General features: G+C 36.8%; 1 protein-coding gene across 5 annotated transcripts; it reads right to left on the bottom strand.

The window, feature by feature from the left end:
• Window positions 1–19,773: 19,773 nt before the first annotated feature.
• Window positions 19,774–60,568, bottom strand: GABRA1 (gamma-aminobutyric acid type A receptor subunit alpha1). 5 transcript variants are annotated; one of them, XM_014877335.2, is made up of 10 exons: window positions 60,188–60,440; window positions 57,852–57,939; window positions 54,046–54,158; window positions 44,531–44,598; window positions 39,795–40,015; window positions 38,135–38,217; window positions 33,468–33,611; window positions 27,245–27,397; window positions 24,429–24,631; window positions 19,774–22,585 (listed from the first exon to the last, which is right to left on the bottom strand). In XM_014877335.2, exons 2-10 carry the CDS (start codon window positions 57,923–57,925, stop codon window positions 22,277–22,279), a joined length of 1,368 nt encoding a protein of 455 aa, XP_014732821.1. In that variant the 5' UTR covers window positions 57,926–57,939; window positions 60,188–60,440; the 3' UTR covers window positions 19,774–22,276. The 5 variants fall into 5 exon arrangements, with proteins under 5 accessions (XP_014732821.1, XP_088029946.1, XP_088029947.1 ...); XM_088173820.1 differs by lacking the exon at window positions 60,188–60,440 and adding an exon at window positions 60,051–60,117; XM_088173821.1 differs by lacking the exon at window positions 60,188–60,440 and adding an exon at window positions 59,786–59,851.
• Window positions 60,569–72,089: the final 11,521 nt, after the last annotated feature.

The following is a 72,089-nucleotide window of genomic DNA, read 5'->3' as shown; positions in this document are numbered from 1 at the left end:
ATTTCTTTGAGATCCAATAATTTTAAAAAGACAGATATTTAATCCTATATATCCTAAAAATATGGCCAAGCTAATAGAGATATTCCAGTTCTTCATTTTTCTTCAATTTTTCTCCTGTGTAGCTATTTGATACTCAAACAAGTATTATGTATTGGTTGAGGTTTCTCCCTTTTGGTTACTGACCTCCACTCACTCAGTTTCAGAACTTTCAGTCATCCATTTCTGAGCCTGCCATGATTTTGTGAACATTTTGTGAAACTTAATGTTCAGTGGGCACAGTATTGGCTCCCAGGCACACAAGCCTTAGCAAATTACAAACTGAAACACTGCATTTATTTCAATTCACTTATCAACGATAACTTTGTTCCATGACATGCAGCTTAGTAAAAGTGGAAGGAAAGCAATACCTTCTGCAGAGAAAAAAAAGCAGCTAGAACAAAAAGGTAAAAAAAAGGAAAAGGCCAGAAAAAATATCTAGGAGCATCTCCCAGATAAGAGTAGGCCTTTTATTATGATAAAAGAGAAACCGAGGATATTTCTTCCAACTCCTCACCTTTTCACAAAAATACAGTGTGTGTCTTCTTCCATCAAGTTGAGTTTCTCCTTTTTTCTTACGGTTCCTGGCCTTTTAAATCATTCAAGGAGGTGTAATTCCTTTTCTTAAAGAAAAGTCTTACTGAAAACCTGTGTATATTAGCAAAACCTTTTCTAAAACCAGCAACAGCAGCAAAAAAATTCTATGCATGCTTCATGAACTTTTTTCCATGAATAAAACCTTGTTTTGGCAAAGACTTTTTGAGCACCCTTGTTTTAGCTCAGTGAGAGAGATTGGAAAGCTCTGCCTCAACTGCACTTTCTTAAGAAATCTATAAGTATTCTCACAGTTTTATTTTTTTGACCTTGAATTGACTTTGAGCTGAATGTTGTAGTAATTTCTTGTGTTTCAAATGAGGTGCAAGTGTGCCCAAGCACAGAGTTCATCCCCTTTGAGGTTTTAAAGGTGAACACTCATGACTTTGGGAGCAGCCTCTCACAGCTTCCTCTCATCTACCGCTGCATTTCAGCAATTTCCTCACTCCCAGAAAGAAATGTAAGCAATTAATCAAAGTTTACACTGAGAAGCTTGATGAAGAGATCAATAATTTGTCTGGTTGCCTTAAGTGACAAGTTCAAAATAAACAGAGGCATGGTGACACTGTTTAGGCTTGAGCAGAATAGATGATGACAGATTATTTATGATTTGGATTGAAACAGCTCCTTTCTCTTGTCTTTCTTCCTTCCCTTCTCATTTTCCAATGGAGAAAAAGCTAATTTTTAAAGTAATTCTTATGATCATAACTGCAATGCAACTTGTTCTGAGTTTTATCTCAGGAGAAACTGCACATTTTTGCAGGGAATCATGGACTGTGACCCACAAGGATCATTGAAATCCAGCTACTGGCCCTGCACAGGAAAACCCCAAGGATCCTACAGTGAGACTGAGAGCATTGCCAAGCATGGAAGCTGTGTAAATTTTATAAAGTTGTGTTATCACTGTACTGGCACTGTTACACCATTTGCTACCATAGAGGAAGTTCTGTTTTGTTTTTAGTGGAACCATGAATGCAACTGGCAAATGAAAAGATAGGAAAGTTCACCAACACAGAATCACCTGAATTCTTTAGGTGAATGTCAGAAAAGAGCAATAAGCATTTTATTATATTTAGATAGTTAACAACAAAATGTGTTAAATTTTAAAAGAATGGGGGACTGTCTCTGAGAAGTGATGGCTCAAGGGTTGTGGTATATTATAAACTGAATACGGTAACACGGTAGACAGAAAAAAAGTAACATATAATAATGTATTTTTCACGTGGTTACCAGATTGTACTCTCTCTCTTTGTCGTACCTGTTGGCAAATATGGAGCAATAGAAACAAAATAAGGTGTCTGGGTATAAACATTGGTGTGTTTTGAATGTCTGAAGTTTCCTCTGAGGAAAGAATATTGAAGCTTTAGGGCAAAGAAGCAGCTGACATATGTAAAATAACAGCTGTTGAAATGAAATTTTGTGGTAGGGGATCTGTATTTCACAAAAAAAGATAAATGTTTGTCTTGTAGGAAAGGAATAATACATTTATAGAAAAAAATTTGCAGTTGGAGATTTCTAAATATGACTAGAATATTCTCATTAATTTAAGCTAAATTACTAACAACATGTAGGATTTCTTTGTCTGAGGAAGGGAAGGTAGCAGTGTGAAACCAGGTTGGAGTCATTGGCCTCCTTCTCTGACCCTGTGCTGTTAATAAATTGCCCAGTAGTTTGTCTTACATGGACACAAGATGTCGACTGGTTTTGTGTCATCTTGTGGAAGAATCAAATAGACTGGAAACCTGAGTACCTGTTTCTAGGAGCCACATCCACTTGTAGGGAGCAACAAGGGTGATTAAACCCAGAGAAGCATTAGAGACAGAGTAGGAAAATATTAGAGAAGCAGCGTTTATGTTTTGTGGTCATTTAGATATTGAGGCTTTGGTGAAAAAGCTGGAAGTCAAATATATCTTCTGTCTTTGAACCATTAGTAGCTAATGTTCTTTGTCCATTTGTGTTTGTTAGTAGGCTAATCATTGCACCCAGTTGGTTGGTTAGTTGTTAGCAATGTTGAGTTTATTGAGAAAAATACCAGAAAGAAAGGAATCTGAAGCTAAAAACCCTAAGAATTCATGAAGACGCTTGGAATAAATTCTGTGGTCTTCCTGAATGTCAAAAGGCACTGGGTGGTCTCTTTGGCATGGCTCTTATTGGGCACTAAAGGAGGACATGCGCAGTGTGTCAAACTCTAATGGCTCAAAGGCACTGGGAAAGGTATGACCTTCCCCACCCTTGTGCCATGGGTAGACTGAACCCTAGGATATTTTTAGAGAGTATATACACCCTCTAAATGAGAGTTCTATGAGACATTCTAATAGATGACCTAATTTACATGATCAGTCATTATTTATGCATTTGTTTTCAGAAATTGCAGATAACAGCTTGATTGCTAATGCAGAAGTACAAAGTGAGTTTCAAGAGGTTATGACCTTGTATTATTTACTGACTTTAGGTCTGCCTGCTCTGCACAGTCTCTCTGGTTCTCTAGCAAGAGCACAATGAAGATGCTTTGGATGCTGATGCCCTTTCTTTTTGCTTTAAGTCCTGAATGAACCAGGGTTAGAGTGTTGCTCAACAGATCCAGGTGTATCACTTCTATTGATGATATGAAGCAGAATGCTTTAAATTACGGAGCTGTTTCAATTCAAATGAAACCAAACTGAAAACTTTCCAGTTTTTGTTAGGTGGCTGTCTTGGTTTCAAAGACAGGTGTTTGCTAAGGAAGGCAGGAGCCTCCCTCGGAATGCAAAATGTAACCCCCTTCCCTCCGAATTAATAAAATTTTGAAGTTAAGGGGTTTTCAGGCAAATATATGAGAATTGGAAGAACAATTCTTTACTAGTATGTACAATAAGGCAAACAAAACCAACAACTATGGCGTTTGCATCAAACAGACCCACAAACCCTGTGACAGTCCTTCTGGCTGCGGGCACTTTCCCTTTGGTGAAGTTCCCGTCACAGCCGGCAGGGGCGCTGGTGGCTGCCGGTGGGCAGGGCAGGTGTGATGATCCCCGCGCAGCTGCAGGGGGCGCTGTGGCGCGAGCTCGGGGAGCAGGCGGCAATGGCGGCCGTGTCCCACACAGGAAGGGATGGAAAAGAGAGGCTTGGCTTCACGAGCCCTGGGGCAGCCGATCCTGGTGCCCCAGTGGGATTCTCAGAAGCAGCAAGCTGGAACGGCAGGAATGAGCAAAAATCCTGGGATGGTAGACAAGATGTACCAGAAGCTCCGGAACTGAGGCTGGAACCGCGGGACGTCTCGGCAGTCAGGGCATGCGGGGTGCAGCACAGCGAAAGCTCGGAGAAGTGATGAAGACTCGGGACGGGGCAGCAGCAGCTGGCTCCGAGCAGGGCAGGGAAAGGTGGGCTCGGGATCCCAGGGTTTTCCCTGGGATGGTGGGGAAAAAAAAGTGCAACAGCTGCTCTTAAAAGCAGAGCTCCACTCACAGTGAAGAAAAGCAGCAGAAGACGGAGCCCCACCGTGGTGTGCCGAGAGCACAAGAGGACCAGCGGCTGCACCGAGCCCCAAGTGGGTTTTCCCAGTCGTATCTCTGCCCTGTACGCCCAGGTAAAGAGGAGTAGCACAGGTGCAGGGAGCCAGCTGCACCCCTCCCCTGAGCTGTGACAACTTCTTTTGTCTTTCTTAAGTATCTGGACGTTATTGTCTCCTAGAAACACGTATGGGGGAAAATTCCTTAAGAGGGGAATAAAAAAAACAAAAAAACCCCAACCCCCCCCCCAAAACAAACAAACAAAAAAAACCCAAAACAAAGCAAACCCAAAAAGAACTCCCAAAACCCCAACAGTGGTTTGGTACTTCACATTAAAAAATAGAACAGACATAAATTGATTGTTATCTTATGATTCTGAAAATAGTTGGACTTCATAGTTCAAATGCTTCTGAAATTGAATACAAGATGCGCTTTACATGTAAATGTTTATCATGAAAGCTTTTAGCATTTTTTCCACTTATTTTCTCAGTGTATCTTCTTTTTTTAAAAATGCCTTTCAATTTCGGATAATAAGCTAATGTGCTGAAATTCAGGAATGTTGGGAAAATGTAGCATACAGTCTTTTGATAACACAACCCATCTTACTAGATGCTTGAACTTGGGTCTTGATTATAAAAATTAAATTACTTATTTATTAATCCACAAAGTATACCCTGTGTTACTTCATCTCACAAAGAATTAAATTCCATCTAAACATCAGTTAAACCTCCCCAGAAAATGAGCCCATTAAATTGATGTAGAAGGGTATTTTGTGTCACAAATCCTTCTCCTGGTTGAATAAACAGAGCTTTATTTATGTTTCACAGTAGGAACATTTTTAATTTCTTGGTGATGTTTTAATTATGACCGCTGATGCTACAGTTAGGAGCACAACGAAATGTGCGCAGTAAGACAAGGCCATTCCCATACTGTGTCTAGTTGTCACATTCCAGAATACATAGTTTCTTTTTTTGGTCCCCTTGAGAGCACATGCAAAAGGGGAAACACAGAGGTAATTTTTCAGCAAAGAGAGTGGTAATTAGGGCCATTGTTCTCAGTCCAAAATGATGTGATCTTATCTGTAATTGTCACTTCATGGCTGCTTTTGTTTCCTGTGAGTATCAAGCTGTTTCTATGGACTAGTCACTGGTGGTTAAATTCAGAGCTCAGAATTTCTAGAATATATCAATTTAAACAATTACTGTTCTAGTGAGACCCTTGTTGAAAGCAGGGAATGAGAGAAAGTGTTAAAATGCATTTGGTGATTTCCAGCTACTCTGATCCTTAAAAAGAAGAGTGTTTTTCTTTTGTCAAAGAGCTGGTGAAAAAAAACTAGCTTTCAAGTTGCTTTGAGAAGTCAGTAAAACCATTCAATTCCTTTAGCCCATGTGTGTATAGTACCTGGAACAATATAGTATGGCCCCTGCTTATGATGTGAATGATGATAAAGGCAGGGAAAATGAATCATCTCAGGCATTAACTATGAGACATTCTGGAAGAATGGGTGGCCATTTCTGCTAACTTCCCTTTGTTTAAATAAACAAAATATTACAGTATCAGGAATCTAGCAGAGGAAGACATTCTTAATTTTGGGAATGTTCATTTCCAGTGTTCCCTTTTTATCGTTTGTAATATTATACTACACCTATGCTTGCTGCATATTTGCATATACTTGTTTTCTTTTCATATGCTTGTTCATTAGTTTAAGCTATTGCACAGATATTCGTGAAGTGTGCTATTCTGTGTAGGCCAACTTATTTAATTTTTCATTCCTGGATGACTTCGTTCATCTATAAACCTCACTAGATGTCTCTGCTATGGAAAAGTTGTGCCTTTAAATGCCTGTCTTCAAAATTAATCAAGAAGCATGTGCAACAGCAAAATCTTAATGAGCTAACACTAGTCTGATGACTAACAAAATTCAATTTTCTCTATTTTTTCTTTAGTCTCTTTGAATATCTACTATAAAGAATCCTGATTATGAACCAGTCTGACAGCTGTCAGTCACAGGCTAATTGGAGTGTATCTGTGCAAAGATCTTGGATTCAGTTATATGTTGGAGAAAATACCTTAGAACTAACCTTGACTTCTTGTATCTTAAAGTCAAAATAAGGAAAGATATGTTTCAGTTTTTGGGTTTGTCCCGGTTTGAAAGACAGGTGTCTGCTATGGAAAGCAGGGCCTTCCCTTGAAATGGAGAAAGTAAATCCTCGCCCTCTGAACTAGTATAATTTTGAAATTAAGGAGCTCTCAGGCAAAGATGTGGGGATGGGAATAACAGGTCTTCACTAGTATATATAACAAGGCAAACAAAACAACTGTGGAATTAACAACAAACAGGACAGTAACCCAGTTGCAGTCCTCTCGGCCTCAGGCACTTTTTCCCTTTGGTACAGTTACTCTCACAGCTGGCAGTGAGTGCTGGCAGGCTCCTGATGGGCAGGTACGATGATTCCTGTGGCTGCAGGAGCGCTGGGGTGATGGTAGCTGTGTCCCAGATGGGAAGGGATGGAGGAGAGGCAGGACACTTGGAAAACAGCAAGCTGAAAGCAGGAGGGCATCCCATCAGGGCAGGGATACGGGGTCCAAGAGCAGGAGAAGAAAAAACAGCTCCCGGCGTTGAGATGGCAGCGTTAGTAGTGACCTTCCTCCTCCGAAGCCAAGAGTGAGTGAACAACTGCCCCCCACCCTCCTTTTACCAGCTTCTAATCTCGAGGTGTCGTTCCTGCCCACCCCCCTCGCCTGCTCAAAGAGAAACTCCCAAAAATTCGTGGAGGTTCCCTCTTCCCCCATCTCACCATCTCAAGGACCCAGCCATCAGTGCTTCTTAGCATGTCAATGGGAAAGAATTCCACAGGCAAAGAGGAAAGGAAAAACCAACTCCTAACAGGGTTTTTGTTCTTTTGGGGTTTTGGAGATTTTAAGGACTATGACTATTGTTTTCAGAATGTTTTTCTGCAAGGTAAGTTAAGATTTGGAGAAAGAAAATAGCTAAGAGTTAAGGACAAAAATAACTACTTCAAGGTGTCCTGCACTATAACTGTTCTGGAGCCATTGTGGGTTAACAGAATTTTCCTAGTCATTTATCATTATCCTTTTGTGATTGAAAGATTTTCTGGAAGAGTGATGGAACAAGTGAGCTAAGATCATTTAAATCTATTTATAACGTGGGCTATAGCACTTTGATTATCATGGGGATTCAGAAGAGACTGATTTTATATTTGAGTACAAGGTCTGTCAGTGATGGAGATTAATTTTATAAAGAGGTTATGTGCAATCTCTCTCAAGTCTTTGGATGATGGTTCCAGCAGAGCTGGAAAGCGAGCCTCCAATCTGTTGTCTCAGCATCTTTCAGTGTCTGAAAGGACATGGAAATAATCAGTGATTGGGAAGGGGTGGATGAGGCAGAGGGGTGGGGTGGGGGGAAGAGTCTAAGATACAAATTTTGTATCCTGAGTGGGATGGAGATATAGCATAGTATAAAGTGACTCTGGGCACAACTTGGAAAAACTGCTTCTTTTTCTGATATCAATCTGCTGTTATCTGAGTGTCTGACTCCCTTATCAACTTTTCTTTCTCTTCCTTTGCTAACGGTCATTTCCTGGAGAGTGCTCATTTATATAAAAGTGCTTTTTTCAAGGAATCCACAGTATTGTCTAGGACTCTGAGTCTGTTGTGCTGACTGAAACTCATGTGAGGGCCAAATAAGCATTTACAAATATCTCTTTGACTGGTCATCAATCAAGATGACACAGAGAGGATTCCCAGACTGGTATGCTCATGTGCTTCTCATCAGTGTGTGCTGTGATGGAGAATTAGACCTAGAGGCTTACAATTGACGTGTGACTAGAATTTGGTGATGAAGGAGATTAATTTTCTCACCTCAGATTCAGAATTTTGCTTTTCTGACAAATAATTCTGCCTTTACAGAGTATCCCAGTAGGGCAATTAATTTGACTTTGCTGCATAGTAACAACTGGTTTAATCAACTTGCTTGATTACTGCTTCTTAATGAAACAGGTAGCATGTCATTTTATGTATAGTTGTCCAAACTACTGCACGGATTTCTTGTTCATACTACACATTTTAATCTCTCCTATTCTATCAGACACAGTTTTTAATTTTTAATTTATTATATTTTAAGAAATCATCCTGATCTATATTAAGTCATATGATGTACATTAGTTGTGTTGCTCAGGCATTGTAGAGTAACTTTTCATTTTTTGTCTCAGTTTTCTCATCCAGATTTCTGTATTTAATATCCTATTACTGTAGATGAATAAAAAAGTAAATACCAACACCAATTTTTAAAATTTATTTTCCACTTCAGTCTCTTTGGAGCTCTGATTCCAATTTTCATTTTCCTACTTCATGACTGCATTGTATTGGTTTGAAATTTGTAAATTTTCAGCAGCAGCTCCCAAATCCCTACCCTGCTCTGTTTGCAGCAGGATAAGCCTTGACCTCGTGTCCATAATTTTACTGCTTGCTTTTCTGTTTCATTTTCCCAGTTTGGGCTTATGCGTTTTTGTTTTATTGCTAGGTAATAGGATCCTGCACTCATCTGCTATTTCTGTCAGCTAAGCCCAGGAAGTAAAATGATACTATAATCCACTTCAAATCACATTATAACAATCCTTATTAATTGAGTCTTTGTCTTTAATCACCTCATAAGATTATGATGATAGAGTTTTGCCTAAAAGCTGCCACCCATGCTGTCAATAGGGCCACTGGATCTCCCTAGAATCCTCTATTTCTATACAATTGAACATGTTTCTTCATTAAAAACCTTTATCCCAGCCTGATTCTGGCACACACTTTTTTCCACACATGACTCGGTACCATACAACCTGCAAACTTTCAAATCTCTGTTCAGTATTGAGGTGCAAAAAGCTCACGGATAAAACCTTCCTAATTGTCAACTCTGAATGTGTGTCTAGAGCTGGGTGATTGAAACTGATATTTCTAATTAGGGCTGAAATTTCTCATTGGATATTTGGGAAATGATCATGGCAATTATATTGATTAGGGTGCAGGAATATTTTTCTTATTCTTTTTCTTTCAGATGTCTCTTCTCCAAATTGATGAGGAATTAAATCCCATTTTAATTATATTTATATTGGGTCAATTACTATGCTAGCACAATTTTGTGATGTAGCTGGAGAGAGTCCTAAGTCAAATCACTACTTAGGTCTTGCTTTCTTAACGTGAATCAAAAATGTAGAAATACAACTAAAGTACTAGGATGTACATTAATATTCTCAAATCTTATTACCAGTAGGTGGAAGATTATTCCCTCTTATTTTTTTCTGTTGCAACTTTTTTTAATCTTCCTTGTATTACACAATGGGCTTCTTTACTTCGTAATGCTTTCCAGCTGAATCTCTGAAATCCATCATCTGTGCTGCTTTTTTCTTTCACTGTCTTTTTTACAGAATACGTTTTTTATACTATTCATATAAAAGACAAGACAGAGTGCAGATATGAGAATATTTTATATAGCAGAATATACCTAACATTTATAATATACTTTATTAACTCATGGAAATTGAGCCTGGATTTTATTGGTCTGCTATCTATTTCTTGCGAATCATTTGATAACACAATAGTAGTATTACTATATTATCAACCTTGCATTTTACTGATCATATATAGACCCACATTTTTATAGCATATTATATCACCTATTAACTTAGAAATAAAATACCAACATAATCTCATCAAAACCTTTTTAAGAGCAAAAAATATATTACTCAAAAGAAAGTATATATGTATCTTTTAAAGAAAAATACCTTATGGATCACAGGCAGTAAAATTTTATGTTTGAGTATTTACCAGACTATTTTTTATACTGATAGCTCAGTCTTGCAAATCATATGGTTTGATTGTACACAGTTTAGACTGGAGCAATTTTACTTTGGTCTTCCTAATTCAGGTTTCTCAACCTGAAATACTCAACCAGGTATGTTACTGATTCATTAGGATTGATGTTGTACCTGTTCATTAAGTATCATCTAATCCAAGTAAATTTCAGTATTTCTTTAACACTCACCAGGGTAAAACTAATTTCTCCATTTTTTGAGTCCAAATACAATTTATAATGTAGAGGAAAATTATATTTAAAAAAATCCAAAAACCAAAAGGAAGTTTGTATTCATGAAAAAGATCCAGTTTGATGATTCAGCAGAGAGTAACAATCCACTTTTGCTCCAGAAGCTAATTTTTTATCACACACAAAGCCTGTGATAGTTCAGGATAAGTGTCTCAGAATGGACTGGAATGCAGCAACTACTTAGTTATTTGTTTCTATGTCTTACTGTGTCCTTTGACTAGATCCGAGATGGCTAAATGGGGATTTTTTTTTTATTTATTTATTTTTTTTTTTAGGCCATATGCAGTTGTTACAAGTCACAGCTCTGGGGCACTGCTGTCCCGGGACTACTGCTCTCTAATTCATAGTCCCTTGTGTCATGAAACCATGTGTCATCTCACTTTTTTTCCTGAGTTTCTTCCCTATATCTTGCCCTAATATGTCTTGGCAAAAGCAAAGGTCAAACAAAAGCACACAATTGAAGGTTTAGCAAAATTAAGGGAATCTTCAAGGAAATTCTAGCTCAAATGTTCTGTTAATACCTCTGGGAACAGTATTTCCATGATTTATTATTTCAACAATATCTGTCGAGAGTGAAATTCAATTGGGCTAAGACCCCAAACTGTTTTAGTCACCCACATTTCAGTGGTTAACTGCGGTTAAGATATATCATGTGCTTAGTCATCACATTTTTGGCCGCCTTAACTTTCCTAGTTCGTGAGAACTCCGTCTAGGTATACACAGCTTTGAAAACAGCTTTGTAGGAAACTTCAAAACTGTAAAGCAAAATATACCCATACAACAAGAATTTGTGGAGAAAAGAGGAAAAAAAGGTAGCAAATGAGTGAGGAGTTCTGCATCTGTGTACATACTGAAATATCCACTTAGAATCAGACTTCCAGGTTGTCATGAATGTCATTCACACATTTCAGTAGCTCACCATTTATCTCCATGGGAAATTGGAACAAAATTTTGGGGGTTACTGAGATAGACATCACTCATGAAGAGCTTGCTCATTTTTAACTGTAATTATGTTGTACATATGGCTTTAAGTAAAAAAGAAAGCTTGAAGTGAGTGTCAAGTCCCAGATTTTCTGCTGGTTCCCACAAAGTTTAGGAGGAACTGTGGTTTCCTGGCTGTGTTCATCCTCAGGAAATTATGTAGTGTGGTATCCTGTGCATGATGCCTGCTATGTTGCAGGTGTCTAGACATCAAAGTTTATGTGTAAGTTAACACTAAAGCTATGGCAGATAGAGGAATCACTTGAAGGTGGGGAGAAAATTCATATATATGTGTATAAATTAATAAAATTTTAACAACATTTTAATAATTTGATTAGAAGTTCAGAATTGTTTCATTAGTGTTGAGAGTTCCTCCTCATCATGCCACAATTTAAGATCTAAATAGACATATTTAAGATGTAATTATTTTTCCTCAATGATTTTGTGCACTTGGCACAAAGAGCTGATGCAAATTTCTCTAAGGCTCAGGAAGTTTTGCATTCTTTCTGTTATGTTAGCCATAGAAATACTTTTAATGTGTTTTATATAGGTAAATACCATCTCCTCCCCTCCACCCAAACAGTAATTAGGAGCAATGAAAAAAGAAAAGTCTGATTTTTTCTGATTCGCCCTAAGATTGTTTCATATTTATTGAACAGCAGTCTCACATTGTCCTCCTTGGAAGATGCAAGAGCCATAAGGGAACTGGTTGTATTTAGTAATCTTCTGCTTCAGTAGTTTTGCCTTTTGGGCTCCAGAACTGATTTTCCTCATCTTGGCATATTTTACAGCTCTGCCCCTTGACCTCTGTTGCTCTGCACTGGCCAGCAGTGACATGAGTGGCAAAAGAAATGTAAGTAAGACTAGTGATTTCTTGAACATCAGAAGTGACAACTGTAAAGTAGAATTCATGGGTAGAGTGAGTTACGACAGTTGCTTTGAAATATATTACAGCTGGGAATCAGTCACCACAGAGAGACCATTCAAGCTTAGGAAACTTTCTTCTTTATGAAGAAATTCAGGGCAAGAAAGGGAACGTGTCTACCCTGCAACCACAAAACCCAAAGGTATTGTCAAGACATTTTAGGCTTCTGCTAAGAATTCCATAAACTGTGTGAGAACCATCTATCTCAAAAATCTTCATGTCTTTGATTTTTCACTCGAAACATGCTGGGGTGAAAAAGGTTTCAACAAAATGTATTTCTGCTTAATTTAGAATTCTCTCTTAAAACTGACTTAGCCACAGTGTGCTTGTATGCTATTGTCTAGTACAGGCTAAAATTTTGAATATTAATAGGACATTTCAGTGCTGAGACTTCTAACATACATGAACATCACCATTACTGTGGTGAGGTTTCCAGCTTTTCCTGCCTTTTTCTAATTACCTGCCTCTTAGCTCTGTACAGCATTCACAGCTGAGAAGTCCCAATTGCACACCACAGATCCTAGCTGCTGTTAGAGCTAATAGCAGTAATACCTACCTGATACCTGACATTTTTTTCTCAGCAGGATATAAGATCATTGGAGAATCCTGGGGGAGCAGAGTAGATCCTTGCATGATTTTTTTCAAATCCAGTGAACTGCAAACAATTCTTCCTCTTAAACGTCATTTGTTTAAAGAGGGAAACATGAGCATCAATAAGCAGCTCAGCATTATCATTACCATTTCACATTATTGCAAAAGTAATTTATCCATATTCACTGAGAAAAAGACTTGGTGATTTGATTCTTTGGGCAGTTAAATCATAGCTAAGCCTTTGGGTTATATCACCTAAAATATGGTATTGTGACCACGGTGAATATTTTTTTTCTCTTAACTGCAGAAGTGGGGTGAAACTTATGTTCAGATGAACAGCTTCCTAAATCTCAGACAGCCTGAGTTTCCAGTTATTGTCCCTAACAGGTTGTGGTCTCGTCTGCTTTTTTAACCTGCAGAAGTCTGAGTTTCTTGGACAGAAAACTGTTGGTATGCATCCAATGTTAATGGTTTCTTGGCCTTTCTGAAACACTTTGGTTTCACTGTGGAAATCATCAAATACAATTAATACATTTAAATAAGAATTATTCAGAGAATGGTGTTTCCTGCGAGAACCATTTGTCCCCCGTTGGGAGCAAAGAGTGCCCAAGGACAACTTGGTGTCCTTTTCACCTTTATTGTTCAGTGATGCCACAATGTTCCTTCAGAGGAAACCACAGAGACAGCCCCACACCAAGGCTAAGGATTTTCCCCAGAAATCTGTGGCAGGCATAATCCTACTCTGTGTCAGGTCACTCCTGCAGGGAGACTGTTTGGGTCAGGGGCTGCCAGGCAGGGCAGTGGGCAGGGGAACATTGTCCAGGTGCCTTGGGCATGTAGGCACTGGCTCCTGATGAAACCCAGGAGTCATGGATCAGTAGCTGTGACATCATCTCCTCCTCCCTTCATACAGATGCACGTTTGCTGCTTGCCAGCCTCCTTCAGCCTGTGTTAAGCTGCTTCAACTCTGACTTTACACCTTCTTTACTTTCAATTATTCCCTCTGGTGCAGTACAGGCTAAACTTCTTTGTGTTGTTTTTCTTTGTGTGCCAGTGATGAGAGCAGGGTGTCCATTCTAACTATGCAAAGTACATTCTGTAATGGCTCAAGTATCAACGCTGAGATCTCAGGCAAGTTCTTCTCTGTTCCTATGTAGAAACTAATAGTAGTAGAAACAAGTTATATTTTCCATCTGAGATTTTAGTGTGATTCATTGCAATTCTGTTCTGTGCTGCTTTCTGTTCAAGATCCTTCACTGCATTGACCTTGATGTAAACTTGTTTTCCTTTATTCTTGCATGCCATCCAGCTACAATTATGGTGTGAAAAAAAATCAATGATTATTTGCTTTTGCACTGACTGTGCTTTCAATTTTTTGATGCTCTCAGTGTTTTATCTTTTAAATATACATTCCCAGCTATTAAATGCTAGACATAATAAAACAAAATAATAGCTAATAATCTGTGTAGCTTGCTTGCAATACAGAGGTATAATAGCTTGTCTGGCATTTTTTAGAGCCAATATTTACCTTTATCACTGGTAAGTGCCTCCTGAGACTCATTATTCATGTAATTTCCATCAAGAAGCAGTAGTAAAACAGCCTGTTGTCTTACAACTCTTGTTGTTAAGTACGTTATGTTTAGTAATAAATACATCGGCTTTTGTTACTTCAGAGAATTATTACTATTTCTTGTCTCCAGACATTTATAAATAAATGAATCATGTTTATTTATAAACTTCTTTCCATTTATTTCTTGCAGTAGTCAGAAAAAACTGCTTTTCTTTAGGTACTTGATTTTATCTCTTGAAGCTTACTTGCTCCTTTTGAACCTAAAGCTGTAACAAAATTAATATTCTTGCTCTTTATATCTTTTACTTTTCAATTAACCAAGAATGGTATTTGGGAAAAATAAAAGTTGTATTGAAAGATATATTCTGTCAGTTAGAATAATGTGGTAAGAATATGTCACAGAGTTGACTTTCTTGTTATTCTTACTGCCACTCTGAAGGTCTGATATAGGAACATAACAAGTAACTTGTGTCTTAAATTTTCTGATCAATGGTTCCATGCAGATCTATGAAAACCCTCAATATAAGTTTCAAGCTCTTTTATATAATTAAGAAAATGTTCTGCAGCAATGTGAATATAACCTAGAATTCTTTTTCTCTTTCAAAGTCTTGAAACCCATGTTTCCATGGCTTGCCACCTAAGTATTTATGGCATTGTTCATGTAGCTGCAAGAGGAAGACTTTTAGCTGCATGCTCTGGTAGAATTCAGACTTAGAAAATTTTGTTAGCAGAACTCGCTGCACAATCTAATTATGTTTTTCGTGTTATAATTTCTTTTAGCATCACCAGTATGCTTTTAAAAGTCATTCTGTATGTGGATAGAAATAATGAGGCTTTCAAAAGTATCAGGCACCTGTTTAATTCTGCACATATCCATCTGAAAGCATTATTTGTTGTTTTATAAACTCATTTGCTAGAACAGACCAGTGCTGTCAGGGTATTGAATGATGGATAGTTAGTTATCAACTAAAGCTATGATAAGGACTTTTTGCTTTACCAGTTCTTTGTATTGTCCATAATGATCTTTCTCTTCTGTCTCAGTAGTCTTAAAATTATTCTTCTCTATACTGTTTGGGAGTTGCAAGCCAAAAATCTTGCAGTTAAAGTCTGTTAAAAAACTGTTAAATGGATGCAGAATTTTTGGCCCTGCAAACTTTGTTGGAAAAGAAAGCCTGGGTTAGGATCAGAGATGAACATAAGCATTGATATTCAGGAAGCCACTGACCAGAACACAGCTCCAATACATTTTTAGAAAGCTGCTAGCGAAGTCATGGCTGGCATCCTCTGGAACTGGAAACCTTTTCTGCAAATCTGGCTATCTTTTGAGGGATGAGATGACATGAATGTAAAATAAGTATTGCAGGCATGAACATTCTGGCTTTGCAGCCATTAAACATTGTATCAGTACATTCATTACTTTCATAGTTCACACTGTCCTTTAACTGTTGAAACGGGATACATTGCTCCAGTTACTTCATTGAATTTTCTTTGCCTTACACAGAGAAGATGAGAAGTTGGTCAGGAACAAGCTGGTAAAGGTCCTAATGGCCCAAAGCCCCATTTTGCTTGGTCTAATTTAGCAGAGTTCCTACAAGTCAGGGCTGGTGAGGCAAGGTAGGAAGTTGTGCATGAATGGAAACCAAACCCTATCAAGCCTACGTTTTTACATTAATCTGTGTATTATTTTGTCGTGTTGTTGGGGGTTGAATTCTTCCCTTTTCTTTCTGTGGAATTTTTCCCACTGTTATGCAAAGTATTTGTGGCTACACCCTAGCTAGTAACAGTTTCTCTTGAAGTGGGTGGGGAGAGGGGAAACACCAGAAAAGGAGAGGTGGGACAGGGGGGCCTGGGCTCTCTCTCGCTCACTGGAGTCGGGGGAAGATGGCCAGGGCTCCTACCTAGCATCCTCCCCACCATCCCAACGCCAGGAGCCACGTTCCCTGCTGTCAGACATCGCTCTGCTGCCTTCCCACTTCATCCTACTACCTCCAGACACTCTGCCGAGCACCACGACCGACACCGTGAGGGGGGAGTCCCTCCTCCATCCCCTCTCACCCCTGGGCCGCTGCCGCCATCACCCAGCCCCTTCAGCTACACGGGCCCTGCCCTGCCCACAGCACCGGTAACTGAGCGCACGGAGAGAGGGCCTTGGCCAAAAGGGACTGGAACTGAGTTAGACTGTTCTGTTTTGTTGTCAGTTTTTATAGCTGTTGTTGTTTCTGCTGTTTGCTTTGTTAGATATATTAGTAAAGAACTGTTACTCCTATCCCCGTATCTTCTGCCTGAAAGCCTCTGATTTCAAATTATAATAATTGGAAGGGAAGGGGTTGCACTTTCCATCTCAGGGAAAGGGTTCTTGCCTTTCCTTAGCAAATACCTGTCTTTCAAACCAAGACACATGTCCATGAGGTGTAGCTGAGCATTATTTTTAGCTACAAAAATGCTTTACATGATCATATTAAAACTAATGTTTGTTGTAAGACTTCTATTTCCTGTCAATTACATGACTACCTTGGAGAATGGTGTCCCTTACCTTTTCATGCCTGCCGCAGCTCCTCACGCAGGAGAAAGATGACACCAGAAGTTGATTTTTGTGTGATTTTGTACAAAAACAAAATCAAAGCAAAACCCTGTCTGAAATGCATCCTGAATTATTAAAATTAAAAATTCCATAGAGAAAAAGAGATGAGCTTTTATTTTATTAGGTTTAAATGAAAAATATTAGTTTTCTTTCTTAAATTTATGTGCCTACAGCAGGTCCTAATAATGAGCAGTGGGTTTTACTATCACCTCTATTGTCTTTTTTTCTGATTCAAAAGGTGTATTCATTTGAAGGATTCTTGGCTGAAGTCCATTTTACTGCTTTTATAAAGTATTTCATAAAAAGATAATTTAATTTAGGAAAAAGATATTTCTTTAGTAGTTTCACTATGTTTTCTATTTTGTTTTAGGTAACCATAAAAGATTTTATTTTCTTTAATCTTTTTCTGGAATTTTTTTGTATCCTTGCAGTAAATTTGTTCCCTTAATAAATATCACTACAATGGAGAGTCATCCTAGAAGCTTACAAACCACATCTTTGAAGTGTGGTTCTGCTGCTATGGGCAATAATGGAATAGGATCTCCAAGTATGTGAGGTGTTTAAATAACTTTCATTAATTCTATGGCAGCTGAATTATTTTTTCCTATGAAGCACTGCAGGGATCTGGTGCTAATCAGATGATACATGTAAAATCAAACAAAAAGTGTAGCAAAGGTAGTGTGCTGGGCAGCCAACAGAAAATTGCTGCTAAACAAATCTAGCATCTTGGGGTTGGTTTAGATCCTTAGGCATGTACCACTTGAGGCTGATTAAATACTGCATACATAAGGACACTTGAAAAGAAATTCATTGTATCTGTTTGCATTCAAATGTCCTTGGCTGAAGAAAGAGTTCATTGAACACATCTTTGCTCCCTCGACAGCACATTCAGAAAAGCTGTGCCCTTTGTTGGTTGATCTGCAGGTTTTTGAGGGGAATCATCTCCAGTCTTCACATGAGATGCTTGTAATAGCTGTGCTGCAAACTCAAAATCTGCTCAGAGCATCTTCAAATGCCTTACAGCAGTTTAAACAAATAAACTTATCAGCATCTGTGAAGTCATCCTGCCAGTTTGGATGGGCCTATGGCCAGAGAGAATGAGCCTATAGAAACTTGTCGTTTCAAGGCTTTTACCTTTCTTGTTGTATTTGACATAGTTTGTAATCAGATGGAACATGACAGCAACAGCTTGACAAGCTGACACTTCACTTGCAAAATTCATCTGCTAGGACTGTAAACACATTTTTATTTAAGATATGTCATGTTTATGCATAGCACAATGATTTTTTCTTCAGTGGATCTGCTATAGAAAGTCTGAGGAGATCTAGCATTTTTATATTTTAAAGTATGAGTGATATTTATATTTTGAAAGTATGACTTTGCCCAGTCAATTTATTTGGACAGTCATTCAGATACAAAGCACAAGTTGAAAGAAGTTATTACTTGCTCCTTGAAGCATGTGTGTCCCATTTTCCAGACATTAGGGTGGTTCATAAGCTGTTATTATTTATCATATAGATGAAAAATATGAGATAGAAAGAAAATCAGGTTTTTCAGGTCTTAGAGTCCAAGAGAAATAATTTCATTAGAAAAGTCATTGGTAGTGTAAAAAGGATTCTTGATCACTAAGAAAGTCCTGCAGTAGCTTCTAGGGATGATTCCAGGAAAACTGAAGGAGCTTAGGTTGATGTAATATCAGAACAGAGTACTCCCATGTCAGGGTGTCACACTGGATTGTCTGGTGACTGTGAATCTGTCCCCTGATGAGGCTGTTCTTCCACACTGTGAAACTGAATAGTATTTTTTTTCCCTCAAATCTTGTTGCCTCTAGACATTTTGACTTATTTTTACTTGAGTAAAATTCTGCCAAAAAATGTCGGAGTAATGACAAAGATGTGAGAATCCCCATGTATGCTCTGCATCTGGCATGTGAACATAGGAAGTGGGTGTTCAAACAGTTTCTTTACCATCCTCTTCCAGAAAGCCCATGTGGGTTTTCATAGGGATTCATCTCTGTGGAGTTAGTTGTAGGAGGCAAGGAACAGGGATTCAGACTGCATTATCTTCATTCAAAATAGGGGAAAGCATAATATATTAAGATAATCTGAGTCCTTCCAGTCTTTCATTCCATTTTGAAGAATCTTTCTGTAGGACTCATGTTTGAGAACACTATGAATATTGTTATATACAAACATATACTTATATCAGCCTTTTGGATCCTCTAAATCTATGTATCTGTGCATATCTCTCCCTACAGAAGACCACCAAGCCTCGCTTTCCTGGATAACTTCCAAGAAAGTTTGAAGACTGAATGCACTGGAATGACTTTTCTTCTCTCCTTTTCTCTATTTGGGAAAGAAAGAGGAGTTGAACACTAAAATTTTTGAGGTATATATATCTTGTTTGAAAGCTATCCTCACAACTATTTTAATAAGTGAAATATTATTTTATACAGCCTGAGGTTCTTTTCTACCAGTCTTTTTTAGATCTCTGTGTTTATTTAACCAGTTAAATCTCTAGCTTAAATAGTAATATTTTTACTCTCAGTCTCTGGTTTGTCTGCCATTTTGCCTGGGAGAAAATGTATTTTATTTTGTTCCTACCTTGTATGAGCCAGTTGTGGTACAAAATTTTAACAATTGTTCATCTGATGCAATTAATTGCCTTACTGGATATACATGGTACAGAGTGAACTATCTTCTGAATGTCAAATCAGATTTGGGAAACATTCCTGTTTTATTTGTCCCTGGAAAGCACTGGACAGAAAATCACCTCTATTAAAACTGTATTCATTACCAAATCCAAGAAAACTTAAGTTTTTGAATGCATAGTAGCTAATCAAGAAATGTGTCATAAAAGGCAGTAACTAAAAAAAAACCAAAGTAAAACATTCACTTGCATTATTGAACATTTTTAGCTTTATTATTATAATAGAATTACAATCTGGCATAAAATAAAGAGCTTTTGCTAAACTCTGTAAAGCAATACATGCTTCTGCCATAAACAACCTCTATTAGATTTAGGTTTTATTGCCACATCACTGCACTGAGGTGCAATAAACATTCAATGTCATATTTTAAAATTCTCAGGAGTAAACTGTCCTCTATAAGAGTGTACCATTATTTTCAAGGAAGACTTACTATTATTACATGGTTTAGCAAAGCATTGTAAAAAAGCTACATAGAGAATACCTTGTCTTTGATAAAGTGTGCAGTCAAGTTTATACAGTATAATACTATTGGCATAGACTAACTAAGAGGTGATATAACGCAATCATTGCATAGCAAAAAGCAGACTAATTAAGTAATATTCACATCTAATGTGCAAAATGCAGACCAAAAGGTAGCTATGAATTGCTAGAAAGATAAAATTCCCTAAATGAACACACTAGTTTAACGCCAAAAATAACAAGATAAACAAGTACACAGAAGTTAAAGAGCCGTAGTTTATTTTTTTTCTATACATATATCTACACATTATACCAGAGATGGAACATCCCCTTTTAAATAAGATCCAATCAGATAACTTATTAAGTTCAGACAGGACTAAATGTTAGACAATGAAGCATTAAAAAAGAAAAAAAAATCTCTAGATCAGACATTAAATATTTCCTTTTGTAGATAGAGAATGTCAACTTTTTGATTTATTAAGAGTTTAGAAATCACTGCCTATTAAACTTGACTCTCAGTAGCTATTTCTCTAGAGGGTCATGTAGCACTGTTTTAAAATCCATTCAATAGCATAAATTATATTTTTTAATTGATTCCTGCAAATATCCACCATTCTTCCAATCTCTTTGAAAAAACTTTATCTGAAAGTTTATTTCTAAGAGTTAGCAGTAACTAGTATCTAGTAGATATCAGTAGACACTGACTGGAATTTTTTTAAAGGGAGCACAATACCTGCAAAATGGACATCTTGTATTTAAAGCCCTTACATATTGTTCCTACAAATATATTGCTACAGTAAAAATGAAATGTAGTAAGTTTGCTCAATAAAATCTGTTTTCCTGTACATTCTTTTATGTATGACTTCTTTGTATTTAATGCTACATATATTACATCGCTTATTGTAACAGTTATGTTTCAGCAAATATAGCAGTAATATACAGATGAACTTCTGTCTTAACAAATATTTCACCATCTTTACCTACTAAGTATAATCCCATACTTTAGTGTTTATGCATGACCTGAGCAGACCAGTCATTAATCTAATAGTATACATCGGATGACATTGTCAAATTGCAAGCTGCTATACACTTAACCACTTTACAAATGGAATAAATTCCAAGCACTTTCTGCTTTTTTTTTTTTGGTAAGCTTTCCAGTACCACTGATTTTTTTTTCCTTTAATTCAGGCTCTAAATATGTTTTACTGAGCAATTAACAACATATTAAGAGCTAAGAGGTGAATCCTACACAATGTTTTAAGAACATAAATTTAAAAAAGTAAAAAAATGTACAATCTCATGCTGCATATTTACAGATATTATTTAAATACTATATTTTATCTTTCTGCTATTCATAAATCTCAATCTAAAGCTTCTTTTAATGTATCATTTTATAAAAGAATACATTCAACATATCTAGAGCTTGCAAAAAATTAACTCCCTAAAATATAGTGATGAATAAAAGCTATCTTTAAAGCATCCAGGAATTGTTTGAATTACACAGGTGATAGTAGAAATTTGGGATCTGCACTTGGTTGTGCAACTGGTTTTAAATCTAGTCTAGTGACAACTCAATGCTTAGACCAAGCTTGCAGTAAGAGAGCAGATTAAAGCATTTGTTACCATTAGATTTTATGTGCTATACAGTGACAAACTGTACCTAGAGTAAGTAGATTTCCTTTCTCATTAAAGACTATTTAATATTATAAGTCGGGTAATTTGGAACATAGAAGAGAAAATGGATTAGGAAAATACCATATCTTATGGAATTCAGCGAATGGAAAGATTTGCATCCTTGAAAAGATTACAAACAGTGACTGAATAAATAATATAGTCTAGGATGTGCATCAGGAATGTCATAAAGAATATTTCCCCCCTCCCTACAATCTTCTGAATAAAAATATCTTTTTCATGTACATATACACTATCTTTTGGGGATATCCAGTACTAAGCTTGCTACAAATGGTTTCCTTTTTTTTTTCCTGCCCTCCCATCACTCTACAACTCTTCCATTTCCAAAATCACTTTTCCAAAGTATATAGTTTAAAATCTTCACTCTCTCACACATAGTTTTTTTAAATATACAGATATATTTTACCTTTTGCTAACTAAAGAAACCTTTATGTTCTTTAAGACAGAGGCAATGAAGCAAATGGGAATTACTGTATGTGAAAAAGGGAAGCAATTCCCAGAGCAAAAGACAAAACAGAACTATATGAATAAATGACATTATTGATGTGGAGTTTGAACTTTTAGCTGGGGCTCCCTGTTTAAATAGGTTGCCCAATAGACTAAGTTAAAGATTCCAAAAAGCAATGGGAAGGCTATTCTTGATAACCGATCAATTTTACTGACACTGTTAAAAGTTTTCTTGGGTTCTGCAGGTTTTGTTTCTGGCTTAACTTCTTTGGGCTCAATTGTTGCACTTTTAGCAATGGTTGCCAGCCCAGGGTCCCTTGCAATATTAGGGGTGTAGCTCGTAGCTGCAGCGGTGTATGTGTTGTTTTTCTTGATGAGAGGATCCTTCACTTTCTTTGGCTGAAGAAAGAAGAAATATTTCATTCTCAATACCTCCTCAACAGACGCAATTATGAAAAAGTACTGTGACATTTTGCAATTAATCAAATTCATATCACAAAGTGTAATAAGCTGTGAGAGATAAGTTAGTTCTGGATATATAACTCACGCAAAATATTTAGGTGACAATAAAGACAAAATGATCCATTTGTATTAGGTAAACCAAATTAGATGATAGATAAAAATAATGAGACCTGATAGCTAGGCTCACTGGCAAAATCACCTTTAATGACAGTCAGCAGTGACAAACCAGTCATAATTTGATGTTCTCACGAACAACTGTTTCCCTTGATCAGGATAAAAACTTAGAAAATGCTGAATTCTTAATGTAGCTTTTCAACATTAGGACAAATATTGTGATAGGAAGAGTTTAAACATAATTTAAACACAAAAATGCACACTACATTATCATGTAACCATGCACTAAAGGAGTGGTTTATTCAATAAGATGCAAAGCTGTCAGTATTCTACTCACCAATAGTTTACACAAAAGGCACATGCATTATGGATTAGGAACTTAATGTTCTTGTTTGAATCTTAAAATTAGATCATAATGGCTGAAATGGCATTCCATATGCAAAGACTTTAATGTCTGTATGACTTTTTCATCCACCTACTTATATAGCTAAAGCAAGAATATACATTGAGTATCTTTTAGGGGAGGAGGACTTATTGAGCTTATTTAAACTTATTTTATCCCTAAGTCCTTGTATTTTCTAGTATTCTATTTTTGGGATCTAGTTGTAGGAAAAAATTTAAATTTTGACACCTGGGCATACTAGTTAGAATTTAACTGTCCTAGTTTCTGGCAGACCAGATCCTTTCTTCAGCCTCTGCCCAAGGATAAACACAGAAAAGAGATATAGTGGGTCATTAAGAAGGTGTAAGCATTCCTCCAATTATGAGAAAAAAACCCAAGAACAAAACATACAATGAAAACAATTCCAACAGCATACAAAATCTTCGGGCAATATTTCCCACAAAAAGAAAAGGCAAATGTTATCTATTTTATCCTCTTGGAATGGGGAAAAGATATGGTTGATGAGAAAATATCAGTGAAATTTGATCTATTATGTCATTTCACAAGGCAGCAAATACAATTCTATGTTTTCAAGAAGCAGATGTACCAGGGAGGCAATATTTTTATGTGGTCACAGTACTTTTAATGACCCTAACCCTAACCCTAACCCTAACCCTAAGTTAACTAAGTTAAACCCTAACCCTGGTTTTCTTTAGTACGTTTAGGGAGGTACAGATCAGGATTGCACACTCCCAGCACAGCTTTCAATTCTTCCTTCTAAACAAATGTATTTTTCCTATAGCTAAGGAAGGAAAAAAACTGCTGTGATGATTTATTTGGTCATGATGATAGAGCAGCCCTTCTAAATTTCATGTTGGAGCACTGTACCTTGGGAACTGTTAAATACTGCAGCCACAAGATTTTTTTCCCCTACATTTACACCGATGCATCCATACTTTCTCTTGTTCAAACAGAAAAAATTAATTGCCTTCCCTTAAAATAATACACGCTCATCTTTTTTTCTGCTCAGTTGCAGAAGTCAAAATCTCAGTAGAATATTTCATTATTAATAGCATTAAGTATCATCCAGTATGCCAGAAGTAGTATTTAGGTATTAAATATCTAAGTAATCATGGCATAGAAATGCTATATGTGGACACAGGATGAAACAGTAGTAATAACTGTTCTACTTAATAAGAACTTTTAATGTGTTAAACCCCCTCCCATAGAGTGACCTGGCATGGCAGAGTATGATCTTTTGGGATGGATATGACGTGGTGTTACCTTTTCCGGAACGACACTCTTGCCATCCCATGCATACCCTCTCTTGGTGAAGTAATTGACTGTGGCGAACTCGATGAGTGCTGAGAAGACGAAGGCATAGCACACGGCTATGAACCAATCCATGGCTGTGGCATAGGCCACCTTGGGCAGTGAGTTCCTCGCGCTGATACTCAGGGTAGTCATGGTCAGTACAGTTGTCACTCCTGCAAAGCAAAGAGTTTGTGTCTTCATGCCAGCGGCTATTTTTTGTGCTTCATTTCCCAGCTGCTGTAGGTGGGAAAGCCTTTTCTACACTCTTGGTTCTTACAAACTTCTACACCTGAGTTCAGTTTCTAAATGAGGATATTGGATTTTGAGTTGGAAGTTGCGGGATTTTCAAAACATTTTTATGCTTTTATTCTTTCATGTTGTTATAATAAAATACTATTTTTAAAGTTGGAATGGAAATATAATTTGTGAACTACTTACTCTTCCTGGTATATGAAGGATTTTGTTGCTGTTCTTTATTCATGCCCTGCAAATTGTACTACAGATGTAACAATTTAACATCTTTAGTTCTTTCTTGCAGCAGTTCTGAGATACTTAGAAAACAAAAAAACTTGTTTCAGCTTATTTGGGATATTATACTTCAAAGTTATATCCAAGGGCACCAAGATTTATGTGTTATTTCCTTTTTTTGAATCTGTGGTTTTACAGATTTCTGTCCCTTTATTCACTGACATCCTGAACACAGCAAAGATTTTATGTAAGAATGACAATGTAATTTCATTTCTCATATCAGAGCTTCTCACTGTTGAATCCTTCCTTTTACCTGGCCCCAGAGAGCAAGCAGGACGGTATTGAATTTACTCTGCTTGCAGCTGCTTGGAAAAATTCATCTCTGAGTCCACACAACACATTTACATCAAATCACATGTCCACAAGTTACCTTGACAACTGCACTGTCATGTCTTGAATGTGTCTGGCGAGTTCATCTTCACTGCATTGAGTGCTAGTGGAAATGAACAGCAGTCTAAAATAGGTCAGTTAATGAACAACATATTCACATGGTACTGTGAAGAGCTTGAATTATTAGTGCCTAATGAGGAAGCAATTTCTCTTTCTTGAGATGCAACCAAATGTTTCTTTAACTTATTACTAGTGAGCTTATGTTTCTCTTACTTAGTAGCAGAAGAAAGATTTATGACATTTATTATCTATGGTACTAAGTGGGCTAAAAGGCGAGTTGTTCTTCTGTGTGTATATGCATTCATGCGAGATGTTCTGAAACTTTGTTTCACCCCCATTTTGAAATGAAAATGCTATCTTGATATATAATGACGGAATAAACCCAAGAGTATTTACTAAATAACTATCTTCTAAAAGGAAAACTGAGACATTTGTGGGTTCTTGAGCCTGTGAAGATAGCAGCTTGAAAATTGTGCAATATTGTATATTATCCATTGAGACTAGGAAATTCTGTTCTCCATCTAATGACAGTGAAGTACAGCATTTCAAACTAATGACCAGACATTTATTTTTAAATGGTATGTGCAAAAAGAGGTAAAATAGTTACAAATTCAATAGCTTTGACTATAAAGTTTCTAGCAGGGAGTTCTCAGCAAAGCTGATGTTAAAAATTCAGAATTAATTTTAGTTGCTAATCTAAACAGTATTATGTAAATCAAATTTAATTATACTGTAGTCCAAACCACTGTTCTGTGGTTTAGAACATGCATATGCACATGTTTATGCACATCTGTATATCAACATAAAGCCACTTCTTGGTTCATGAGGTGTAAGGCTATGCAAGTTTTGATTGATTTCCAGAGAAACTGGGAAACTAAAACACAGCTGTGAAGGGTGCAAGAAAAGATCCATAAAAATAGCTCTTGTTCAACAAGAGTTTCAGAGGCTGCATTTCTCAAGAGTGACTCTCTGGCTTTGCCGTGTTCAGCATAAATCAGTTAATTCTCTTTGGCAAAGCTAGAGGGCTCAAAGCTTCCAGCCATTGCAGTGTCCTGAGGCAGCAAAATGAGTGTCAAAGCCATCTTGGCTGGGGGTGCTTCTACCTCCTGCCAAAGGTGTTCAGCAGTCCCATCTGGATATCACCAAGGACTAGGTCACACAGCAGAAATCTCAGGTTCTAGCTTTCCTAAATGAAAATTTATTGCATTTGTTGGTTTTCTTTTCTTTGTCATTTTGTTTGTTTGTTTGTTTGTTTGTTTTTAAATATGTACTTGACTTGGGTTAATATTTCCAAAGAATATGAAAGAATATAAGAATTTTATGATAAACATTTGCAAGAAGTGGATAAACCCTAGGGACCAGCTGCATAAACTTGAGAATCTTTTAGATTGCCTTCTCACTGCATTCCTAGAGTGCACGTATTCACTGCTGTAAGCACAATAAATTGTTGCTGATCTCAACAGTAGCCTGTAAAAGGAATTAAGGAAAAAAAATCAAAATAAGAATTTTCAAAGGGCCTAAAGGTGTCAAATGATGGATACCCATTGATTAAAGCCTTTTTGATGATCCCATGATTTATGTTATTGCTGTTGTCAGAGATGTTTTATTCATAATCTGATTGCTTTGGAAAATTTAAATGGTAATGGATGGCTTGAAGTGTTTTCAGGTCTCTTTTTACATTCAGGTCAAAATCAGTTTAAAAGCTTTGGACCTGTATCTTCACAATGAAATTTATTAGCTCTTGTGTGCTGCAACATGTCCAGGCTCACACTGTTCTCCAATACCATGTCACGCATAACTACTTTACCATAACATTTCTGAAACCCAATTGCCTCATGATTGCTAGGAGGTTTATAGGTCTTGCTTACCAAATACAGTTCTTGCTGGAACAGATTCTCTGTTAAGCCAGAAGGACACCTGTGACAGTATCACAGTCATGATGCATGGCAAGTAAGTCTGGATGACAAAGTAACCAATCTTCCTCTTCAAATGAAAATGTGTAGTCATAACAACATATTCCCCTAAAACCAAGAAAAAAAAGAACATTAAAACTTTTATTAATCAGACGTCTTTGTAGGAAGTATTTTTTCATTACATTCATCCCTATTATAAAATAGAAGACCTCAAATCAAAATAGGTCAGCTCTGAAGAAAACAATAAACCTGGTGGGTTTTAAAATTTTCCCCTAATAATACAAAACTAGACATTTCTGGGAAATTTTAATTAAATTTACATATTTTCATCTCTGATGAGTAGTGAATGAAAGTCTGTATTAACTGGTGGCTGTTTAAAGCTCTTGTAGAAGGTCTTATTCCATCAGAAGATGAAAAGCCATTACAGCATACCCATGTAAACCTCATATAAAGACTAAATCAAGACAGCATCACAAAAGTGTTTCTGTTGGGCCAAGATTAAGATGTAATTGCTCATATGATGGTTTTTGCATTACCACTACCAGTGCTTTATACTTTGAAGTGTCCCTGTTCCACTAATTTACTACCTTAGTAGATTATTATTCTCTCTTGAAATAAATGATTACTACAAGAATAACACACAATATTTTCATTAGCACTAATGCTTTTGGAGCTACAAAATTTTGTGAGCTGGGTACTCCATATGCAATGAAAATTAATTGTTTTTTATATAAAAATAAATTTTATTTATACTTTCAATAATAAATATAAATATATTTAATATTCTAATATACTTATGTCCTTCCATAAATGTTTCTTGCCTGCAGAGCAAATAACGCTAATTTTCAGATCATTATTTATATAATTTTAAATGGATTTTGGAGAAAAATACATTCTCCAAAGATTGAAAAACCTATTGTTTTCATGGTTTTTGTTGTTTTGGGTTGGTTTTGTTGTTGCTGTTGTTGTTCGGTACTTTTTGTTTGTTTTTTGTTGGGGTTTTTTGGTTGTTTTTTTTTTTTGTGTTTTTTTTTTTTTTGTTTTTTTTTTTTTGTTTTTTTTCGGAGTTTTTTTTTACTAGACTGATTCTTCTTATTATGCAATAAACATCTTAGGAATGAAACAAGTAGACACTTAACTGAATGGAAGCTTTGTCTAGATTAGAGATGACATGAAATTACTGTAGTTCTATTTTAAAATGTACGTAGCTGAAAGGAGAAAACTGTTCTTGTATAGGAAAAGTTAAACTTGATTGAAAAACTATGTCTAGACATTGACTGCTTATGCACAGAGAATGTCAAATACCCATCTCTGTAATGCAGAATCCAGAAGAACATTCATTTGAGCAATCTTGCTCAATTTCTAACCCCAAGAAAATCTTATTTTTAAGATGTGACAATACGCTTTCAATATAAAAGACAGTAGAAAAGGGGGAAAATAGGATAAATTCTAAGTTGAGAGGTAAAGCAAAGGATATACATGGAAATTTTTTTATTTCAAAAATAGGAGTGGCTGTAGTATAGTGGGAATTATTACTTGAATTTTGCTCACCTTTCTTTAACTTTGAAACAAACTCCTTCTCCTCTGTACCAGAAATTATGACCTTACAAAAGGTGCCAGTCTTAGCTAGGAGAGCCAATAATTTAATTTTATCTACTTAAAATATGACATGGAAAACTATTTTATTGCAATCAGATATAGAATGTGCACAATGGTATGTCAGAATTAATTCAGTGATTGTAGATGGCAAGCTAAGAATACAGAGTGAACACAGCACTGTACTCCGAAGCTTTATTTAGCTGCCTAAATTATCAAAGTATTTTTAACCTCTGGAAAATGAGAACAAGATCCAAAACATAAAGGCAATTAAAAAGACAGGAATTACTCTCATCTGTTCTGCACTGCAGCAGGTCTGAGCTAGGAGTCAGATAAAGGTAATGCTGGGAGGGGTGAATTAGGTAAAGCAGAGGCCTGGAATAATGCTCTGCACTTCAGTTACAAGGCAAAACCATGTTCTTAAGTTTCCACAGTACCAATGGACTGTATTTATTGGGCAGTCACCTATTAAAAGATAGTAAGTGTTTTGTAAGATTGATTGAAATGACTCCAGGACATGAAAGCACTCCAGTTATTTACTGTGTTTTAGCTTTCCATATTTTTTGGCTTTCTTTAATTGAATGCTGTTGCCACATTTGTGACAGCTGCTGATTACTCTCATGACTTTCCAATATCTCTGTGATTCTATTTTGAAAGCATTGCAATACAATCATAAAATTCCCTACAATCTAAAATGTCAAATAGTTCTTGAGCAAAATATTGTCTATATTCACAGTGTCTGATTGCTAGGCTTTCACAAGTTATAGCTTATACATCTTATATTCTCTTATCTTTTCTAATCTAAGGAAGTTGGAAAGAAAGGTATTTCTTCTTAGATAAATTGTAATTCCCAAAGTCTTCTACAAACAACTGTGTTGTGCAGATAAATCTGGTTTTCATTTTATATACTCCAATATTTAAATTAATTTATATGTAATACACAATATAAAGCATTTAAAAGTCATCAAACAAATTCTGTATCTATATTAACTTAATTTTTGAATGACTGTCCATGCTGGAATGTTGCAGTGTGTTTCTTGTTAATGGTATGTTCTGTTATTGCCCAAGTGAATCATTTAGTCCAAAATTATACCCTCCCACCCATCCTGTCAATCTATCCTGAATTTCCTGTCAGTCCTGCTTTGTGCCAACCGCCTGCTTGGAATTCCTCTTTGGAAATCCCCTAAAACTCCACATCTAATTAGTCCATGTGATCCAGTTTCTCTCCCATACTTCCCTCATTGGACAATGCCTTTGTGAACACTACCCTTACTCCTTCCCAGAATTTCTCTAATTTGCTAAGAATTTTTACCTTCCCCTTGAACCTCCCCCATATTTCAACTGTTGCACCCTTCCATTTTTGTCTTTTGCTCCCCAAATTCCCCAGAGTAATAAATCCTTTTTATCTTCTGCAAAAGACCTCCCACTCCTCCCTGCCCTCCTTTGAACGCAATCTGACAGCCAAAAGGCCATGGAGCAATAGCTCGAGCCACATTTACTACGGCCTCCTGTTCCCAGAGTGTGGCCCACTCTAGGGACCATAGTGGCAAAGTGAGTGCAACTCTGGTCGTTGTGTCACTAGAATATTTCCAGAGTTTTGGAAGAGTATGTTCCTGTGTTCAGTGCTTCTGAACTGAAGGTCCAGTTTTAACCAGCCCTTAATTCCACAGTATATTGCAATAATTGAGTCAAATGTGCAAGAGTAAGGCTTTCCTTGCCATTAATTTAAAACAAAGTATTTATCATTTACTATTTATGCCATGTAACTCAGTAAAAAAATACTCTTAAGAACAACATAATCTCTGTAGATTTACAGAGATAAGAAAAAAATTAACCGTTTTGAGTATAAATCCTGATGATTCTCAGCACAAAGCAATGTTTTCAAAGTGGCAAAGTATTTTGATATAAATGGAAACTTGCATAAGCCCTTTAAGTGTTTGTTAAGGTGCTTACAAAAAGAATAATTTAAAAATCTTTTTGAGTCAATATGAATCAGTGGCTGGAGAGTGACAGTAATTTTATATACAAATAAAAAACTGATAACTCAGCTTAAACAAAACAGCAGCAGCTATAATTATTATTTCACTTAATACTATTTTTAAGCCTGTAGTACCTGCATATTCCATTGCTAGAATAGATGAATACACTATACTCTAAAAAATTTTAGATGCTTCAAGCTTCTCTTGTCATTAAAAAAATCAGTGTTTGTAGTTATCTTGCTCTATATCCATAAATAAGGATTGCAGGTGGCCTACTCGCCAAAGAAGAAATTAAAGAAAAAAAAAGCACTCTGTAGATCCATGAAATCATTTAATAGTTTCGAGAATGTTTAGAATAACCTGGCTACACCCAGATGCTTGGGAAAATAAGTATCTAGAATTCCATACAACTATGAATATTGTCTTAAATTTTCCCAAGACATTGTAGATAGCTCTAATGATCCACAGAATCAGCTGCAAAAGAGTTTTATTTTCTGGCCTAATAAAAGTGTGTTGAGAACTCTTAAGTGAAGATTGACTTCAATTCCTTTTGTATTTTTGTAAGATGAGTCACTATCCATGACTCTGAAAGCAGAGAGGAATTTCATGTCTTTCATTACATATGTCATATATTAAACCAGAGGTGATCAGAGGACAAAGTCATGCTGGAAAATGCCGTTGAGACTGCCTGTCCACCTACCTCAAGAGGGAGAAAAGGGATTATTAACCACTCCTGATCCTTACCTTTAGTATGGGGAAAGCAAAGCATTTTTCTTCCCAAAGCAAATAATGAAGAATTTTCCTTTGAGACATTGAATTTGAAAGCAATAAATATGTTTCTTCCACAACTATGTCTTCTTATTAGGTAGTAATTAAAGAGGATTGTAAATTTGTAAACACTAAAAAGATTCTCTGATGGGATTGTTTTTAGTTTTGTTAGCTATTCCATTCAGTTCTTTGTAGTTTTTCATCATCTAGACAACATCTTCATCTCAGCATATACTATGTATTAACTATACTATATTTAACTTTATAGATGACAATAGTAAAGGGTTTCGTCAGGTAGAAAAAGGAAGCAGAATTCAAATCTTGGAAATAGCATGGGCAAAACAAATTGTTTGTTTCTTCATGGAAATGCATAAAGCCTATGTTTCAGTTCTGTTTGAAAATTTCTTGTCTGCCCTTCATAACAGTTTATAGCATGCTTCTCACATTGCTATCTAATTACCCTGAACCATGTCTGGCATTTCTATTTGGTTTAGTTATGTTCCCCCATGAGTCTTTTCTGATTATCCTACTGCTCTTAGAGCACATGCAGCAAGCAGGGAAGAAAGCCAGCCCCACAGGCTGGCGAGGTCTCTGTGAGAGAACCTCACAGAGATCCCCTCAAATCCTGTTGACTTTCCAGCAGAGGGCAGTTGGGGTGAATTGCTGGCTGCAGAAAAGCCAATGGCAATATTTCCATCTGTGGGAAGGTCAAGAGTTCTCCCCTTTTTACCTGCTTGTTGCACACCTCTGTGCTCAGCAATGGGAGCAGTTGTGTTGATGCTGTTCTTATGCAAAGTTCCTATTATTGCCATACCACTTACTTTTATATCAACTGAACAGAAGCTCCCAAGCAGTAACCTAGAAACTTGTCTGTGAGAGCTTTTCTTGGCTTAATAGAGCATATGAATATATTTTAACAAGCTAAATAAAAAATTACACAAAAGACAAAAGACGACACAAATTACAGTTCGCCTTAACTCACTTTCCCTTAAATATTCATTGACTTCAACAACAACACATTAGGAAATTTGATTTATGCAGTTATAAGAAGACTTCTCTCTAAGTCACAATTTGGGTGTATCCAAAACAATATAACAACTTTGCCTGAAGCAGTGCTGCTTTTGGTCATTGACAAGTCAATCTGGTCAACAGAGCTCTTGTTCATGCCCAGTGCTCAGTTTCTTACTGTATTTAGATCATCCAAATTATTAGAAAATCAACTTTTAAAAATTTACATCTTGAAACAAGGAACTGCAAAGTTAAAAAAAGGGGGCTGTATCCAGCGTCAAGGTTACAAGTATATCATACTATAAATGTCAGCTGTATTTCTATATCTCATTAAATTTTGGAGTTAAAGCTGGTGCAAGCATTAAAGGAAATCATGTTTGGGTGTTTCAGATGGTTTTGAGTTTGATGACAGTTCTAATTCTTTAAACACCTACTTGATAAACAAAGTACTTGCTTTTAGTGGCTTACCTGCCTGCAGAAATATGATCTTTGAGGATTCATATTGTTATGATATTTTTACCAGCCTATATAGTAAGCAGATAATATGAGAAGAACATGAGGAGTGCTTTTTTATTATATCAATTATTGGTTTTTTCTGGCTAAATCTGACACTGTAGGAAGCCTTTTAATTGTTCATATATTTTTACCACCAGTTGAAGTAGGAAAATAATTCCAGGATGTATTATATTTTCAGAGTCATGTTTTCCTAGTTTGAAGTACATATATTATAATTTACCCCTCATTCTTATGTCTTTGTATTTTTAAATCCTGCTCTGAATTACATCTTGACAGTTCAATATTGCACTTCCAAAATTTTTTTCACAGACCTGTACTGGACTGTACAATTCCAGAGTCCACAGTTTGTCCAAGCAGATCATACTGGTTCAGTCGAGAGCCATCTTCAGCCACAACCACTGACCTTGCTGGTTCTCGTGTCCATTCATACACAACCTCTGCTCTGGTATAAGCATCTAATTTAAGAGAAATACATTGCAATTAAGCTTTGCACTTTCTGTTGCTTTACAGCTTTGTCAGAACAATGTTTTGAGCAGTAGTTTGAATATTTAATTTTCTTTAATTATCTGTGGAAACCCACAATTATCTTACTGAAATTTATCTATAGGAAGTACAATTGATTTTTACAAAATAGCTAAATATCTGCTGTAGGGCTGGATTAAGGTTGGTCCTCCATGGCATGAAAATATTTCTCTCTTATATATTTCCTGCCTATGTAAAGAAGTGAGAGTGAGAAGTGGAATTTCATGAGCATGCAAGAACCCCCATGCTTTTTGTAACTTCTAGCTATTGTAAAGAAAGACAAGCCTCAGACTTTTCAATTTTTCATAGTGTGATGTTGTCTGGGCCTCTGAAAGTCCTTCTCAGAGTGACTTCAGTGATCTTCTCCTCAGCCTGGATACAGCTCCCCATTTGGTCATGCCCCCATCACACTGTCCTTGCTGTAAAATGGGCCTAGCTGACATTTCTGAGGCTGCCTAGGAGAGAGTGAGTTTAACTCACAATTACTCTGTTTTTTATTTCTTGCTTTGGTTATTTCTGAATATTCCTCACACTCAAGCCCTGAGTTTGGAATGAGGCAAAAGAAAAGTACTGTGGGCTCTCCAAGCCCATGCAGTCTGGTGTGTTACAAAGATAATTCAGTAACATCTATGCATGCCATTGAGGGGCTTTGTGCTGTTATTTATGTTCTTTCTAGTATAGAGCTACACATAAATATTTTTATTCCTAATTCTGTAGTAAAATTGTGCTGTCATTTTGTGCAGTCTGAAATCTGGCAGCTCTCACTTGGAGCAGTTGGGTGGGAGTTAATTGACTACAAAGAGGCATCTCATGTAATTCTTTACTAAAGAGTATCCAAAGGCATGAATGGGAATGAATGTGTGGCCAGAATCTGCATTAAGCTTGCACCCACCACAGACAGCTGGAGCTGGATGAGACATCTAAGGGCATCCAAAATGACAGTAGGATTCTACCTACAAGATGAGAATTTCCTTTTTTTCAGACTGACAAGCAGGAAGGGAAAGGGAGGAATCTGATTCACTTGACTTCATTTGTGAGTTAGCAATTTTACCTTATCAGTGTAAGAGATAACAGCAAGTAATTGAAGAGTTGATTGTGTAGAATGTGCTGGTAAATTAATTGCATGGCATTTGATTTTGCATTAGTAAAGCTGAAGGGTGCTTTTATCTTCAGGCTTCATATTCCCTAAGCATTGTAACATATCTTGGATTATATTTTTGGAGTCAATGGCAAACCCAAATTTACATCTTAATAATTCTGACTTTAAAAATAATGGCCAGAGTAAACACAGAAATTGACTTGCTAATGTAGTCACATAAAGACAGTAATAAAATTAATTTCCAAGCATTTGTTCTGGAGTATGGTAATAGAAGAGAGACAAGTGCTTTTCTGAGTTACTGAGAATGACTGGATTGGTTTATGGGGAAAGGGGTGCACTGGGCAGTGCTAGAAATGAACTGCCAGATTTGGTGCTCGATTCAGCTGCCCTCCTAAGTGTCCAATTCATGTTGTGTAAGCAGCAACATAGCTGTCTGCTCCCGTCACTGCTGGTTTCTAGAGTGGCCTCAGTTTTAAACTGACAATCAGATATTTGCGGTAGGAGTTGAGGAGAGCATCTGCCTTTCTGATTTTGTTTTGCCAACATATGGCATTTTGTTGTTCCAGAATTTCTTTAGCATTTGTCACATTGAATTTACACTGGAATAACCTCTAGCTTAAGCTGCTCTTTGGCAAATCACTTTAGCCTTGGAGCTGGGTCAAACATTTATTGGTCTCTACAATATGGGCAGAGTCCATAGGAGATGTGCAACTCCTTCGTTGTGAGGCTTTTAGGAATCCAGCTTCAACAAGTGATGAGTAGCAGTGGAGAACATAAAAAACCTCTTATCCAATTTAATCTAAAACAAATGGAGCTAGGCAAACACTGCCTTGGGGAGCTAAGTGTTAGATTGTAGTCTGCACTTTAAGCATGGATTTTGTGACAGTTAAATGCATTTTCCAGTAAATTTTCCAGTCCATTAAGATGATTATAATTAATTGCTTTAGTTTGACAAAAATGTCCCAAATGTATTTAAATATGATTCTCACTTAAAAAGTGGGAATTAATTATAAGATCTGGGGGTTTTTTATGTTTGACAGTTAGTCCCACTTTCATAACTTGCTTGGGTCCAGCCATTTATCCTGTTGGAGATATTTCTACTTACATCAATAACAAAATATTGAGAGAAATAATCTGTAACTTGACAATTATGGCATATGAACTGATGAGAAAGAAGGGAGAGATCCAGCTTTAAAGGGTTGTTTTCAACAGTGAATTCTTCATGCAGTGTTTGCAGTAAAACCATGTTACAGAAGGAACTCCTCCCCATGAGGATCCCAGATTAGGAGCTCACCTGAATTTAGTGGGTGAATGAAAAGTTTCCTTGAAAACTCCTTGATTTTGTCTAATGATCCTTCCAAGCATATGTAGTTACTTGTTTTTCTAGGGCCAATTTTGAACAGCTGCCATAGAACATTAGTGTTAAAAAAAAAAAATGAAAAAAAACCAATAAAACATGACAGTCCACAGCTGTACTCTGAGCTTAGAATGTCAGTTATTGCCTTTGAGTGGTGTAAGAAATGGTCTTTCTATCAGAAATACCAGTGATGTTTTTGTTTAATTAAGAAAATTATGTACATTCTGAAAGTTTGGTGTTTTTTTTTTTTTAATGAGTTTAGATACAAAAAATGCAGATACACTTGCATGTTTTCGGCTGTCTTGTTCTTGCCTTCTGGTGTGGTTCATGATTTTTATGCAAATCTACATTATCTATCCCTTTTATTTAATAATTTCTGCAAATCGTAGTCATTTATTTAATTGAGGCAAGGTCCTCAGTAATCTGAAAGCCGTGCACTTTGTGAATGAAGAGTACATTAATCTGGGACACAGTGAGCCAGAAAGAACTCAGTGTAGGAAAAAATAGGGAATACTGTTCATACTAGGGAAGGTCTGGTGTTTGGGCTATGGTTCAATGATGAGCAGATGTGGTGATACGTGTCTTTTCAAGTCTATAAAATCCAGTCTAGTAAGTCAAATTTGTTTGGAAACTGTTCCTGGTTTAAATTGTCATTACCATTTTTTTGCAGGATTAGCCATCTCCCTACCTCGCAGTTCCAGCACGATGCCTACAGGGACATTTTAATGAGCACATCAAAAGAAATTTGATCCTGCAGCCACTCCTGATCTCACTGGGATCTCGGGTGTACCTATCTCTTATTAATCAAGAATCCACTGCAGCATCTGTCCTGTTATAAACTAGAATAAAGCTTCCCCCCACTCCACTCTGTTTCATGCAATATTTGGGAAGATTTATTGGAAGTGCTCTCTAAGAAAACATTCAAGTAGCAAACTATTCTCGCCAGTTTTACTCCAAGGTTGTATGAGTTTTTTGTTCTCCAAGCTTTATCTAGGGGATTTGCAGCTCTTTAAAGACAAAACATCGGTGCTGTCTCATGGCAAACATAGAGCGATTCAGCCCAAAGTAAATCATCACCTGTTGGGTACCATGCGAAGAATTAATTGGGTTTTCTGTTTGTTGACTTCTAAAATTGATCAAGCTACTAAGTAACCATTATCAGTGAAACGACCTATTTCTGTTAGGAAAAAAGTAGCCATTAAAGAAACACTTCGTATGCTATTACATCTTCCATATATATTAACTTCCTTGTTTCTGCTAAATAAAATAGAGTAAATTAGATACTCACGGGTTTTTTTTCTTTGTATTTTATTTCTAAAAAGATTATGTTTAATTAAGTGTCAGGTTGTTTGCTATTCAAATTGAAGTTTTGGGGAAAATTCTCAACTTACCAAAAGCTTTGTCAGTTATTGGACTGATTTCAATTACATAACTTTGTTCAGTATGTTCTCTCATCTAGGGCTATGTATGCTGCAAGTGTAAGACTCTTTTTGGAGATTTCTGAGATTTTTCACTTCCATGAGTGCATATGAGTATCTTTTACATAAACTACCCAGACTACAGTAGAAAAACTGTTTTCACCTAAACCAATTCAATTTTCCATGGCATGTATTGCTTTTCTTTAAGACTGACTTTGGGTTTTAACATAACAAAGCAACTATAAGATTAACAACATTTTCTATGTGGCAAACTACTTTTCTAGATATTTAGAGCACTATCATTTTCATCTTTGGTGAATGTCCAGGCATCACATTGTAGAATATTTAAGACACATAAAGGAGGTCCATTATATATTTATATATTTATATATTTATATATTTATATATTTATATATTTATATATTTATATATTTATATATTTATATATGTGTGTATAATATAAAAGAATAAAGATACACAAGAAAAATACACAAGATTAAAACCTTGAGGTTTTCTCAGTTGCAAAATATTCTTTTAAAGTGGCCTAAAAATGGGAGAAACCTCCATTTAAAATAAACTTACAGCTTCCAAATTTCAAGGGGCAAGCATGTGCATCCATAGGAAAGTCTTCTAAATGCATTGGACATTCTGCTCTCACAGTCAATCTATAATGGATTAATGAGCAAAAGGACACATTTATTCTGGTTTCATAGAAATAACAAATAGACTTCTATTAAAACACATAGCATAAGTACAGCACAGTATCTGTTATGTGATTAATTAGCAGTCACAACTAGAGCTGAACTGTCTGGCTGAGGGTGCAACTGCTCTGTCCCTCTGCCCTTCCTCATGGTACATCAGAGGTGTACTCAGGCTTCTAATTTGGTGTGAAAATTAAAATCTATTAGCAATTGCTAATCAATTGCTTCCTTCCTGCCATCATTAAATTGGCCCACTCTGGATGCTCAGACATTTGCTGAAATCATTTAATTGCTATCAGCTTGAGTACAAACATGTTTCTAAATAAAAGAGATTAAATGAACTACAGTCACATACCACACATCAGCAGAGAATGAAAAGTAATACTTGAAGAGTAGGCTGAAGATTGCATTAAGGGACTTGCAAAGGTGAGGAAATAGGAATGATTATGATCAAAAGAAGAAACACATGTGAACAATGTGCTGCCAAGATAGTGTTCCTTTGGATTAAATCCCTGAGAGCTGAGCATTTAGAAAGACAAGGAAAATTGACCTAGACTTGTGTAGCTACCAACCAAGGCGATTCTACTTCAGTCTAGCCAGTCTTGAAAGATGATGCACCATAAATTGAACATCCCAAGTGCCTGGAGAATTTTTTTTCTCCAAACACTTGTACTGGTTTTAAAAACATCTTTCACATTTTTGAAAGAAAACTCTGTTGTTCATCTATGTACTAAGTTATTCATCTTGACTTGAAGTCAACTGAATCCCTTTATACCTTGTTTTGATTTCATGGGAGACATAGAGGGGGGATGAGCAGCTCTATAGAGACAACATACCCTTTTTTCATTTTTTAATTTGTAATTTTTTAATCCAGAATGTTTGCATGACTGTATATCATCATTATTTCAAAAGGATTTATTTAACTTCTCTAATGACTGGACAGCTAAAGTTCAGTTATCCATGAAGACAATAATATATTTCCAATTAATGCTGTCAGCACAAAAATATTTTTTCCTCCTAACTTTCCTAATGCTTTAATCAATGGAAAAAGAAATGTGTCTTTTTATTCTGTCATGCATTATAATCCCAAGCATAAGAAATATTAAGAATGGTCAATGAATTCTGTGTGCATCTGTTTGTTCTTAGAAACAGCTTTCCATAGGATCCAAAGATTAAAGACCGTTGCACACAATTTAGGATTATATTAAACTTTCAGGCTTTATTATACTTGCTGATGGAATCCTTGAAAGCAATGCCAAAATAAGATCCTCTGCAAACTGATGGATTCCTAATACTGTAAGAACCTTTTTAAAATCAAGCATTAAGATGCATCCAGGGACTGTAGAGGTAGCACAGCAGGAGAGGAAAAATAAACACTGCAAGCAGCTCAGTTTGCCCATCATCCCAAGGCCTATTGTGAAAATAATTATTAAGCAGGAATCAAGTGATGCTCAAAAAGAAACCAGTTTCCTATTTGGAAAATATGCTTTTACATGTTAATCTTTAAAACTAAATGAAGGATGTAATATTTTAAGGCTCACCTCATTGTGTATAGCAATGTCCCATCCTCTGTAATTCGTAATAGTTTGTTTGGCATTGTCATGTTATGAGCCACTGACTTCTTTCCATTGTGGAAAAAGGTATCAGGTGTCCAAATTTTGCTGGCCATTAAATTATTCAATCGGAGAACAGTCATAGGTCCTTTGAATTTTAATCTCTCATCTTTCCAGCTTTGCCGGAAAAATACATCTATAGTGTATTCCTACATCAATTCAGAAAAAAAGGGAAACACTTATGATGTCATATATTGCAATATGAGAACTTGAAAAGTATGTTCTTACCATTCCCTAGAAGCAAGATGGCTATTAATGAAATTAGTCATTCTCAGAATGTTTATTTACTGTATTGCTTACAATGTATCCAAAGCTGGTTTTAAACAGTTACAATATCATTACTGTGTTCAACAGAATAAACATCAGGAAGTATTTCAAAAGTGCCCATGAATTAGATATAATAAAATGGAAACAAAATAATTCACCCTTTTCCCACTTGAACTGTAATGCGGAGCTGCAGATAGGTGGCCAGTATGCGTGGCACAGGACACGTGCGTCAGAGTAAAATAAGGCGTGAGACAGGGTCTTACTACAGCCTTTTGTTCTAAATGTCTTATTAGTATAAACATGTAATTAACCTTCAGAAAGTTCACAGTTCACTAAAATTATATGGTCTGATTGATGAGATGTGGGATGGTTCATTGGGCTAAATGGTTGGACTACAAAGAGCATGAGCTGAGGTCACCTTTGGGCCAAGAGTTACAGTCTGATTCCACATGGACTGGGCCAGTGGGGGAGAGAAGCAGTGGACATGATGACAACCAACACTCGCTATAAAATGAAAGAAATATTTGTGACAAAGCAACAGGAACCAAGTTAAGACGAAGAGGGTGGAAGTAAGAAAGATATGTTGGAATATTATACATAAAATATAGATGTATGTGAAGTGAAAATGTGAAAAATTATGAATGCAGTGTAGTACAGTGTTTTCCCAGGGAAAAATTCCATCCTCCCATGGAAGTTCAGTATGGGATTATCCTGCCCCTTCCATCTTTGATAAACTTTGACTGTGATAAACATCAAAAACAGTTATCCAGACATGGTTCTGAATTACGCTGAATGAGACAGTTTGGGCTGAGAAACTGAACCTTTGCTGAGATCTCCTGTGAATGGAAATGCCAAATTCTGAAACAGAAAGAACTCCTGTGGTGAAGGCACACAGAGCTATCAGGAAAAAGCTGTCCTGACAAACATGTTAGTAAAGAGAAACGTTCTGGAAGGAGCATGCAAAATGTCTCCACAGCAAATTCCTTTAGATTTGGGTTATTTTCTTTCTAACATCAACACTACATACAGCCTAAGCTCTTCTGAGCTGTTAATTCCTTGTGCAACTATTAGCAAGAAAGACTGGTGATTCTTACTGATGTGTATTTTCTCTGCTTTTAGGGTATGAAATGCCTAAATAAATATTTTGTTGACATGGAAATGTAGTTACTTGGGGTGTTCTAATTTTGGGTTTGTTTGGTGGATTTTAAAATTTAATTTAATCTTATTTATATCCCAGACCTGTGAACCATTTGGGTGCATACTTAGTTGTATTTCCATTTTTAATCACTTGCTCAGTGAACTGCTGAAGCCTCAGTTTATTCAGCTTCAGTGAAAGCAGTTTGCACTTATAACCAATTACTTGCTTCAGAATTTTGCTGGGTCATGGCCTTAGGTTGAGCTGTGACAAAATCCTGTCCCAGCTGTGCAGGAGAGTAGGAGAGAAGGAGGTGTAAAAGACAGTATCCCTCATTAAAATTTTGAATTTCCTCCATGTTTTACTAGCATCAAAGAAAATTTCCTCATACACACGTGAGAAAGGTAAAAGACATGTCCAGAAGGTGACATCATTTCAACGTACATGTAAGCTATTCCCTTTTTCAGCTGCAAAGGGTGTGATGGCAAGTGGTGCAAGTTGAGAAAAGGGATTCTGGTTTTTCACTTCATACAAACACAAGATTCATTTGTTGGAAAAGGACAAGGAGTCAGAAAGATTTGGTAAGGGTCCTGACAGCGTAAGATAAAATTAAATTAAAAAGTATCTGACAGGTCATGCCTGGCACAGACTGAATCTTTCCCTATCCCAGGTCATCGCACCATATAGAGTGAATTAATTTTGGCTGAGATATCTCAGCTCTTCAGCTTTTACTACCCACTTAATTAATGTACATTAATTCTCCTCAAATGAATTCTGACAGACATCTGATCTTTAGGGCTGAGCCATCAGATACTCTGATTAGGGCTTTCTTTTACAGCAGAGGGGCATACAGACCAAGGGAGCAGAAGGATTTTCTCTAGACTATTAACAATAGCAGTATGTGCAATATGTGCAGACATATGAGTGGAGTGGAATTTGGAATAAATTCTCCACAGTGGAGACTCTTCATTCCACAGTGTGCAAGTTAAAAAAGAAGATTCCTATCTGCACGTTGAATAAATTATATGGTGTTGAATATTTATAACACTTTGATTTAAAGGTTTGCTAATTTACTCTTCTAATACTTCTCCCTGGAGATTGTTTATTCACAGGGTAGACCACTCTGTCATCTGCATGAGGTTCTGTACAGGAAGATAGTAAGACAGATAATCATTCCTGAAAAGGTCATTGTACAGAAAAACTGGGAATGAAGGTTTACTAGGAAAAAAAAAATCTATGTAAAATAAATGTCTTTATGAAAAAATAATTTTTAAATGCTTCTTATTCCAAATAATATACATCAAGAAAATTCACAAAAAAGAGTTTGTATGAGAATATACAAATACCTGTTGTTCAGTTAATTCCACCATGTGAACATGCCTGAAAACTGGCAAAGTTCTTCCAAAAAGGATGATTTTATTTTAAAATGTGCTTTTCTCTCATTTAACTTTATTCAAAAGTATAAGATCAAGCCAAGACAGCCTCTTTATAAAATAACAGGTTATGTCTGTGCCACTCTTAGAAGTATTGAGAGTGAGGAGGACCACCATGCACCGTGCACTCTGTGACTTATCCATGGAAGCGCCTCACTGGATCCCTGAGAACAGATGGCTGAGGTGTGCCAGTGTCTTAGTGTGGCTGTCCTTTCCTAGCACTCAGTGTGAGCTGGAAGAGCCCCAGCCCCAGCCCGGGCTCAGACACAGCACATCCTCCCCTTGCTTGCCAGCTTGTGTAGCCTCCCACACCCCACAACCTGGGCTGCACACAGGGGAATTGGGGGAGCCCTCAGCTGTGGGTGTCTACTACCAACCTGTCTGTGCACAGAGCACATTGTACTAAGTGTACAGTGAAATTAATAAAAACTCTGTTCTGGTAAATTCTTCAATTTATCTTTCAGTCTCTGATTTCACACCTAGTTCCTCAAGCAAAGGTTTAGCATGAGTAGGCTGCACATATGTTACTTTTATAGTAGGAGTTTTACACTAAATGCTTTTCTGTGAATTCTTTAGTTTTCAAAATATATGAACACCTGCCTCTGTGTTTCTTCGTCACACATTTTATTAAGAGGATGATGAATTCTTTCTCCTGTTTAACTCACTGAAAAACAGGAGTCAGCATGGTATGGGTATCATGGCATTGGTTGCAATTATAAATTTGACTATAGTTTTATAGCAGTTTTCCAAGCAATCAAAAAATGGTGTCTTCTCATAAAGTTCACTTAGAAAAATAAACTGTCTTGTAAAAGTTACTTTTTCTGGTTTTCCATTCCTTAAATTATTTTGAGTAGTCAGAAACTTGTAATAACCTGGTGTTTAAGGCCTGTCTACATTTTTAGTTCAAATTAATTAAGCAGCTGACAATTTTGTAGTCAGAAATGGAACTTGTTCCTTTTTCTCTTATTTATTTTTTCTTTTTTTTCTTGAATCTTTCTTTTGGTAAGTGTATTTAGCTAAATGTAGCCAGTTACAAGTTTGAACTGCTTTTATTTCTTCATTTAAATTAACAAGGATGTTTCTAGCATTCATCCCAATACAGCATCCAGCAGATACTTGTGGCTTCAGACACGGCTTTCCCCTTCTCAATAGCAACCTACTTGTGCAAACCTCGTTTATATGCAAAATTTTAAATACCTTACCTATATTTCTACACAACTCTTAGTATCTCTTAAGACCAGGGCTCACAACAACTTCATTCCGTTCTCTGAAAATCTCCATTCCCTGCAGTTATCTGGCAATTTGATTTTAATATTCATTCTGTAAAGAAGTGACACTAATTCTCTCATTAATCTTCTCTTGAGCAGCCAAGATCTAGGAAAGTCACTTTCCATTGATCAGTAGCTTTTAATAAAAAATACAGGTTAGACTGTACAGATGTCACACCATAGGCATAAGTGTTAATTGCATTTTAAGATGATGATCTTTCTTGGCAAATTGGATCAGTGATGTGCCAGCAAGGACCTAAGCAATCACTCTCAGAAGAATACTGATCCAAACCCCAATGCATTTCATAATATATTATGTAGCAAATATAAAGTCTGTTAAAACACGTTATTAAAGTCACTGAGGCTTCTAATTTCAGGGCACTTAAATGCAGTCACAGCAGCAGGAATGATAGCACATAAAAGCTGATGGCATTTCGGATCAAGGGCTTAAAGAAAACCCCACCTTAAAAGGGATAAATAAGTAATTGCATATATCTTTCATCCTCCAAATTAAAAAGACAAGAGAAAATGAGTGCTGTAGAAATATAGGCCATCGCTTACCATATCGTGGTCTGAAACAGGCCCAAAACTGGTGACGAAGATGTCAGTCTTCACTTCAGTTACACGCTCTGATGAAGCAGGAAATTAAGACAGTGAGTGTCAGTAAACAGCTTTCATTAGATATAACCACTACCAATTCTCACAATAAATAGAGAAATTATTGGCTTTCATTAGCCATTCTGAAATTGGTCTGCAATATGATCCTGAGAATTTACTGTAGAAGTAATTTCACGGTCAATATTGCCAGCAACAGGGTTTTTTTGCAGTTTTTCCACATAAATTTTTGAGATGCAACAGTACAGCAGCTGCACTTCCACTGTTGTGGAAATCTTTTCATTCTTTGTCTGATAAATCTTCTTGTCTGACACTATAAGCAGTGCTGAATATTGTGCACAGTACTCTACAATCTCATTGGGTGCTCAGTTTCTGGGCAAGCTAAAATAAGGTCTCTAATAATCAACTCTGGGCTTGCGAGTTATGTATTTTGTACTGAGACCTAAGAACACAGAAGGAAGAGAGAGAATACATTATAGTGTATACAAACATGAATATACTTTATTGGTATGAGTTAGAAATGGCTGAATTACCCTTTACTTCAATAAGCAAAAAGGAGTTACATTTTTTTCAAAAAAAATCAGCTAAACTTCCCTACTGAAATAATCTGTGTAAATGTTTTCTGAAAGTAAGCTCTCCAGTCCTATAAGCCTAAATGATAGATTAGTATAAATGATACTTCAGAAATCTGTAACATATACATAACAGATGCATATGCTGTATCATAAAGCTGGATCCCTCTGATTTCCAGGATGTCCATTTGCTCCATGGCACAATAACAGTGGACATTTCAGAAGAAACCAGTGATTTTAGTGGTCACAGGTGCTGAGATACCTAAACCGGTATTGATCTCAAAAAAGAGGTCAAACATCTGACTTTTGTAGATGGAATGGCAAAAGACACTTTGAGAAACACCCAAACTTAACTTTCCACCTTCCTCTCCTCTCCCTCTACACACACAGAGAGTTGAGTGTCAGTCCCATCTGAGCATACTGGTATTTTCTAGGGCACACATAGCAAAATATTCACAGAGGATGGCATATACCAAAATAACCCTGTTGAATTAAATATAGCTGCAGGGAGTAACACCACCTGGAGGCAGGAATCCAAGCAGTGTTGAGTGCAGCTAACCCCAATCAGTTTTCCAAAGTTATGGTGATGTAAGTCTGAACACATTTACTATTGTGCTCTGCAAGTGAGCATAGGGACTTTGGTAGAAGTTTCAAACATGGAACGAGTGATAACATTTCTGAAATTAGGTTCAAAAAATAAATAAATTGAGTGATATGGAATATTAAAAGTAATCCTAAAGAAAACACTATGGTACATGTATTGTAAGCAGACATGCAGTAGACAAAAATTTTCCTAGGACTAAGAAATATATATGTTGTTATTTGTATAATGTTATTTAAATATTGCAAAATAATTAATGAAACCCCTCTAATTTAATATAACCATCTGATTTCCAAAGACTTTGGACTGTTTAAATACAATTTGTTCCATCTGATAAGAAGATTCAGACTGAGGGGAAGTAAAATGTGGAATCAGGGTTATGCAGCCAGTTACAATATACACTTCTGTATCTGTGCAAAAGTTCTAATGAGAATCAGTGTTCCACAATGCTCATACAGGTCTTTCACTTTCATTCAAAAGAAATGTGCAACTGTAAATGTATAATAATGGAAACAGTTTCCTATGAATATCTAGTACGATCAAATAAAATATGTCCTTTTGTGAGACATCAAAAATAAAAAAGTTCTACTATTGGTAGGAATGCAGCTGATAACCAATAAATGAATGCAAAAATTAGGTGGTATCAAAAGTAATCTTCAGGACTCATTAAAATGATGACATTTCCGATATTCACAATCAAGGAATGTAAAATACTGTGATGTGGCTCAACTGCTTAGTATTATTTTTATTCTTTATATCTGTAACTGAGATGTACAAAATACAGTGGCTATTGATAAAAGCACTCAATAGGTGAAATTTCTTCCTTAGGTGTCCAGTTGAATTAATATATGAACTCATTGTTATTTACACACTTTTCAATTAACTTAAAGAAATGTAAGTATTTTCTTGACATCTAATTGTCTCTGGACTTAAAGAAGTTCATGGTGAGAATCTGACTTTCTGGAACTGAAAGAGGCATATGGTTGTTCAGAAAATACTTTGCCTGGGAGGAAAGGATTCTGTCTTTCAGCCCATCGCTGTCACAAAAGTTCAAGAGGCTATGGTCACGTATGAAACAGTGAGCAGAGGAAGGACATGGAGATTCCACAGGGTCGAGTAAAACATTGTTGGATGGACACCAGCTACCAAATCGCCTTTTCTTAAGACTGAGAAACTGATACCGTTCTGAAATCTATTGGCCTTTTACATAGTGAAAGGTGAATCTCAAATGGTTTTTAAAGATCTTTATCCTTGTTCCCCACTCTTCTTCTTTCCTCTGAGATGTTTTGGGAGACAGAAGATTCTAGAAGCTCTTCAAACACAAAACAATGGTCCTCAAGAGTTCCAGCTCTGAGCAAAGTTCTATTTAATATAATTCAGCTGATTTGCCTTGCACAAACACAGAATATGCTCTTTGAATCAGCAGCATATCATGTTGTGCTATCCTCAATTCTGGCTTTGGGAGATGTAGTCATAGAAGAGAGGCTGAGGCTTAAGGAAATCACTTAAGGACACAAAATGGGTACTTAAGACTTTTGCATTAAGAAGGAAGATTTCCAAGGGAGTGAAAAAATAAGCGATACTTTTTATTTCTGTATAATGTTGCAAATAATTTAAGCGGCACATAAATCACATGAAAATTAGAAAATTCAGATTGTGAACTCCGAAGTGGTTATGTCATCTTGACACTGATTATACTTTTGCAGTGCACCTAGTCTCTTCAAATGCAGATAAACCAATGTACAGACCATAAGATTTTTTTTTTCTTTCGTGTGTACCTCACCTTCAAGACCAATGAAAAAGTGTGTATCAAAACACAGAAAAAGATTAGCCGCTCTAAAGCCACACGGAAGTTTTGAAATTTTTGTTTACTGTTTTACTAATTAGATGATTCAACTGTGCTTTGTTAAGTGCTTCAGAAGTTGTGAGTCACTCCTGCGCAGGACATGTGTTTACTCATACAGTTGAGCTATATATTTAGAATCAAAGTTACCCATGTTCAATTTGCATCTTGATTACCATAGGAAGGCTTAAATTGTGCTTCAAATGTTCAGAATGCTTTTTTCAGGAACCACAAATCCTGAGTTGTATTCAAAACCTTCACAATATCCCTGAGAACTGGAGAAAAGTCTTAGTCATTGACCAAAACAGGCTTAGGTCAGGAGCTGATTGGATTGCTGAAGAGAAATCCAGCAGCTCTAAAGATGCATTGACTATGTCTCTTGACTATGACCTCTATCTTACGAACCAGGAGTAAGTAATGTAGGGATATCCGTAGAACATGTAACAATTTCAGTAAAAAGCTCTAAGGAAATTAATGATGACTTACTGGTTTGAATATAAGGCAACCACAGGGTTCTGAGCAACAAAAAAGCAGCTGAGTAGCACACCCAGGCACTCTGGAACACTCTGGGCAAATCATCCGTGTACAGCTATGAAAGCATCAGTCAACCTGAACTACTGTAATTTTACCATTTACAAATACTCTGTTTTGCTAATGATGCTAGACTAGCGTAAACTCAAAATTAGTAACAATCAATACTTTTATTTAAAGTTTATTAAAGGATCTTATTATTGATAGAATTGTGACTGGATTATAAATTAATAACAAAATAAATGCAGATTTATTTAAGTAGCAGGAAATAAGCCTATTTATCAGGAGAGCTCATACATGAAATATTTCCCTTCTGCCAGTATTTGAGCATAAGGTTTATTTGAATTGCACATTTTGGTGGTTTAAGTTAATTCTGTTTTTTGATAAGGCACTTGTTCTTCCTGTATGTCTCATGTCTGTGCTATAATTATTAATATGGAGGAGACATTTCCTCTGGCTTTGAATTAAACGAATTTTGATACCTGTACAGTGTACACTCAGACTAATCAGCCCAGCTGTGTCCTGTGAAGTAATTTGATTGAAGAATCACAACAAATGCACTCATAGAAATTTTGTGCTGCTGCATTAGTAAGAGTAGAAAGCAAAAGTGATAAGAGTGAGCTGTCCCGTGATCACCCACTGCAGTCTATGCTGAGGTTACTGGGACTTGCACATGCCCATTAATAGCTCAAAGCTGCTCACATCCTACCCACCTCCCTACTCTTGTATTAAATAAATTTTCCTAGGATTTTCTAAGGCTTTTTACAGTTGTCTTTAAATCAGTCTGGTGCTAGAGAGTGAAAAAAAAGAGATCAAAATCATCCCCTTCAGTTTTACAAAGGTAAGTGTAATATCTGGTCCTTCTTTACTTACAGAATAATGTGTAGGGGTAAGGTATTTTCATTTAGAGAAGAATAATTTAAGTTTAACTTTTTATTATGCATACAAAGAAAACCCTTATTTTCCCTAAACATTATATTAGCTCAGATATGTTAAAATCCAACAATTTCCATTGGGATTTCAATAACCAAGAGGAAATTTTATCATGTATCTAATAAACATAATACTGTGAGGTTCATTTCCCCATCCCTTCCACTCTATGGAAGTAATAAATTGCCTGAGATTGACTGACGTTCCACTCAAGGACAGTCCCGCTCAATTTTGATAAACATCACACAGGAGACATCAGCAAATACCTTTTACTGACAGCATAAAATAAGTATAATTCTGTTAAATACTGAAGTTGATGATCTACTTGGGGTGATCTACTGAGCATTCAACCCAACAATAAAACCAAATTTAATTCAGGAAGATTCTGGTCTGTCAAATCAAACCCACTGTTGTTTTGTTCAATATTAACCTTTGACTATAAAATTCTTCTCAAAGGGATAAGCCACATTTACCTTTATTCTAATTATAAGGTCCCAGAGCATGTAGTATCCTTTCGTTCTAAGGAGATGAGATGTGCTATGCAAAGGCGAAAGTAAAAAAAAAATCTGTAGCTGCCCCTGATTTCATGTTAATGAATCTCATTACCAAATACAACCTGCTCTAAGCAAGTCTTCCCTGTCTCCACTGTGGCACTTCAAACCTGCTGTGGTGGCAACCCGGGAATCATCTCTATGCCCCACATGAGGATAACCCTGAACAAAAGAGTTATCCATATCCATTTACCCGAGGAACTTACTTATTTTTTCCACTCTTTTTCATAGCACATCAATTTTTTAACTCCCACTATAGATATAGTGCTTTACTAGAGAGATCACTATGCACTAAAGTGAATTTTGCTTCTTAGTTTACTCCTTCCCAGTACTATTTGATCCTTTGTCTTGTTTTCAGGACTGTGTATTTGAATAGAGATCAGCATCTTTATTATTTAGGCCATTTTTGAGGACCTCTAGTTCTACAGTCCAGGTAGTTTCCACAGAAAATTATGCCATTACCTCAATGACTTCTCTTGGGTTTTTTTCCCTAATGTCTGACATGATTTCCTCTTTTCAGCTTCAATATGTTACTCTCTGCAAATACTTCTTGCTTTTTGTAAATTATAATCCTCTCATAGAGTCAATAGGTGTTCTCTAGTATCATTCACAACAATTTTACATTCACTTTGGAAGTTCTATTTTCCATGCGTAAATATCTAAATCTAACTATTTGTTCATGTTAATGGATGAGTACAACAGATGCTATTTCCTATCAGTGTCTGGCTAAGTGACTAAGCCCACATATGAAGGAGGCAAAACAAGTAAATAACATAATTTATATCAATAATAATTGATAAGAAGTGAAAATGTGCTAATGCATAATATTGTGTTGCATTATCTTTTAAAAAAGAATCAGATTAATTTTGTCAACTATGCCATTTTTTGACAAACAAGCATATTCAACCACTCTAATTTTTCCCTGTGGGTCACCAACTCCACTGTTTAATATTCTGGTTAATGAGAAATAATTCTTTCTTTTCCCCCTTGTTTAATGGCAAACTGCTCAGAGGTTCTAATTTAATTTCAGATATGGCCTTATTGGGTTATCTGATGATAATTTCTATTCCCATAATCTCTATGGAGCATATATGATTTTTTTTGTTTTCCTTTTAAAGTAATACTTCAAAAGAAGATAAAAAAGGCAAGGGCAGCGTTAATTTTAATCTAGCACTTATTCTGTGCATGCTGAAAGAGTGAATCAAAATTCAAGACCTCGAAATTTTTCATTATCTTAATACTCCACCTTTTACCCTGTCTTTCCCATGAATACATAGTATAGCTGCTACAATGAATGTTTGTAATGAGATTTCTCCAGAAGGTTGTTCTTGGCTTCATGGTGCCTCATTAGCCACACCAGAATACTTCTACCAAACAGTAAAACTGTTCACCACACTAACAGAATGTGTGCAAACTTGAGATTGAGAAATATCATAGTGTTTATTTCAAAAAGGATGAATTTACTCCTCTAAATAAGTAGAGCCAAGATCAAGATCAAACCCCTTTCACAATTCATTACAATTTTTTAGTAACTAAAGATAGCTTTTCATCACTGAATTCTTCATGCATACACATAATGGCAAGAAAGGAAAAACAAATAGCCTTACTATAATCTACTTTTTATTCCATAGGTAAGAAAGGGTCTCTTTTCTGTTTCTGTTCATGCGCACAGTTCTGTTTCTGTAGGTGTATAGATTTGAAAACCTGCACTACAGGAGGAGAGGTCATACTGGGAGAACCAGAGCTTTTTGCAATGTGCTCCTTTCTGTAAGACAAAATAACTGCACTGCGCATTGTTTTACGTCATCTGCTGTTTCTCAGAAGGCATAGAAAGAATAGAATAGATAGTTTTGGATGATTGGAAGAGTGCTATAGTGCACTCAGTGATACACAGATTTACACTGTGCAAAACAGCATGAAATATACCAACATAACATATAATTAGGGTCTCTGGTCTCTTAAATTCCCCGACAGCTACATCACAGCTAATATGGAAGGAATGAGTTTCAGAGCTAATTCTATATTATAAAATTATAGTATATTTTTCTATAAAATATTGTTACATTGGTAGATTTTTAAACTTTTGCTTCAGAGTGGATAAAAATTGTGTTCTGATCAAAATAACAAGAAGCCATCACCGATGTTGGGAAGAAAAATGAAACAACTGCTTTTCCATAAATTTTAAAATTTCTAGTATCAAGTCATGCTATGATGGAAGGCTACTGAACCTCCAACTCCAAAACCCATGCTATATTTTATATATTGATTTAGATTTCTCACTGGATATTTTTATGCATGGAACATTTCAGAATACATTTCTCCATTATACCAAGAATCTAAATAAACTGTCAAAATTGAGTTGTCCTGAGGTACTTCACTCAGATTTAGATACCTTAGGAAAAAGGTTTTGAAGATGTGAATTTCCAAATTCCTGAGCACACCCTTTATTATAAATTGCTACCAGGACTGAAAACATCATCCTAGGTATTTGTCCCTAGTTTTTAAAATTTATCATTTAAATCTTTTGAATAATGCCTTATTCAATAGTCAAAAGAGTATACTGCTCCTTACTATACTTGATTTCAAAAATTAATTTACTGCCCACAATTTAATCTGATGTGAGATTTTGCTTTTTAAAGCCATGGTACTCTAATTTGTAGCTTTCAAAGCTGACAAACATAAGAGAGAAATTTGCTGAACTGACACCATGAAAATATAGTATACTGTGTAGAATGAAAATTGGATATTTGAGGTTCTTGGTTATAGGCAGGAACAGGCAACACAATTCAAAATGGAAGGATGCAAAGATTATTTAAACTTCTCTAATCCTTACTTAGAGAAACTACTCCAATCCTTCCTTCCCTCTACCCTATATTTCCCATCACTCATTGTTGCTTTCAAAATCCATACATATTGCTATTTAACTTTGTGAAGAGATTAATTTCTTTTCTGTCAGGAGTAAGTCTAAACTGGACCAGATAATTCTTCTGTGAGTTCACCTTTGAAGTGTGCATTCAGAAACATATATGTAAAGACACAGACATAAGAGTTGATACTGATATGCTTAGTTCTCTCAATTGCAATCCAGAGAGTGAGAGAAAATCCTTTCTCTGCATCTCCCTTTGTCTTCCCTTCTAGTATCAGTTAAAAAAATCATAATTGCTGTAAAACTCATAAAAGAAATCATCAGATGCTCAGATTTTTCTTTTAGACATGTACCAGACTCAGTTTATAGAGTCTCATTTATTTATTACCTTCTGTGCTTTATTTACTGTGATAGAGTAGCTGACTGAACTCTACAGTTCCATTGAACAAAGAATAAAGGAGCATTTATCTACCCTAAGTCAAGGGTTCACAAGAAAGCAGGCAATAGTACTGGTAGATAAAAGTAAAAAATTATTTTTGTTTTGTTGTCTATTACCTGAAATTGCACACAAAGATTTGCAGACCAAGATATTTTAAATGTGTTAATTAATACTTTTTATCAGAATTTCAGCTTTAGCCATTCCTCAAAATCAGTGAAGTCAATTTATTGAAGAGCCTGGCTCACAATTCAAGAACAGTTGCAAGATGGTAGCCTCAACCCACAGAATAATCTTACACTTTATTACCTTCCATTTCATCCACAGGAGATGATGTAAGAATTCCTAATGTAACAACCCCTTATATTGCAGTTCCTCTGAGAGTGATTATAGGAAAAGAGTTTGAACTATATTTTTGTGGGGTGGGTTGTTCTCTTTTATTTTATCTGAAGAGTCCAGAGAATAGTAAGCTTTTAAGACCCAGTTTTGGGATCATGTCACAGTCGAACAAATCAAAGAGTGTACACAGGGATGTTGATGAAGACCAGGCTTTGTAACAATGTTTTTATAAGGACATAATTGCTATGTGGTTTTATGCCTTTTTCTGGATTCAGCACCAAGAGCAGAAGAAGAAAGACTTTTTTACCAAACCAAAGAAAAAAATGTTACAGAAACAAATCCTTACATACCTAAGTAGAAAAAAAATCTTTAAATCTTCTCTGAGACAATCTACTAGGGTAGATTGATACTTTTACTTTTAAAAAAACAAATCTTCATGAAAATAGTCATAGATATATGGGCTATTTAGGCCTCATTCATCAACCTGGCATTTGTCAGATCACAGGCTGTATTTTTTTATAATTTATTCTTCATACATTCAAAGTTTTACTACACATTCTGAGGTCTTCTTGAATTGTGAACCATTTTCTTCTTTTGGGTAAAAGTGTGAGAAAGCCAAGTATGCAAAAGACAGAGAAGGCATGACTTTTTGGGGAAAAAAAAGCTACATATCAGCATTACTTTATGTGTACACATAGACAGAATTGAAACAAGTATATTGTGGAAAAAATAATAATGTTTTTACTGACTTTTTATCTAGTGTGTAACATTGAAAATCATAATACAACACACCTCCCAGTCCTGGTCTCAAGCGGTTGTCATAACCATCCAGAAGACGATCCAATATTCTGGTGAACACTGTGGTGTTGTCTTTAAGTTCATCTTGTGATGAGGTTTGTCCATAGCTGAAATACACAACAGTTAATATTGAAAAACAGTAATCCACCAATAACCTTAGAAAACAGTAATTCCAAAATCTGTTTAATCACACTTATACTGGTTCATGGTCACATAGCCTCCTCCATATAATAAGATTGCAGTGCTTTGTAGAATTCCTGATGTTTACATTTTTTCCTTAAATTGTAAGATTTTAAAATCATAAAAAATCAGTGCCCCTCCATAAATAGTGAGCAAATAGAATGCCAGTTCCCTAATGTTTATCTCATTACTCCTTAATGTTTATAATGTGCTAATATGTGTTTTCCTCAGGAAAATGCTCATTTGTCAGCGAAGAGTAATGTGCTTAATTCATAATAGCTATAAACAGTTTGCATACAAAGAAAGAAATAGTAATTTAGAACACTGACAAGTACTGAAAAAAATAGAATATCTTATTTTTAAATATAGAAGTAGATTGAGTGAGTGTACATTTTCATATCAATATGAAATTTTCAGATCAATATGTAATCTTGCTTTTATTTCTCATTTTCCTGTAGAAGTTAGATTTGGAGGACTATCTCCATCTTTGCCTTTCAAATGCATAACAAAACCATCTGTTGAAAAGAAAATCTCATGTCTATAAAGCTTCCCTTACAGATCCCTATGTATATCTCTAACTCAGTCAAAGGTCCTGAAATTTTACTTGAAGAAGGATAAAATTAAAACTCTTTGAACTCAGCTACCAAAATCTTACTTCCATCAATACAAATCAGAATGAAATCCTTAGGCTTAATGGTTTCTGTCAGCTATAGATGACACCAGAATCAACCTTTTTCTTAAATCTGAGACCTTTACCTAATACCCTGTCACAGATGATTCCCTTAATCATAGATTATTGTTGTCTTAAACCTAACCCAGTAGCAGTTTTTCATTCATTGCTGGGAATACTTCCATTACAAACACATGAAATCATCAGGGATAAAAGCAAAAGTGCTGCTTTTCAAAACATCATTCTGTTGCACACATTACTACTGAACTGGAGAAGCAGTGCAGCACTAAAAACTTTCCTTGGGATCAGTCTAGTGACAGAAATGATTCTTCAACTGGCCAGCCTGTTTTCTGTTTGGGGTATGTGGTTCTTGGTGCCCTGCCAGTCTTTCCTGCTCTAACCACTAAAGACCCTCTCAGAAGAAATATGATGTTAAACGAAATGATCAGGTTCTATTTTTTTCTGTGAGCTGCATCAGTCAGACATCCTTTGTGTATCCCATGTTTACATTCCACTTGTTTCAAACACAGAGAAGAAGGAGGGACAACCTGTATATAGGTTCCCTGGAAATGCTTCCAAGTTTATTTTGCAGCACAGGTTTGAGCATTTAACACTACAAATTTAAATCAGTTCAGGACTGACATCTATAGAATTTGTAATAATTTTTGGCTTATTTCCATAGAGTGTGATGCTTTAATCCATATAAATCATTATTTCTAATGAAAAGACAAAATACCTCATTTTTTTTTAAGAATAGTATTAATTTCCTCTAACCATGTCATACAACTTCATTTAATAAAAAATAGGTTGTTTTATATTTCTTGATCCTACATACCTACAATTTTAAGTCACAGACAATATCTTTTATGCTTCCTCTATGTTGCCAAATAGCAAGTTCTCTTGCTGTCTCCAGCAAGCATTTTATCTTTTAAAGGATCTTTCCTCATACACCTTCCCCACAATTTCAACCAGGACCTTCAGTGAATTAAATTTTATATTAATACTCATTGTCAGAAAGAAAATATGTTCTTCATACATATCTCAAGGATAGCAGAAGGTCATCAGTAATACGGTAGAAAAAGGATACAAAAACACTTCATAAATGTTAATGGTAAATAAATGAGCATGTTTGTGAAGAGGCATCAGGAAGATGGGCTGGAGGCAGTGCAGTTGGATACCATGCCCCACTCCCATGCTGGAAGTCACATTTGTCAGTGCCCTCACCTATTCTTCCCACCATTTTAGCAAAGATAAAAAGCACCATGAGGGCTGAGTTTAACTGACATATGGTCACAACAGGAAGATTCTGACCATTTGTGCACATACGGAGTAGACTGTAACTCCAGACGGATTGTGATTTTTCATTCAAAACACACATATTAAAATAGTCCTATTGCTGGGCTTTTTTATGATAACAAGAGTGACATGAGAAGACTGTCTGTATCAAAGACACATTATCTAATTTATCAGTTGTTTTTTATCATAAAGCATTAACAGCACTTCAGAGAGAAAGCAAGGCAACTAACAATGACAAAATGGCTTTAAACCCAGATCTATTTCGTGTGAGGTGTGTACATTTTGAGGAAAAAATTACTGCATGCAATTGTGTTTTTACATTAAACCCCAGTCTCATAAAAAACTGTGCACGGACTCCATCTACAGGTCATTATATTCCTGACATACCATCAGACTTTTAAACTCTGGTCCAATGCGTTTTAATTTTCACATTGAGAATGCACATGTACCCATTACAGCTACAATAAATATATGCATATATATATATGTGCAAATTCTATAGAATAAATATGTTTTTACAAAATTATCTAGCTAGGTCAGATGAAGCACATCAGGAATACTTCAAATCTTGCCTTAATATATTATAAAAACCAAGGAGTATTTTTCTAAAACATTATTTGATACAACAGCTGTTACATGAATCATCCACTGTTATTTTAATTTTTTTTAGATGGAAATGCTTGTGCAGAACCTTTGCCCATTACCAGTCCACACAAATTTAAAATCTTCAAGGCAATCAGAAAATAAGTTCCTCTAGAGCTGTGAATGCTTAAGAAGACACTGTGGAGATCTAGTCACAAATAGATCTTTTAGGATTACTATTGAAAATAAAAATATTCTACTGCTTTCTGGTCATTAGGTAACATCATTGAGAAGCACATTAAATTTTTTTATAATACAAAAATGTATCTGAAAGTCTTCTTAAATGTCTTCACTGAATTTTTAATTGCAGACTGTACTTCAAGCATACACTAAACTGCTATATAGTCTTTCGTTTAGCTACTAGTTGTTTGATGAGGTATTGTATGATTACAAATTGTTCTTAATGCTAAAGTTATTTTTAGATTGTGATTTCAACACATATTTCACAAATACCCAATGCAGAATGGTCTTTCAAACATAATTGTAATGGGCTTTGAGCTTACAAATTCTTCTTCATGCAAGCAGTCTCCCTTCACCAGGAAGGTCTACTTCAGATTTTCAATACAACTACTAAGCACACAGTCTTGTCCAGCAAAGAAGATAAATTATGCCTCTGCTTGCAGGCACAATAAAGTTACTGAAAGCACTTAAATGAGATTAAAAAGAACCCTTCATTATACCTTTTTCCCCTCTGAAAAAACTTGTACTTCTAAGTAGTGATTATATAAGAATAGAAACAAATTGTACAGGTGTTTAAGAGGTAGATTAGTTTCAATTTGTTTCAGAAAGCTTTTGCTTATTTTCCTCACCATTTTGAACAAAAAAGTTTAATGCAAATAAATTTTTTGTAGTCTTCTTTAAACTTCACTTAGATTTAGCTGGGACTTAAACAGGGATTAACTTCTCCCAATACACTTAGTGGTAGTGCAGCCCATGCAGTATTTGTCTTATGCTGCTACATAAAATTAAAGGTTCCTAAAATATGTTGGTGCATTAAAAAATATCTCCCCACCTTCTTTCAGTCAGTGCATTCAGGAGGAGGCTCCAGGCCCAGAGGCAGTCACAAAGCACCAGGAATCTCTTCATGGTCGACTCTGAAACTAGAAGGAAAATAACCATTAACATCCCCCACATTAAAACAGGTATTAGGGGGGAAAAAATCTGACATTAGAAACTTCTTCAGAATAATCTGATGTATGGTAATGACCTCACAACAATAGAGCTGATGCCACTCGGAATAAGGGTGCATGGCCTTGGCTGTTCTCCTGGTTACATTTTACTTTTAGACCCACAGACCCAGGATGGGGTTTATTATGTGGTAAGGGTGTATTCTTTATGCATTACTCTTGAACTTTAGCAAAAACAATTACAAGTAAAAGCTGCTGTGCCCAGACTCTGTGGCAATTCTTACTCAGTTTCCCCTGTGTGGAAAATGTGCCAAGGCACCTCCATTGCACTTCCAGATAACCAAGTGTAATTGCTTTTCCGTTTGATATGAACCAGCCTGAGCCCTTCCAAACCTCTGGGAAGGTGTCAGTGTGTAGTAGTGTGACTGAGGAGAATGGTGCTTTCCTCACAGTCACTGTTTTGCTTTGATGTGATGGAATCAACTTTGTTCTAGAGATAAAACAATCCTCCTCTTCCCTGAAATACAGCATCAGAACAGGACTAAAATGAGCAGATTCTAATTCTATGATCCGCTGCTACATAGGCACACTTCAGGGCTAAAGGGCACAATTCGTAATGAAACCACGTGCTGACAACCTACAAACTATCTCCTAAATCTCTACCAGTCTCTGAATGCTGCTAGGAAATGTTTTTGCATTAGCAGCCTTTTCCTCTCCAAGCATCTCCTGTACACTCTCCAGACTTCACTGAGTTACTCTCAGTTTACCTTCGAGTAAAAAGTAAAGCAACTCAGGAAGTTTCTTCTGCTTTCTAATAAACCATAAAATAAAAAGTTAGCTGATATCTGTGGAATCAGTGTTGCAGATTCAACTAATTGCCCAGGAGATGTTGCAGGTCCCTTTACATATCAATTCAATGTGTGCTGGAATACATTCGATTTTTAGGATTCATTACATAAATAGGGTTAACAAATACGAAGCCTGTGTTTTCCCCCAACAGTGAATTAGAAGGATTGTTATGTGCCTGAGAAAAAGAAGCACTGTACATAGAAATGTTGTTGTATCTTTAAATAAAGCTCCCCCAATTCACTGCACACTCTCAGGAACAATTTAAATCAATAATATACTGCTACAGAGAGGTATGTAAGCAATGAGATATAATTAATGTGTTTATAGCCCGATGATCTGCAGATATGCATTGAAGGGGCTGAGCTAATCTAACTGGATAGGAAAGAGCTGGTTGTGGCAGAAAAGTGTGGATAAAGATCTTCAGGGACGAGACTGCATCTTAACTTGCCCTGTAATCAGTCCCTTTACAAGGGGAAAGACAACATCTGTGGCTTCAAAAATCACCTCCTCCCGGTCCTGCCAACTTCTGCCTTTGCAAAAGGCTCCTCGGGATGAAGAACAGAAAGTGAATTATTCTGAACTATTTTGATCTGTTGAGCTCCACACTCGACCCCCTTCTCCCAACACCACTCCCTGCTTCGATAAACCCATCAGATTTATAAAACCCGAAGAAGGAAAGTTTCTTGCAGCTGGAAAAAGCAAATGTTAATAAGGACTTTGAATGAGTGTTAAAGCCCAGCAGACCCCGGCCTCCTCCACCCCCACCGCCTGAGAAACCAGCGCCGGTTCTCCCATTCAAAATGGGAGCAAGAGCCGCGCTTCTGGGAGCGTTTCAGCAGCGCCCACTGGAATAAAAAAAAAAAAAAAAAAAAAAAAAAAAAACAACAACAACAAAAATACCAAACAGGGAGGGGGGCTAAAAACAAAATCTGGGATAAAGGGGGGGGCCTTTTGATGCATTTTAACTCACTGTGAGAGATTTGCTCCTCTCTGAGACTCTAATCGAGATTTGTTTTCCTCCCGGCATTTCAACTTTGCATCCCTCGGCCACCCCTCCCACCGCGCCCGCGGGAGGGAAAAACCCAAACCAAAAACCCTTCTACGAGCGACCGGCGGAAATCAGTCCGCGCTAAAAAAAAATAAATAAATAACATAACTGACAATGCCCATCGATCGCTGCGGATTTTCAAGCTGGAGGGATATAGGAAAAAAAAATCATCCCGATCCGGCGGTACCTGCGGAAAGAGAGGAGAGGAGCCGCCCGCGCGCCCGGACGCGGTGCCCGCAGCCGGGAGCGCCCGGAGGGGTGCGGGCGTGTGCCCGCGTGTGCCCGCGTGCGCGGCTGGGGGTGCGAGCCAACAGCCGCCCTTACCGGAGCCCTCGGGCGCGGGTCCACGGCGCCGCTGCCCGGCGCTGCCCTGCCGGGTGCCCGCCCGCCGGCGCGGAGGCTGCGCGGCTCCGGCTCCGCCGCTCACTCCGCCTCGGCCATCGCCGTCGCTGCTCTGCTTCTCCGGGCTCAGCACCCAAATTTCTCTTCCCAGTATTCCAACCGCCGCTATACAACAAAAGCTTTCTCTTTACCAAGACAGTAGTAATACGTCCCAGGGTAAACCGGATGTGAAATAGGCTGTGACTTCATGCCAGAGAGATTTTATTTTAGAAAGGAAGGTGGTACCAAACTCTCATCTAGAGACCAATCCGCCCATTTTTTATATGCAGCACAATTTAACTTCCAGTGCTCTCGCCCTAATCCCTTTCTCTCTGGCTGCAGACTCAAATCCTTCTACAATCTGCAGCATTACTATTACTGGGGGGGAGACTGTGCGGCCGGGGGAGGCTGTGCTGAGCATCTTTAGGCACTAGCAGCTTACAAAGCAGTCTATTTTAAGGGCCGTACATTAGAAATATAACCTATCGGCGTTAGCATTCGATCTTTGATCGAATATATAGTCGCGGCATAAATATGAATGAAGGCCAGGGGCGTAGAAGATGCAGCATTACGTTTGTATGCCTATAGAGTGTATGTACCTATAGGGACCTGCCGGCAGACCACGGCTGTAACCAGACGGGGACAGAGATGCTGTGCAATACTAATTAAACGCAGGCACCACACATTTTGGGTGAGACCCGTAGGAGATCAGCTCCAGGAGCAGGCGGCTCTCCCCCACTTCCACACGCCTTTAGTGTGGTAGTGCGGTACCGGGCAGGTACCGCGTTTGCCGGGTGCGCTCCCGGGGCTCAGCCGAGGGCTGTGCTCGGGGGCTGACAGCCCCTGTCCACTGTCACCCTGTCCATGGCTGTCCATCGGGGCCCTGCCGGGTACTGGAACCGGGACATTCCCGGCCCCGGCAGATCCGCGCCCGGCTCGGTCACGCGGCGGGGGGAGGTGGGCTCCGGCCCACCAGCGGTGAGCGAGGGGCATAGTCCTGCCCCACATTAACGTCACTTTAACCCCTATCCAGACCTCCACCCCTCAGATGGGAATGAGCTGGGCGAGCCCGGCGGGCACCGACACTTCTGCGGAGAAACAAGGAGAAAGTTGGCTGCATCTGGTCCAGAGAGGTGTCGGTGTGCGGGGGAACGCAGGCAGCGTTCATCTGCCCAGCACAGGCTGTCGTGCCTTTAGCTCGAGGCGCCTTTCACCATCTCCAAACCTTCTGCAGAGATACCAGACACTGCTGCCACGAGCACAGCATGTCAGCTGTCCTTGCTCTGGTTAATGTAAAGATAAAACGAAGTCCTTCGTCAAGAGTATCTCTTCCTTATAAAGCACTACCAGCATCTGTGGGGTAAAAAAAAATTCCTTATAGCATATGAACCTACTGGATTTGAAATACCATCTGCTTTCCCTCTTCTCTCAATGCCATCACCGATTCAGTTTCTCTTCCCTCCTATGCTGCTGCTCCAAGGGAGATCAGAATCCGTATATCTTGTCTGAGATAACATGGATGGATATCTTATATTACACTTAAGCTATCTGTTGCAAGCTTTAGCCAGATTTTTACATGAAATATTGCACATTCTGTGCATCCTCATGAAATGCATGATCTGTTTGTCTCTGTAACAGCACAAGAAGGTTTTGATTTGACCTAAGAAACCAATGACATTCATAGCTAAGGCTGGCAATAACTTCCAAGGTGGTAGTCATTTTGGATAAGTGCCTAATATAACTGTCTAAACATTGCAATGATTTCCCTAAGGACAAGGAAATATCAAAGTCCCCTAGTGCACTGTCACGTAGTCATTATGATCAGCACTGAATAGCCACAGGTTATTTTAAAGGCTTGCGATGGACTTTTTGCTTAGTTTCTTGGCATTTCCAATGTAGCTCATCTCATTTTGATTCAAGGCTGTTAGCAGTGCATAGAAAAGTAGGGAACAGAAAAACCTACCCACTTTTCAAATCACTATTGCTTAGACACAGTCTTAGTGGCTAGAGGGATTTTTTTTCAAATATGAATGTTTTCACCCTCATTTGCTCTTAACTAACACAATTTTACTGTATTTTTGTTCTTCCACTGAAGCCCGAGAGAGCTTTGCTTAAGCAACAAGTAAACTGAGGCCCTCATCTTAGTTAGCAACACAATTGATTTTTATTAAAGTACATGGACATTTGTGTATAACCACTGAGATTCCTTTCCCTGTCAATAAGGCATTAATTACATTCTTACAATGACTTTAAACTATTTTTTCTATATGAATAATATTTGTTTGGAAAAAAAAATAAATATTCAATGTAGCTTTGATATTTCGTTTTCTCCTTCATTACTCATGAATAAAGATAAGTATATTTACTCTTTGTGTGTGTCTGTGATAGGTAGCTGGACAGAACAATGGGCTGAAAAGTGGGTGATTGAATGGACAGAGATTCATGTACCTCTGTGCACTAAAATCTGAGCAACTGGAAAGCTGAAGCAGTTTCAAGGCCTATGAGACATAGCCTTGCATCCTATGGTTTTCTTCACGTATTTTAATTAGTATATAAACAATGGCAACTGTTTTTAGTTTACTAAAGTGTCAAGGGTTACACATAAAGTTCTTTGCCTCTGTCTCCATGGACAAAATTGCTGTGTGCCAAAGGATTATATATTTTCCTGGGTTCCCGCTGGGTGAAAATATTGACCTAAAATTGGAAGTTGCTCATTCTCTCTCTAATTTGCATTTGCTTAGAAAGTAGGACAAAACTATTTTTCCTCCATGGCTGAGACTCCTGCCCATCAGTGCTCACATGTAACCCAGATTTTATCTTTTCCTTTCAAAAGCTGTTACTGCAGTTATCATGTCATTCCATAGTAAATGCTAAACATATTTGGAGGTAATCAAACAAATAGGCTGTTTTGGATGGATAGTGTTATCAAAACAACTGCTTTAAAAAATAAAATACACATTGTTTTTACCAGCAAAAATGCTCTTTTGAAGGAAAAAAGCTAAGTGTCTTGCAATTCTTATTTTTCCCTTTTCCATCTGAATTCCACTGATCTAATCCAAACACGACTAGGGGTAATACATTTATCAAATAAGTCCATCTGTAGATTTCAGGCACCTAACTTAAGAGAATATCTTTGAAAATCTCAAGCTATTTATAGGAATGTGCATAGTACAAGCGAGTTTTAGGGTCATATGGTTTCGTTCTTGAACAAAAGGAAAAATTTCTTTGAGCATATGTCTTCAGGTAACTCAGTATTAGGTGATGTGCATCTCTGCAGTTTTACAGTCACATTTGGAAAAGGAAGATGTCAGGCAGACATGGTTTTTTTCAAGCCAGTTTTATGATTCCATAAAATTTTCTAACAGAGTTTATGTCTTTCATGTTACATGGGAATGTAGAACTGTATCATTTAAAAACAATATTATTAAATATAAACAGTCAGCCAAAGCAAGCCTGGCACAGCTCTGTGCAATGCTTTGAATCCTGACGTTAGTGCAAGTGATTAGTAGCAGTGAAGTTAAACCAATTGAATCCTAATTTAGTAAAATATATTTATTAAATGATGGATTAAAATTGACACAGAGAAAGATTTTCAGTGTAGTTGGAACTATTTTTGCTTTTAAATTTCTATTAAACACTTTTTGAAGTCTGGCCTATTCCTATATATACACATATATATAGTATTTGAACAGGTCACAGGAAAGAATTTTTTTTTTCATTCTTGTGATTTTTATCATATTTTTCCTTGTCTACACAAAATATACATACGTTTTATTTGAGTTTAGGAATATATAAAACAACTGAAATTCCACAGCAGAATGCTTTGACACAACGTGTCCTGAATAGCCAAGGGATTTGAATAAAGCAAATGAAACTCAGAGATTTACTGGCATACAGCAGATCAGATGAAGAATTAAAACAGGAAGACCATCTGCTCCAAAGCTTTGAGCTCTGTTATTTACAAGTCCTGCTCGTGTGATTAAATGGAAATATTTTGTAAAATATATGACTCCAATTTGATTTCTAATTTAATGTGTTTCATTAATATAGCAAAGCACAGTTATTAACCCTCTAGTAGACATAACAAAATTCAGTGGCTTATCTTTTTTTCCCCTTTTTTCCCCTTTAATTTACCACAGTAAAGAAAATAGGACATATACTTGTCACTTAGTGGTGGATTTTTGTTTTCTTTTGTTTTTGTAAAAGGCAAGTGACGATAAATAAAAAAGTTCACTCTTTTAATGCCTCTTTCATTTTAAAATAAGGTTTTGTTCATCATCTCTTTCCTCTTCAAAAAAAAATAATATATAGAAAACAAAGAATAGAAACTTTCAGGGAAATGCAACTGAGAATCTTCATGAAAACAAGTTACACTATTTTCAAAGAGTCAGTCTCACTTACAATGTCCGTTAACGACATATGAGTGTTCTTTCTAGAGCTGTGTTGAAAATTGGAAGTAGCACTTCTTTGAACCCATTATCTATTAAAAATGGAATAAAGAGATAAAAAAGCTGATGCCCAGAAACTTAGAAATTACGATAGTCTCTTGAGTTTTAAAGTTTTTAAGTATAGTATTTCAAACAGAAAACCCAGTTACTGACAAGTTTCTCAGATTCTCTAATCCACAGAGGCAACAATTAATTATGCCTTGCCATCCTGATGCCAAACATCACCACATAGTTTAATCTGTAAAGCCAAAAATGTAGGATTCTTTCCGAAATAATAATAATAGTAAGATTTCTTGTTTGATGTCAGAAAATAAGAATGGGATACTAATCTATTTTCTAAAAAAACTCATTGTGGAATTTACAAATACCACCAAAAAGAACAAAGGTCACCACTGGGTGCTTTTGGGGTTTACAGAAAACTTGTAAATCTAGTGGTGATCATTGATGAGATCTTTGTCAGGAGGCTTTTCCTTCAACAGCTGGGTTTACCTGCAGTGGAATACAAGCACCACATGGAGTTATCTCCTACATTCTCAGTGCTGCTGCTGTGGTAAAGTCTTGACTAGAGATCTGTGGTCTCCTGGGGCTTTCATAGTGCAAGGTCAGCTGTCCTTAAACAGCAAGGCAGCTATCCCCACAGAAAGTGAGAAGTGGACTCCTGGCATCATGGTGTGTCAATCAGTTACACTTCAAAAATAAGTAAATAATTTTGTGCCTTACTGTCCTTCCTGCTCTGCAGATGGAAGAAAAGATTTGTTTAGGACTCAGATCCTAGAATGATGACTTGCAGTTTGATATACTTAATAACAGTTTATGTTCCTATGGACCAATGAACTCACCTGTATCTTCATATTTTCTTAAGCAACAATATTAATTTGTAATGATGATTTTTTTCCTCTTTCCTTTAAAAAATTATCATATCATACAATGCTTAGTGCATTAAAAAGCCCTTAGTACTGATTGTTTGAGGATAAGGAAAATTATTGACTGTGAAAGGAATGGGAGTAAACTGCAATAAATATTTACAGAAATAAGAAACAATAAAACATATTTTAAAAAATTAACAAAAAATCATTAAGAAAAGCTTTAGTTCACCTGTCCTTCTATAAACACTTGCCTTTGATTGAACCAGAAGGTGTAGAGTCAGAATATCTCAACCTATATTCAGAGATTCATATTATTCACATTAAAACATGTTTAAATCCGTCCCTTTTCAGCAAACATTTCAGAATCCACTTAAGGTCATGGGTCATAAATAAACTTAAAGGTGTCCCTCTAGGCTGAATTTTGCTACTTTGCTGCTTTGGAAGCCTAATTCCCTGCTGACTTCTCAGGTGACCTTAGGCACGTTTACTCTCTCTCCCTGTCTTGGTGCCTTTATCTGGACTAAGAAGAGTGCTACTTGTGAAGTTCAATTAGCTCAAATGCCCGTATATTTCAGTGGGTGCAGTGCTAAACTGGAACTTTCCTGCAAATACAGTTTTGAATTCACAGAAATTTGTGAAGCAAAGGTAATGCACACATTGCCTTGTCAGGTGCTGGATCCCACCTCAGTTAAAGGCACAGTGTTTGACTCACCCATTCCTCCTACTCCAGTACCTTTCTCACTTCCTCGAGATGATGACAAGGAGACTCATCAGATGATTTTGTCTTCCATTTGGAAGCACCATATGCTTCCTGACTGCTGATGTCACTGCATGGAGCTCTGCTTGCACAACTGCAGTGCGCTGTCAGAGCCCCCCTGCGTGCATGGTCCTGTTCTTGCTGTCCAAGGCAGTTGAAGAAACAGCCACATGAATATTTAAGTCATATTCACATTTTCAAATTTAATTTTTGCCTGACCTGCTTAGCGCTAAAAATCCAAGTGTAGTGAGGGATAGCAAATGGAGATGGGGACTACACTGGGGCAGACATTAACAAAGGGATGCAATGATATGATTTTTAGCTTAGCTTGTGCATTAAGCTCTCTTATAATCCTTTTCCAAAAAATAACTCTTCTTCATTTTCCTCCTATTCTAAAATTATTTATGTTTAGATTTATACCTACTGAAATTACATGGGCAAAACCTGTCTAATTTTCCCAGCTTTGCTGGGAAATTGAAGCTCCAGGTGTTAGTGACAGACATTTACAGGCAATAGAAAAGCAGAGCGTAGTAGATAAAAACTTTTCTTCTGCCCAGCCCTCCTTGTTTCTATTCATTTGCCTTCTAAGGTGGGTTTCTCCTGATTTATTTTCTGGTTTGTGTTGCTGGCTTTTTGCTGTTACAGATTTATATGTTTTGAGTTTCCTTGCAGAGTCTCTGGTGTTAGGCAGAACTGTAATTTTGATGTTAGCTAGAAAGCTGCTTGATAAACTTTTAATTTTTTTTCTTATTTGTTGAACCACGCTGATTCAACTACAATTCCTATTTCATCAATTTAATTTATAGAAAAGTACCTCACAGTTGTATTTATATGGCAAGCTTTGCAACATCAAATCTGCATTTGCAATATTTTGCATGGATGCTTATATTATACTAGGAAATTATTGTTTTCATCCAGAATCAGACAAAATAATCACTGGGCTACAGAGTCAAACCCCCAAACAATTGAAAAGCAATATTTTTGGACACTATTAATGAATGTAAATATTAGTTGGAACTGAAACTCTTTCATAATCTAATTCTGCCCTTTATTCTAAGGGAGAGCTCTGCCAATACAATTTCTGAAGATTTCTGATAATCCAAGATGATCCAAATGATATTTTTGAATGTAACCAATAGTTTTTTGCTGTTGAATGGTATCAACAGTTTTGTAGGTGTAAGGATTAGCTGCCCAGTACATGCAACTGGTCCAGCAGAGCTGAGTTCAGCTGGGTTGTTACAGCTTGATCTGGTCCCTGCCCACCACCCTGTTCAAACAAACTGGAAACTGATATAAGAAGGGAGACTTGCTCAGGTAATACGTGAAATGGCAGCCAAGTTCATATGGAGCCATATTTTGCATCCGTAGTCTTTACCTGCTGCATTCATATTTACCAAGACTTTGCTGCAGGGATATTAGTGTGCATTTTTACGGCTTTTGAGATTCCATGTCCCAATTTTAATTTGGTTTTGATTTAGAACTTAAACTGTTGCTTATGAAAATTAGGAAACTTGTCTGCATAGAAACAGAGTCTCCTAGGTCAGTACTGGTTCCCTAAAAGGGGTTATTGAGCCTTTTATCTTTTTTACTGCCAATCAAGAGCAAAGCAATCAAAATCTGAGGAACATTTGGGCTAACAGTTACTGGTATGACTGGGAGGGAAGCCACTTGTGTTCTGCTGTGGGGAAAAGAGGTCTGTATTTTTGAGAGTAACTTGCTGGTTATGGAATCATCTTCTTGATTGACATGGTCTACTCTTAGCAAGGAGAATGAGATTGCATAGGCTTTGGACAACATAATGTTATTATGAGCAATATTTCAGAGACTGACAAAAAAGTTATCGTGACTTTCTCATTTTGTGGTAATATAACTGCTAAAGCAAGCAGTAAGTTGTTAAGTTTCAAAGGAAAACTGTTTTGCAGGTTATCTAAGGCAAGGTTCATCTCACCCACCTTCAGCTGTGACTAATTAGATCCCTAAAAGTCTATGTAGACACCATTTGTAATTGACAAGAAAAGATGTACCCTCACTCACCAATTCATCCTCTATTCACCAATAAATATTCAGCTAAAAACTTAGTTGCATAAATGTAATAAGTAAAGTCAGGCCTATAAAATATTGCTTCTGTTTTGGAGCAGCTTTTAAAATTTTTAATCTCATCAATTGAGAGTTTGAGGACAAATACGAAGTATGAAATATTTTGATACTGAGCAATGTGTGATGCCATGACAATACCCTCTGTTTTTTCAGGACAAAACCCCAAACCATGTTGGTGTATGGAATCTCTTTTCAAGAGTGGAAACACATTCCTTCTTGCAAACTAAAAGCAGTGTCATTCACTAATATATGTAATTCAAACAATAGTTTGAGACATCTAAGTGTTGAAATGAAAAGGCTGTATCATACAATTTGCATGTGACATTTGCCTTACCAAAATTCTGTGACAAAAAACTACTCTGTAGTGGTGTCATGAATTTCTCTGATCAGCTGGGGATGCCAATGGCCCCGTGACTGCAAAACTACTGGTATTTTCTTTAGTATGCAGACTGGTTTGCTTTAGTAGCTAAAATATATCAAGGTATGCTTTGCCTTGGATGCTAAAGAAAGAGACTAGAGATCCTTCTCTGGAGACAGTGATAGAAATTTATTGAGTGGAACAGCAAACCAGCACGTGCCTGTAAATAAAACTGTTCAGTCAACAGAATTGTAGTTAGTCCAATCTCCTAATGCTTGATCCTTGGCAGGCAGCAACTAGAAAGGGCTCAGCCTTGGACTACTCCTCCACCCAGTAAGAAACAAAACAGAATGGAGAAGCTAAGGAAGTCTTCTGAAGGCAAAAAGTTCGCTATCACAAAATATCTGATGTAAAATATAAGTTCTCTCAAAATGGCAAATTTTGTTGTCATTTAGGCGAATCAGCCAGAAGGTGCTAAAGGAATAATTCTGCCCATAATTTATATTTTTCTACCAATTTTTTCTTCAAATAACAGAATATGTACTCTTCACATTTTTATCCCTGTGATTTTTCTGTAAACTTTTTGTTGTTTTATATTTTCATTGACCTTGAAATTAAGTAACATAGAAAAAAGTATCAGTCACCCAAGCAACTCAGGCATTTTCCCCTAGTTTTGAAACAAGTGTTCATTAAGCATAATCGTTTCTGCTGTCTAAAGCTAAAACTTCTTTTCCATTAATATATTGCTGTAGAAACATACAGGGAGCAGGTAACAGATTGTAGTCAGATTTTTCCATTAAAGCTCAAAAGTTTTTATTTTCTAGGTAGCAGAGTAAGAATACACCGAATTTAGAAGCTCTTACAATCTAAATTATGGAAAACAATTAAGATCAGAATATGCTTCAAAAATAGCTTTTTGTCAATCCCTTATGTAAATGAGGATTTATGTTAGTGTTTTATTTGCATCTTGTGGCCTTTTGTAGCAAACATGGCTGTTCCTATACCCTGTAGTTTGGCTCACATTAGGGAGGAATTTCAGAACATGAAAATTCAAATAATTGCAAATTAAACATAATCAGATGATGGTCTACAGGTGTGTATCTGGTATGGTCCAGTAGTAATGCACGTTCAGCTTACAGGGCCAGACTAGAAGTAATCGTCTCAAAATTCATAAAGGTTGAGTGATGATCCACAGCATCAAGCTATTTTGCTCTGGATACCTCCATTTACTGGTTTATGGTACACATTCATGCAAAGCCAGCCTATTATATTTAGATAGTAATCATAAATTTTATTTTACACTAATTTACTCTACCTTTTGCCGTGTCTTTGAAGCTGATGTTAAAAATTTTAGACATGCCAATAGCCATGTCCCCAATATTCAGAATTCTTTTAGGGGGCAGATCTGCATGTATCTGTTTATGGTTATACGAGCCATGAGTTTCTCTGATTCATAAGGTTGCCTCCCTGCTTCCAACATCCTATGTAGTTCTGCCTTTGTCTTTTTCTGTTTTATTTTTTTTTGTTTTGCCTTGTTTTGTTTTATTTTGTTTTGTTTTGTTTTTCCCTTCTCATCTCTGTAAGAATTGGCTTTGGCTGTGTGGAATAGCCAGTGTTTCCTGCACCATCAGATTTGCTTATTGTCCTGCAATAACAATTTTCAGTGGGGTCCTTGTACCAGTCCCATTTTTCCCTCTCTGCTGTATGCTGGCATTTTTATGAGTATTATTAGGAGAAATGAAGTCAATCATGCTGATTAATTGAGCAAGTACAGTTGAGCAGTTTGGGCAAGACTACTTTAATTTCTTGGGGCTTGACTTTTTTTAAACATCAAAAAGTACTTTTTACAAACTTGGACTGCCTCGAAAATTACTTAAACCAGCAAAGTGAAATACTCAGAATGGCTGGCTCATCGTCTCCAGCAAGTCAAGGAATTTACAGTCATTAAACTTATCCTGCACCTCACTCAGATTTCCACTGGGAGACATACCTGCCAGTTCCCTCTGTTACAGCAGGACTGAAGAAGCAGGATTATGGAGAGAATCATGTGGAGTCGTGTGGGGTGACTGGAAGGAGCCAGAATCAATATCTCCAGTCATTATCATTGTGTCAGTAGGTAATGAGGATCTGGGTATATATGCAACAGCAGAATCAAGAAGTTTAAATACAGCTTCAACAGTATAGAGTATTATCAGGAATAAATACAAAGCAATCTTCAAAAGCTAGGGAATTACCTATCTTTTTCTCTATCAACATTTATGCACCTAATTAAAGTTTTTTTGTGTGATTTAGAATGCCAGCCCCCTGTGAGCTGTTCCACCGTGTTCTAGTGAGGATTGTGAAGGTGGAGAAGTTTGGATTTCCTTATCTTTCATTGATCTCATTAGAAATATGAAGAAAAAAACTTTGATTTTTTGAATGAAACAACCCCCCTCCAACAGCTTAAAATAATAAATATCTCTTTAGAACTGGTCAACAAATGCTATGAGAATACCCATTCTTAAGCCTGTTAGCAGTAATACTGAATTCACCAAGACTGCCTACTGTATATTGTGGAGACCTTGAAAGGCACTCTCAGTGAGAAAGATACGAGAGGCCTCTCTCTCAGCTATCTCCTTTTGATAATGAATCCTGTTCTAGTAGGTCAGAACAATCCCTGTTGTGTTCCTTCGGTCAAACCCGTGCCCTCTCCCTGTCCGTCAGCCTTTTGGTCACTCCCACCCTGTTTCCTTGTTAGCCCCTAGGCCCTAATCCCATCCTTGTAACACCCCCATGTCCTCTAGTGACTGGTCTCTGATACTTCTTCCCCCGCCCCAAAACCACCATGTACTTAACCTGCACTCTCAGACCAACGCCTTTGCCTTTGTCTCTGAACTCCGGGACTGTGCACACTCATGGCTGAAATAAACATCTCTGTAAAACCCTTGCAAAGGCCCTTCCTGCTTTTTTACCTGCTTCACCTCAACAACTACCCCAACATCAACAGTATATTCCTGTGCCTATTTAAATGGAAGCTCGGCATTTAAAAAAAGTTTATCAGATGTTTGATGTAGGATTTTACTTTGAGAGCCATCTCCCCTCCAATCCATTCACAGAACTTTGTATCAATTATGAGATGGTTTCTCTTACTGCCTGTGTAATCACTAAAATGCCAACTACTGCAAGAAAAAACAATGAAAGCCATTAATGTCTATTTTAATGTTTATATAGGAAGTGCTAGCCTTTTCAATACTGTGACTGAGCTTAATTAAATAATTAAAACTGAGAACAAGTACAACATAGTTTACTCCTCAGCAAATTATTGTACAAGGTACTGTCA

This window comes from Sturnus vulgaris, chromosome 15, assembly GCF_052056855.1.
Source record: "Sturnus vulgaris isolate bStuVul1 chromosome 15, bStuVul1.hap1, whole genome shotgun sequence".
NCBI classification, from domain to species: domain Eukaryota; kingdom Metazoa; phylum Chordata; class Aves; order Passeriformes; family Sturnidae; genus Sturnus; species Sturnus vulgaris.
Note: the sequence above shows the minus strand (reverse complement) of the source record. Positions and strands in the feature narration are given on the sequence as shown.

Coding starts and splice junctions, on each gene's coding strand:
- GABRA1 (XM_088173823.1), bottom strand. CDS start 60,454: ATGAAGTCACAGCCTATTTCACATCCGGTTTACCCTGGGACGTATTAC. Junction 54,159..57,851: donor AATGCACTGACTGAAAGAAG/GTGGGGAGATAT, acceptor TGTGTATTTCAG/CTATGGACAAACCTCATCAC. Junction 40,016..44,530: donor CTGTTTCAGACCACGATATG/GTAAGCGATGGC, acceptor GAATTGATGTAG/GAATACACTATAGATGTATT.